Here is a 62,016-nt window from a genome sequence, read left to right on the forward strand (position 1 = left end):
ACAACCTAACCTACCTGTTATGTGCGATTTGTCCAATAAGCGATATATTAAAACAACGCTGATGATATTATATATATATAATTATAAATATACTGTTTCAGTACCAGATAGAGCTGCCATGGGATATATCCTGTTTAGAATATGATTGGCCCATTTGTGACTCCTTCACGATTGGTTAATTTATAATGCTATGTGATTGGCCCATCTTAGGATCCCTATGATTGGTCACTTTGCCTTTAAATGATGTGTGTGTTGATGAGTAAGTACCCTGGGGGGTAGGAAACGCTAAGGCTCTTGCAGTTCTTATTCTTCTTATGGAATAAATACATTTTTGATACTTTTATTAACATACAAGGATCCCAGATGGTTCTGTATAAACAGTGTGAGACTGGCAGCATTTTATCTTTAAACCAATACAATTCAATGGGTGAAACCTGATTGGCTGTTGGTGGCCCCTCCCCCTTTCCCTTACCCAATGACTAACGCTGCACAGTCTGGGCGGGGTTAATACTGTGAGACTGGCAGCAGGCTGGATTTCCCCCAAGTCAATAGGTAAAATCTGATTGGCTGTTCGCAGCTCCGCCCCCTTTTGGGCATCCAATCATCGTATTTCCATTCATGGGGGGCGCTAGGAATAAGGGGAATAAGCGGAACAGTGTGTGGGGTTTGTAGCCAAGTAATGAGGGGCACATTAACCCTTCATGCCCCGGCCGGGGAGGAGCCGCCACACGGACACGCCCCTCACACAGCGGCCGGACACTGACAGGAGTTTGTCCCAAAGGCGGAAATGATCCCTCAGGGGGCGGGGCACAAACTCACTATTTACCGGCAACAAAACTCATTTACAGGAAGTGGGTGGGGTTGAGGCTACAGCGCGCCGCCGATTGGCTGGGGTTAGCCACCTGACCAAAGCTTCCCGCTGTCTCTGGGTCTTAGCGCCGCCGGGTACAGCAGCTCCGAGATCCGGGTGAGTCTCCTCCCATCCCGGGGCGGCACGGTTAATCCCGCCCCTCGGCCGTGTCTGTCCGCAGGGAGTCACGGGACATTTCTTTAGCCCCCCCCCCTTCCCATAATGCCCCCTGGTTCTGCCTCCCCAGAGTATTTCCCATCACCCTCAGCGAGGCAGCCAGGGATACAGGGAATGATTGGGGGCGGGGCAGTATCAGTGGGGCCCCTCCCCCTCAGACATTGGGGTCCCTGGGCCAGTTCTATAGGGGGCAGGTTCAGGGGCCACTGATTGGCTATTGGCTCAGGGAATAGGCCCCCCCCCCCACATTGTGTGTCTGTGTATTCATGTGGGTGTGGCCCTGTGCCAGCCCCGCCCACCTAACCCTCAGCATTAACCCCATAATGCCCCTCTCTGCTTGTGATTGGCTAGTGATCCCCAGTACCCCAGGTCAGGGCAATAAGGGCCCCAAGGACTGTGGGGGGAGGAGTGCAAAGCCCATTAAAGGGGAACTATCACTCTATGATATGAGTATTTGCCCCCTGCCCCCAACTGCCCCCAACTGCCCCTAACTGCCCCTAACTGCCCCTAACTGCCCCCTCTCTTGCAGCCGCAGCCCCGAGTCCGTTGATGGCCGGTGGGACAGAACATTCACTGCTCCGGGATAAGAAAGGTAAGTAGGAACGGGGGGTTGTGACTCATGAGCCGAGCTATTGTGTTACAGAGAATGGCCCCCCTACCTACCCACCCACCCACATACCTACCCACATACCTACCCACCTACCTACCTACCCACATACCCACCTACCTACCCACATACCTACCCACATACCTACCCACATACCTACCCATCCACATACCCACCTACCTACCCATCCACATACCCACCTACCTACCCACCTACCCACCCATCCACCTACCCACCCATCCACATACCCACCTACCTACCCATCCACCTACCCACTACCACCCATTCCACATACCCACCTACCCACCCATCCACATACCCACCTACCCACCCACCACCTACCCACCTACCCACCCATCCACATACCCACCTACCCACCCACCCACATACCCACCTACCTACCCATCCACCTACCCACCTACCTACCCACCCATCCACATACCCACCTACCTACCCACCCATCCACATACCCACCTACCCACCCATCCACATACCCACCTAACCCAAACCCATCCACATACCCACCTACCCACCCATCCACATACCCACCTACCCACCCATCCACATTACCCACCTACCCACCCATCCACATACCCACCTACCCAACCCATCCACATACCCACCTACCTACCCATCCACCTACCCACCTACCACATACCCACCCATCCACCATACCCACCTACCTACCCACCATCCACATACCTACCTACCTACCCACCCATCCACATACCTACCTACCCATCCACATACCCACCTACCTACCCACCCATCCACATACCTACCTACCCATCCACATACCCACCTACCTACCCACCTATCTACCCACCCATCCACATACCCACCTACCTACCCATCCACCTACCCACCCATCCACCTACCCACCTACCTACCCATCCACCTACCCACCCATCCACATACCCACCTACCTACATACCCACCTACCTACATACCCACCTACCTAAATACCCACCTACCTACCCATCCACATACCCACCTACCTACATACCCACCTACCTTCCCATCCACATACCCACCCACCTACCCACCCACCGACCTACACACCTACCCACCTACCTACCCGCCCACCCACCCACATACCCACCCACCTACCTACCCACATACCCACCTACCTACCCACCCACATACCCACCTACCTACCCACCAACCTACCCACATACCCACCCACCCGCCCACTCACCTACCTACCCACCCACCCACCTACCCACCAACCTACCCACCCGCCTACCCACTCACCTACCTACCCACCCACCTACCCACCCACATACCTACCCACATACCTACCCACATACCTACCCACATACCTATCTACCTACCCACCCACCCACCTACCCACCCACCCACCTACCTACCAAGTATCCACCCCCTTACCCACCCCTCACATATTCCTTATATATATATATGTGGGTAGGTGCTGCCATAGGGCTCAGTGTGAGGGGGCGGAGCTTATCTCCTGTCTGTCTGCCAATCAGGTCTGTTAGTTGCCATTGGCTCCTCGGTGGATAAGATCATTGGCCATTTTAACGCCAGCAGGAACCGCGTGCAGAAGGTAAGTATAATGGGTGGGAGGGGGCGGGGCCTGAGGGTGGGCGCTGAGCCGCCATCTTGTTTCCATGCACAGGCGCAGTTGGGGGACAGTCGGCTGAGCCCGGAGCTGGGGTACCTACTGCTGGGGGGCCTGTGCCCGTCGCTCTACTCCCTGCTGGGGGACGGCCTGAAGCCTTTCCAGAAGGATGTGATTGTGGGTCGGCGCCGGCTCAGCCCCTGGAGTCTGGTCGAGGGGTCCGTTAGGGCAGGTAAGTGGCCCTTAACCCATATCCATTCATGTACTGCCCCATACAGGGGTAACGAGTATCCCCCTCCCCCCCCCAGGCGCCGGGCCCCTGCACAGCCTTCTGGGTAACGTCAGCCGCCTGTCAGAGCTCAGGGACCCCCAGCGGAGGTTCAACGCATTCATCTTTGGCCTGCTCAAGTAAGTGGGAGGGGCTAGTGTGATGGGAGGGGCCATTATATGGTGGGGGAGGGGCCAGTGTGATGGGAGGGGCCATTATATGGTGGGGGCAGGGCCTGTATGTTTCATTGTGTTGGCATCACTTGCCCTTTGTTTCTATAGTGACCCAAGCCCCGCCCTGGGCACTTGCCCCACCCAGTGTACCACTGCAGATAGAGGGGGGCTAGTGTAGGGGAGCAGTGCATCATGGGAAGTGATTGTCCCTTAGAGATGGCGGAACTACCCAGAGCGGGGGCAGCTGGGTAGAAAAAGGGCGGGCTGGGGGCGTGGCTTCCATTCTGGACCAACACTCTCTGCTTGTTTCCAGCACCAAACAACTGGACCTCTGGATCTCACTCCTGCACGAGTCGTACGGTAGGTGCCCGGGGGGGGGAGTGTGGCCCCGGGGGAGTGTGCCCTGGGGGGGGGGGGGTAGTGTGGCCCTGGGGGGGGGAGTGTGTCCCTGGGGGGGGGGTAGTGTGCCCTGGGGGGGGGGTAGTGTGGCCCCGAGGGAGGGGGGGGAGGGTGCGGCCCCCGAGGGAGGGGGGAGTGTGGCCCCGGGGGGAGGCGGGGGAAGTGTGGCCCTGGGGGGGGGGGGTAGTGAGGCCTGGGGGGGGGGAGTGTGGTCCGAGGGAGGGGGGAGTGTGGCCGCCAGGGGAGGGGGGGAGTGTGGCCCCGAGGGGAGGGGGGGGAGTGTGGCCTGGGAGGGGGGGGGTAGTGTGCGCCCTGGGGGGGGGGGGAGTGTGGTCCCGAGGGGAAGGGGGGAGTGGTGGCCGAGGGAGGGGGGAGTGTGGCCCGGGGGAGGGGGGAGTGGTGCCCCGAGGGGGAGGGGGAGTGTGGCCGCTGCTGGGGGGGTAGTGTGGCCCTGGTGGGAGGGGGGGGGAGTGTGGCCCGGGGATGGGGGGGAGTTTGGCCCCGAGGGGAGGGGGGAGTGGGGGGCCCGGGGATGGGGGGAGTGGTGGGCCGAGGGGAGGGGAAGGGTGGCCCTTGGGGGGGGGGTAGATGTGGCCCCGGGGGGGGGAGTGTGCCCTGGGGGGGGGGGGAGTGTGGCCCCGAGGGGAAGGGGGGAGTGTGGCCCTGGGGGGGGTAGTGTGGCCCCCGGGGGAGGGGGGGGGAGTGTGGCCCGGGGGATGGGGGGGTAGTGGTGGCCCCCCGGGGGGGGGGGGGTAGTGGGTGGCCCCGGGGGGGGGGAGTGTGGCCCTGGGGGGGGGGGGAGTGTGGGCGAGGGAGGGAGTGCTGGCCGCCGTGGGGGACTGTGCGCCCCCAGCTATCATAGGATGGGGAGCGATTAGAGGAGTTGTCTGGTGATAAAGGCGAACAAGATGGAGTTGTGTTGTGAAGAAGACATGTATACAGGTTTCTGGGCCCCCTGGGGGAGTTGTCATATGAGACCCCTAGAGTTAGGTTGCCTGCATGTTACCCCATGTCCTCCCGTTGCCGTTTGGGCCCTGTTGCAACATTACAGGAGGCGCAGAGGGATTCTGGGACAGAAGGCAGCATATCACAGGCCCATGACGGACGCACCAGAGCTATAGTCGATGTCAGGTGGCTACCCCGATGAGCCCCGTAGAGCAGGGCACCTCAAGAGCGGCCAGGGGCCATGGCACATAATTACTGTCAGGAGGACAAGTTTTCGATATGGTTTGGTCCCCCCTCCGCTGCCACACGATGCCAGCCGCTTGTACATCGTCCCTGTTTGCCCCCTGGGGCTTCCTGCCGCTGGCTGCAACGACCCACCCGGCTTGTTATTGACGAGTTGGTCTCCTGCCATGACTGGCAGCCTGCAGCCCCTGTTCTGCCTCTCCAGCGACCTTCATTATGTGGACTGCGTTTGAGGCACGCACCACTACCTTGCATCGGGGCACCAACCCCCAGCGCACCCATTATGGCACGCGAGGGCCTAGCTGCACACCGCCTCCGGGGGGCTTCTCTGCGGGATATTCTCAGCTTGGGGGGCTGGCTGCCACAACTGACTGGCACCCAGTGCCACAGAAGGACGCCTGTCCCACCTCCCCGCCCAAATCCTGTGGCCAGGCTCCATCGCCCGACTTCACCCCAAGGGGCAGCTGGTGGGGGCACCTGAGCAAGGCCTCTCGTAGCTACCTCCCCCCCACAAGGGAAACTGCCTCCCACTGGAACAAACTGGCAAACTGGGGGGGGCGGGGGGAAGAGGCGGAAGGATCCAGCTCCTGGGGGCAGAAAGCACCTGATATAATTGCCCCGGTGCCAAATGCCCCCCCTACAGGGCAGATGGAAGCCCCCACACCCTCAGGGGAAGGATGGGGTTCTGGGGGGGCAGCGGAACAGCAGAATGAGCCCCATATTGTACCCAACACAGAAGACTGGAGCAACTGGCTGGGGCATTTGTTTGGGGCAAAACCTTCTCCCACCCAAGGAAAGAAAAAGTCACGGTGAGTCCTTAGGCTCCTCCCACCTCCTGCTCCGCCCCCTCTAACTGCAGCATTAACCCTTTGTGCCCCAGAGGGTGCGTTACCTGCTGCCCCACTAACGTTCTCTTTGCCCCCAGACTGCCCTCCGATTGGCTGACTCCCCCGGTGAGGGTTCTGGATCTGATTGGACTCCCCTCCCCGTCAGAGAAAGCCCAGAGGGTGGGGCCGGTGCCAGAGGAGAGGAAAGAGGAGAGCAGGCCTGAGAGGTAAGCCCCGCCCCCATGTTGGGTCCCGCCCCAGGGAGGGCAGAAGGGGCACTTGGTCCATTTGGCATCTGTTGCAATAGCCCCGCCTGGTCCCTCCCCATTATAGCTCCTCCCTAGCCCAGCTGTGATTGGCTGCACAGTCTTGGGTCTACACTGGGAATACTTACTGCCCTGTATGGGGCCCCCCAGGGGCTTCCAACTGTTCTGCCTGGGGCAGGAGAGACGAGGCTGGGGGGCCCCATACATGCTTGGCCTGAACTGTAAGCCTGTGCGCTGATACCCCCCATCACTGATACCCCCCATCACTGATACCCCCCATCACTGATACCCCCCATCCACTGGGGGAAATACCCCCCGCCTGTGGTACTGATACCCCCATTCACTTGATACCCCCCATCACTGACTACCCCCGCCTGTATACTGATACCCCCCATCACTGATACCACCCCTCATCACTGATACCCCCATCACTGATACCCCCCATCACTGTACCCCCGCCCCCCGCCTGTGTACTGATACCCCCCATCACTGATACCCCCCATCACTGATACCCCCCCGCGTATACTGATACCCCCATACACTGATACCCCCCATCACTGATACCCCCCATCACTGATACCCCCCATCACTGATACCCCCCATCACTGATACCCCCCCCATCACTGATACCCCCATCACTGATACCCCCATCACTGATACCCCCCATCACTGATACCCCCCATCACTGATACCCCCCCCGCCTGTGTACTGATACCCCCCATCACCTGATACCCCCCATCACTGATACCCCCCATTCATGATACCCCCCCCCACCTGTGTACTGATACCCCCCATCACTGATACCCCCCATCACTGATACCCCCCATCACTGATACCCCCCCGCCTGTGTACTGATACCCCCCCATCACTGATACCCCCCTCTGCCTGTTGTACTGATACCCCCCCATCACTGATACCCCCATCACTGATACCCTCCCATCAACTGATACCCCCCGCCTGTGTACTGATACCCACCGCCCTGTAAACTGATACCCCCTGTACTCGAATACCCCCCATCACCTAATACCCCCCTGCCTCGCTGCGCTGATACCCCCGTACTGATTACCCCCTGGGCCTGTGTACTGATCCCCACATCACTGATACCTCCCCAATCCACTGATACCCCCATCACTAATACCCCCTGCCTGTGCGCTGGACTTACCACCCGTGCACTGATACCCCCTGCCTGTGTACTGATACCCCCGCATTTCCACTGAATACTCCCATCACTTGATACCCCCCTGCCTGGTGTACTTGATACCCCCCTTTCCCTGTACTGATACGCACCCCATAGGCTATACCCCCCGCCTGTGTGCTGATACCCCGTGTCTGTGTACTGATAACCGCCCCCCATGGCTAATACCCCTGCCTGTGCGCTGATACCCCCCTGTCACTGATACCCCCTGCCTGTTGTACCTGATACCCCCATGGCTAATACCACCCGCCTGTGCGCTGATACCCCTCACTGATACCCGGTCCCTCTCTGGCAGGTCGGTGCGGGCAATGTGTGATCACCGCGGGTCGGACCGGGCGCAGCTGAGTTTCCGGAAGGGGGAGGTTCTGGAGCTGGTGGGCACGGTGGACGAGGACTGGATCCGGTGCCGGCGCGGGAATGAGAGCGGGTTGGTGCCCGTGTGTTACACCTCCCTCATTCTGTGACCCCCTCATTGGCAGGGACCATGCAGGAGGGGTATTGGGGCAATAGGGTTACATAGGGGCTCCCACAGTACCCCGGGGGGGGTGCCAACTGATGCCCCCCCGCATGCGCCAGGTGTTGGCAGTGACGCGCTGCTTGCAAACAGAATATCGCATGGAATGATGCCAGTCCGCATTCAGGGACCCCCCCCCCCCAGTGTATTTACTGCACCCCCCGGGGGGGCTGCCCGGGATTCCCTTAATGGGCAGGAAGGGCAAACACTGTAATTGAGCTTTGTCCATTGTGTCCCCCAGCGGGCGCCTGGGGTATTGGGCAGGAGGGGGGGGGGGCAACGAGGGCCAGGGGGGCAGTGAGCCCAGGTTGGCCCCCTATAGACTGGTACTGACCCTGCTCCCAAATCTTGTTCTTTTGCCCCATTTCTGCCCTTTTCCGGTTTCTTCCTTTGCAGTGGGGCAGCACCCACCTCTAGGGGCAGTATTGGGCCCCAAAGCTTACTGGGAGCTGCCCCGGCCTAATGCCCCACTATATATGGCACTGTATGTATAGCATTGTGAATGTATAGTTAGATTGTAAGCTCTTGGGCAGATATTATTATTCTATGTCCTGTGCACAGTACTGGGGGTAACAATATATCTATATACCCCTACGGCCTGTGGGGCAATAATAAACCTTCCCCAAATCAGCCAATTGCCTCTGTGTCTGATTCTTCTGTTCTGCAACTGGACCGGAACCATCTGTGACCCACAAGTGCTTATATATTTATATATAGTGACCCCCCCCTTATATATTTATATATAGTGACCCCCCCTTATATTTATATATAGTGACCCCCCCTTAACTGCCCCCCCAGTGTAACCAATCCCAACTGGGCCAGCCCTTTCCCCATAACTGAGCCCATTCCCTTTATCAGCTTAGTCGCTCTTCCCTGTACTTTCTCTATTTCATTACTGCCCCCCCTTATATATTTATATATAGTGACCCCCCCTTAACTGCCCCCCCCCCCCCCAGTGTAACCAATCCCAACTGGGCCAGCCTTTCCCCATAACTGAGCCCATTCCCTTTATCAGCTTAGTCGCTCTTCCCTGTACTTTCTCTATTTCATTACTGCCCCCCCCCCTTATATATTTATATATAGTGACCCCCCCTTAACTGCCCCTTCCCCAGTGTAAGCCAATCCCAACTGGGCCAGCCTTTCCCCATAACTGAGCCCATTCCCTTTATCAGCTTAGTCGCTCTTCCCTGTACTTTCTCTATTTCATTACTGCCCCCCCCCCTTATATATTTATATATAGTGACCCCCCCTTAACTGCCCCTTCCCCAGTGTAACCAATCCCAACTGGGCCAGCCTTTCCCCATAACTGAGCCCATTCCCTTTATCAGCTTAGTCGCTCTTCCCTGTACTTTCTCTATTTCATTACTGCCCCCCCCCTTATATATTTATATATAGTGACCCCCCCTTAACTGCCCCTTCCCCAGTGTAACCAATCCCAACTGGGCCAGCCTTTCCCCATAACTGAGCCCATTCCCTTTATCAGCTTAGTCGCTCTTCCTGTACTTTCTCTATTTCATTACTGCCCCCCCTTATATATTTATATATAGTGACCCCCCTTAACTGCCCCCCCCCCCCAGTGTAACAATCCCAACTGGGCCAGCCTTTCCCCATAACTGAGCCCATTCCCTTTATCAGCTTAGTCGCTCTTTCCCTGTACTTTCTCTATTTCATTACTGCCCCCCTTATATATTTATATATAGTGACCCCCCCCTTAACTGCCCCTTCCCCCCCCAGTGTAACCAATCCCAACTGGGCCAGCCTTTCCCCATAACTGAGCCCATTCCCTTTATCAGCTTAGTCGCTCTTCCCTGTACTTTCTCTATTTCATTACTGCCCCCCCTTATATATTATATATAGTGACCCCCCCCCCCTTAACTGCCCCCCCCCAGTGTAACCAATCCCAACTGGGCCAGCCTTTCCCCATAACTGAGCCCATTCCTTTATCAGCTTAGTCGCTCTTCCCTGTACTTTCTCTATTTCATTACTGCCCCCCTTATATATTTATATATAGTGACCCCCCCCCCTTAACTGCCCCCCCCCCCAGTGTAACCAATCCCAACTGGGCCAGCCTTTCCCCATAACTGAGCCCATTCCCTTTATCAGCTTAGTCGCTCTTCCCTGTACTTTCTCTATTTCATTACTGCCCCCCCTTATATATTTATATATAGTGACCCCCCTTAACTGCCCCCCCCCCCCAGTGTAACCAATCCCAACTGGGCCAGCCTTTCCCCATAACTGAGCCCATTCCCTTTATCAGCTTAGTCGCTCTTCCCTGTACTTTCTCTATTTCATTACTGCCCCCCCCTTATATATTTATATATAGTGACCCCCCCTTAACTGCCCCCCCCCCCCCCCAGTGTAACCAATCCCAACTGGGCCAGCCTTTCCCCATAACTGAGCCCATTCCCTTTATCAGCTTAGTCGCTCTTCCCTGTACTTTCTCTATTTCATTACTGCCCCCCCTTATATATTTATATATAGTGACCCCCCCCTTAACTGCCCCCCCCCCCCAGTGTAACCAATCCCAACTGGGCCAGCTTTTCCCCATAACTGAGCCCATTCCCTTTATCAGCTTAGTCGCTCTTCCCTGTACTTTCTCTATTTCATTACTGCCCCCCCTTATATATTTATATATAGTGACCCCCCCCTTAACTGCCCCCCCCCCCAGTGTAACCAATCCCAACTGGGCCAGCCTTTCCCCATAACTGAGCCCATTCCCTTTATCAGCTTAGTCGCTCTTCCCTGTACTTTCTCTATTTCATTACTGCCCCCCCCTTATATATTTATATATAGTGACCCCCCCCTTAACTGCCCCTTCCCCCCCAGTGTAACCAATCCCAACTGGGCCAGCCTTTCCCCATAACTGAGCCCATTCCCTTTATCAGCTTAGTCGCTCTTCCCTGTACTTTCTCTATTTCATTACTGCCCCCCCCTTATATATTTATATATAGTGACCCCCCCTTAACTGCCCCCCCCCCCCCCAGTGTAACCAATCCCAACTGGGCCAGCCTTTCCCCATAACTGAGCCCATTCCCTTTATCAGCTTAGTCGCCTCTTCCCTGTACTTTCTCTATTTCATTACTGCCCCCCCTTATATATTTATATATAGTGACCCCCCCTTAACTGCCCCCCCCCCCCCCAGTGTAACCAATCCCAACTGGGCCAGCCTTTCCCCATAACTGAGCCCATTCCCTTTATCAGCTTAGTCGCTCTTCCCTGTACTTTCTCTATTTCATTACTGCCCCCCTTATATATTTATATATAGTGACCCCCCCCCCCTTAACTGCCCCCCCCCCCCCCCCCCCCCCCCAGTGTAACCAATCCCAACTGGGCCAGCCTTTCCCCATAACTGAGCCCATTCCCTTTATCAGCTTAGTCGCTCTTCCCTGTACTTTCTCTATTTCATTACTGCCCCCCCTTATATATTTATATATAGTGCCCCCCCCCTTAACTGCCCCCCCCCCCAGTGTAACCAATCCCAACTGGGCCAGCCTTTCCCCATAACTGAGCCCATTCCCTTTATCAGCTTAGTCGCTCTTCCCTGTACTTTCTCTATTTCATTACTGCCCCCCCTTATATATTTATATATAGTGACCCCCCCTTAACTGCCCCTTCCCCCCCCAGTGTAACCAATCCCAACTGGGCCAGCCTTTCCCCATAACTGAGCCCATTCCCTTTATCAGCTTAGTCGCTCTTCCCTGTACTTTCTCTATTTCATTACTGCCCCCCCTTATATATTTATATATAGTGACCCCCCCCCTTAACTGCCCCCCCCCCCCAGTGTAACCAATCCCAACTGGGCCAGCCTTTCCCCATAACTGAGCCCATTCCCTTTATCAGCTTAGTCGCTCTTCCCTGTACTTTCTCTATTTCATTACAGCCCCAGCCCCCCCCTTATATATGGTGATGATACTGGGGAGGGGGCCCTTGGGGGCAATAGTTAAAGGTATGTTGGGGTGGGGGGGGCATGCAGAAAGCTTCTGTTGGAGGTGTTCGGGAGGGTACCCCTAGGACATATCCAACAGAAGGAAAGAAGGAGACGAGGGATTGGTGGGAGAGGGTTGGTTGCCGTTTAATACTAGGCTCCCATTGGCTGGGAGGTAAGTACATCCAATGCTAGATAGGTGGGTAATACATCATGTACAGAGATTAACACCAAACAAAGATCTAAGTTGCTTCTGTTTCCTCGGAGAATGAAAGTTCTTAGCAGCATCTTTTCGTCAGAAAGAACATGAGCGACGCCCATCCATGCAGCCGGGCCGGGCCGCCATTAGTGCTTTTACACTTCTATAAACCTTCTTGTGATTGGGTAGAAAAGGAAGGGGGAGTAGAACACAGGCACGCACAGAGAAAATAGAGTGATATATAGGGAGCTGCAATCCTCTGATTGTCTTACAATGGGGTTCTGCGGCGTCAGTCCGAAGGTTCCGAATGCCCCGTAGTGTTCCTGCCGCCGGGCGCGAGTGCAGTCCGTCTGGGACTCGGAGTATCACATACTCGCAGGGACCGCACCCCCGGCTTTTCGGTAAGAAAATATGCACATTCTGTAGCTTTTTCTCTTAATAAAATAGTCTTTAGGGTTTTCCTTTCCCCGCCTACAACGAGAGGCAAAGTGCGGCGGTGCTGGGGTCGCCTCGGCGGGGAAAGAGTTAAAGGGAGTGGTATTGCTTTGCCCCGATGCCAAGGAGACGCCCCTGTATATCAGATATACACCCCCCCTCCCCACTTGGCACACAAACAATCTCAGTTCCTTTCAGGACGTAGAAAAGGGGGGGGGGGGGGGAAGAATAAAAAAAAAGAAGAAACTGCCAAGCTTTTGTTTTGTGACTCCTGTTGCCCCTGCCCGGGGTTATTGGGACCCTGAACTCCCCTGTCCCTGAGAGGGCCGAGGGGGCGGGCAGTGAGCCTTCCTCTGGAAGTCGCCTCAGCTTTCAGGGGGGAGTTAGACTTTCCCCTCTTTGCATGAGGTGGTGCTGGGAGTTTTTGCTGCCCCCTGCTGGGGGAGGTGGTGCTGGGAGTTTTTGCCCCCTGCTAGGTGAGGTGGGCACTGGAAGCTGTGTCTCTGCTGAAAAGTGCTTTTCTTGTTCCTCTGGGAACATACGTTGTGACTGCAGCTCCTCGTGGGCGGGGCTTCAGAGTGCCATCAGTTTGAAGGTGGAACAAAGTGCGGTGAGTGTGGGCAGAGGAAGGCCATACCGAGAAGGTGGGGACACTGGAGCAGTTTGGCACCCGCAGCAATTTATCCTGGGCCCCGCGTGTGCAGTAAAGCAGAGAATGGCAAGCTCTTGCGCACAGACCACATCTGGCAAACTCCAACCAATGGGGGGGTTTCGTTCTTTCCTTGCCCCTGGGAGCCGTGAAACTAAAAGGCACTGAGGAACCAAAGAAATTCCATATGCGAATCTGGGCCCTCAGGTGCCGCTGAGCCGCTCCCCATAGTAGCGCCGGTCCCCGCCGCCGCTGCAGCCAATTCTCCCAGTTTAACTCCAGTACCAACACCGCTGCTTTGCAGATCCAATGGAAGAGGAGACACTGCAAGAGAATACAAAATGGCCGGTGCGTAGGCACCACACAGGCTCACAGAGCCGCCCTGCGGTTTCTCTGCCGGAGCCGGCACTCTCTCTCTTTCTATGTCCGCCGGGTCGGGCCCTCACTTCCTGAAGATGCACTCGGGCAGAGTTAGGGTGCGCCTGCGCAGCTTCCTGCAGGGTCCTTCCTCCAGCAGGTAGGTCACATCTATTGCTGCAGGGGGCAAGAGACCAACATCAGATGGTACAAGCAGCCTGCCCACTCCCCCGGCACGAACCACTGCCCACCCCCTGGCACTGCCCACCCCCTGGCAGCCTGCCCCAACCACTGCCCACCCCCTGGCAGCCTGCCCAAACCACTAACTAACCCCCTGGCAGCCTGCCCCAACCACTAACTAACCCCCTGGCAGCCTGCCCCAACCACTGCCCACCCCCTGGCAGCCTGCCCCAACCACTAACTACCCCCTGGCAGCCTGCCCCAACCACTAACTAACCCCCTGGCAGCCTGCCCCAACCACTGCCCACCCCCTGGCAGCCTGCCCCAACCACTGCCCACCCCCTGGCAGCCTGCCCCAACCACTAACTAACCCCCTGGCAGCCTGCCCCAACCACTAACTAACCCCCTGGCAGCCTGCCCCAACCACTAACTAACCCCCTGGCAGCCTGCCCCAACCACTGCCCACCCCCTGGCAGCCTGCCCCAACCACTAACTACCCCCTGGCAGCCTGCCCCAACCACTGCCCACCCCCTGGCAGCCTGCCCCAACCACTGCCCACCCCCTGGCAGCCTGCCCCAACCACTAACTACCCCCTGGCAGCCTGCCCCAACCACTGCCCACTCCCTGGCAGCCTGCCCCAACCACTAACTACCCCCTGGCAGCCTGCCCCAACCACTGCCCACTCCCTGGCAGCCTGCCCCAACCACTGCCCACTCCCTGGCAGCCTGCCCCAACCACTGCCCACCCCCTGGCACACACTCACCATTTTTCCCTGGGATCTTGTCTAGGAGCCGGAGCAGGATCCGGTTGAGTTTGTCTCTCTGTACCTGCTGTCTCTCTTGGGTGGAGCACAGGTGGGCCTGGGTGGTGCTGCTGCTCTCCTCCACCTGCTCATTCACTTCCAAGCAGGGACTTTCAGTTTCTGGCACCTCGGGGGCGGGATTCTCCTGCTGGCAAGTTTCCGGATTGGTCAGTAAGTCGGCCATTGTAGGAAGAGGATCCTCTTCTGTGTGCAGGCAGCTGCTCGATTGCTTGGGGCGGTCAGATTTCCATGCAGACCTGAAAGGGGGTTAAAACAAAAGGTTTCAGAGCTCCCAGATTCCCCTGAAATGTACCCCTAGGGGCACTGACTCCACCTCTCACATGGGTCCTGTGGTGTGAATGGCACTGGCTGGCCCACTATCTGCGGGTGACTGTGGCCGGGCCGGCCCACTATCTGCGGGTGACTGTGGCCGGGCCGGCCCACTATCTGCGGGCTGAGCTAATACCCAAGAGATCCCCATTTGGGCACCCAGAGAAGCAGCCAGGGTCAGGCTCTGATAATCACACAAGCAAGGAGTTGGCACAGCATGGTACTTACCTGCCCCCGTTCCGCTTGTAGTTATCGGGCACGTGATGAGGCTGCAACGGAACCAGAGAAGTCCGTTAGGGAAAGTCACTGAGCACAAACACCCACATGTGATGCCTTATAGGGGTGGGAGGCCAGTCCAGTAGGGAGGTGGTGAGCCCAGTAGGGAGGAGGCCAGTCCAGTAGGGAGGTGGTGAGCCCAGTAGGGAGGAGGCCAGTCCAGTAGGGAGGTGGTGAGCCCAGTAGGGAGGAGGCCAGTCCAGTAGGGAGGTGGTGAGCCCAACAGGGAGGAGGCCAGGATATGCAGGAAGAGGTGAGCCCTGAAAGAAAGGTCTCTCTTACCGAAAAGTCCCTTTTTGGTGTGAGCTTCTTGGGGAAGTGGTCGAAGGCATACGTTTTGGTGCAGATGGTGTAGCGATTCCTATGGATTTTGTAGAACAGATGCGCAGATTTATCCAGTCGGTAATCACATATATACACATCCTGTTCCTTCACTCCCTTGGGTCTGCCTGCAACAGGAAGTCCCGTTAGGCCCAAGCCAGGCAGCACCGGGCACAGACAGGCAGAAAGGCCCCATAGGAGCTGCCATTTCCAGCCGTACAGGAGACTGGGGCACAGAGACAGAGGGGACTAGAGGAAATGGGAGTGCAGACAGGAAGAGACAGGGACAGGAAGTAAGGAGATTGGGGCACAGAGGAAGAGAGGAGTGGGGAAGGAGAGACAGAGGGGACTAGAGGAAATGGAAGTGCAGACAGGAAGAGACAGGGACAGGAAGTAAGGAGATTGGGGCACAGAGGAAGAGAGGGGTGGGGAAGGAGAGAGAGAGGGGACTAGAGGAAATGGGAGTGCAGACAGGAAGTGAGGAGACTGGGGCACAGAAGAAGAGAGGGGTGGGGAAGGAGAGACAGAGGAAATGGAAGTGCAGACAGGAAGAGACAGAGACAGGAAGAGACAGGGACAGGAAGTGAGGAGACTGGGGCACAGAGGAAGGCAGAGGGAGGGTGGAACACAGGAAGGGACAGGAGGGAGAATGCACCAGAAGGACTTACCTTTGCAGTAGGTGTACAGATCAAGGACACAGCAGGTACCAACCACAGCCTCTAGGGGGATAATCTCATAGAGGGGAACCCGGAAGAGCTCATTGTAATAAAACTTGCGGGACGGCGAGTGGTGCGTCTCATGGGGCCGGAAGTAATGGTGCCCAAAGGCAAAGCGCTCCCCCCTGCAATGGGAAGGGGCACAGGCATTGGCATGGAGATGTGCCCACAGTGTGCAACTGCCAACTCATTCTGCTCATCTGAATAATCCGACGGAGTTACCCCCGGGCAGGTGTTGGTACAGTCTCACCCCACCCTGGCACATACCAACGCCTTCCCCCTACTCTATAATCCGACGGAGTTACCCCCGGGCAGGTGTTGGTACAGTCTCACCCCACCCAGCCACATACCAATGCCTTCCCCCCTACTTATAATCCGACTGAGTTACCCCCGGGCAAGTGTTGGTACAGTCTCACCCCACCCTGGCACATACCAACGCCTTCCCCCCTACTCTATAATCCGACTGAGTTACCCCCGGGCAAGTGTTGGTACAGTCTCACCCCACCCTGGCACATACCAATGCCTTCCCCCCTACTTATAATCCAACTGAGTTACCCCCGGGCAAGTGTTGGTACAGTCTCACCCCACCCTGGCACATACCAACGCCTTCCCCCTACTCTATAAATCAGACTGAGTTACCCCCGGGCAGGTGTTGGTACAGTCTCACCCCTCCCTGGCACATACCAACGCCTTCCCCCCTACTCTATAATTCGACAGAGTTACCCCCGGGCAGGTGTTGGTACAGTCTCACCCCACCCTGGCACATACCAACGCCTTCCCCCTACTCTATAATCCGACTGAGTTACCCCTGGGCAGGTGTTGGTACAGTCTCACCCCTCCCTGGCACCAAAGCTTTCCCCCCTACTCTAAGTCCTGTACCTACAAACCACACATTACCTGCGGAGCAGTTACCTGTACTAGAGACACCTATGCCTTTAAGCTGTAGGAGGAGTTACCTGTACTAGAGACACCTTTGCCTTTAAGCTGTAGGAGGAGTTACTTGTACTAGAGACACCTTTGCCTTTAAGCTGTAGGAGGAGTTACTTGTACTAGAGACACCTTTCCCTTTAAGCTGTGGGAGGAGTTACCTGTACTGGAGGGATCCACAAAACTTACTTCTCGTTCTTCCACAGCTTCTCTATGCGGAATATGTCCAGCTTTTCTCGGTTAATATGAGAGAGGAGCCTGTAGGATTGGCGCACCGGCTGCCCGTCTGGGGTCCGACGACTGTCCCTCATCAGATACACACAGTCACCTAGAGACAGACACAGGCTTAGTGCCTCCAACATATACACACTGCTCGTCCAATCACAGGCTGAGCTACAGGTTAAACCCACCTTGGCGCAGGAGCAGGTCATCCCGCAGCAGGCAAATAAAGTAGATAAATCCTGGCTGCGCGTAGTGGGGACAGGGGATCATGGGAACCTCCTGCAATAGAGAACCAATCAGCTAAACCTTCTCTTACAGAGAGGCTCAGGCAGGGCCCGGTATGTCAGGTCAGCTCTGTAGGTTATTATTGGTTCAGTTGAGTAGGTGGGTATGGGAACAGGGAAGTAGGTGGGTGTAAGGACGGGCAAGTAGGCGGGTGTAAGGACGGGCGAGTAGGCGGGTGTAAGGACGGGCGAGTAGGCGGGTATATGGACGGGCGAGTAGGCGGGTATATGGACGGGCGAGTAGGCGGGTATATGGACGGGCGAGTAGGCGGGTATATGGACGGGCGAGTAGGCGGGTATATGGACGGGCGAGTAGGCGGGTATATGGACGGGCGAGTAGGCGGGTATAAGGACGGGCGAGTAGGCGGGTATAGGGACGGGCAAGTAGGCGGGTATGGGGACGGGCGAGTAGGTGGGTATGGGGACGGGCGAGTAGGTTACAATCAGGACAGACTCAGAGAGACAAGTGAGTAAGGAAACCGAAGGCAAAGTGATAGCCAATCATAAAGCCACATTACCCTATCGACAGGCCGGGGGTTACACTGCTCACACAGGTAATGCTCCACGTCAGAGGTGACCCCCATACAGTCGCAGTGCTGCCACACCTACACACACAGGGGAAGGTACATGAATAGTATATAGAGCCTCCTGATTGGCCAGACATGGGCTGCAAGTACTAAGCATACGCACCATGCATTTTTCACACTGAATCATTAACCCTTCATCCTTGAAGAGGCCACAGATGCAGCGGATAATGTCATCGTCTTTCTCATGGCCGCCATCTTTGTCAAACAAGGATGTCTCGCTGCTGTCAGCCTCGCTGGCTGTCTCACCCACTATTTCATCGATCTGAGCCGCAGCCTCGTGCCGAGCACTATAGTAGGCCTTACGGAGCCGACACACATCCCTGCCCACCTGCGACTTCCGCCCGTGGTACTTCTGTAAGAGCCAATCAGCAGCTGAGTTAGCAGCCCTGGCTCCTCCCCATCTCCTCCCAGCAGCACAGGGGGCACTCACCTCTGCATTGCGGAACACTTTCAGCATGTCCGTGTCAAACGCCTCCACCGTCTTGTAGTGTCCAGTGAGGATCTGCTTCTCCACACTCAATAGGTCCAGGGGGTCAGATACCTTCTCGTAGTAGTGGGGGTTTCTATTGGGCAGAGGTAATAAGTCACAGGCACAAGGTATCGGGAATGTCCAGCCCCCAGTGAGATTCACCCGAGACTGTCCCCTCTCACCGACCTCCCCTGCCCGAGACTGTCCCCTCTCACCGACCTCCCCTGCCCGAGACTGTCCCCTCTCACCGACCTCCCCTGCCCGAGACTGTCCCCTCTCACCGACCTCCCCTGCCCGAGACTGTCCCCTCTCACCGACCTCCCCTGCCCGAGACTGTCCCCTCTCACCGACCTCCCCTGGCCCCCTCTCACCAACCTCCCCTGGCCCCCTCTCACCAACCTCCCCTGGCCCCCTCTCACCAACCTCCCCTGGCCCCCTCTCACCAACCTCCCCTGGCCCCCTCTCACCAACCTCCCCTGGCCCCCTCTCACCAACCTCCCCTGGCCCCCTCTCACCAACCTCCCCTGGCCCCCTCTCACCAACCTTCCCCTGCCTGAGACTGCCCCCTCTCACCAACCTCCCCTGCCCCCTCTCACCAACCTCCCCTGCCCCCTCTCACCAACCTCCCCTGCCCCCTCTCACCAACCTCCCCTGCCCAAGACTGCCCCCTCTCACCAACCTCCCCTGCCCGAGACTGTCCCCTCACTCACTTTTTCTTATTGGGTAGACTCAGGAGAGGAGAGGCCAGGGGTCGATTGGAAAAATCTGTATGGGAAGAAAAGGGAAATTTGTAATTAAGGCCCCTCAGTATTTAATGTCCCAGTGATTAGGGTCCCTCTGTGATTTCTATGGTGTGCATCCTGACCCCACAGGGGATGGTTGCTAGGGCCTGGTTTGCTGTAGTGTTTCTATGGTGTGCATCCTGACCCCACAGGGGATGGTTGCTAGGGCCTGGCTTGCTGTAGTGTTTCTATGGTGTGCATCCTGACCCCACAGGGGATGGTTGCTAGGGCCTGGCTTGCTGTAGTGTTTCTATGGTGTGCATCCTGACCCCATAGTGCCCCCAATTGTCATACAATCTGACTGATGGTCCCAGCAATGTGTTGTGGGTAGAAGAGCGCCAGGGAGGCAATCACCTTTGTAGCATATAATACCATCAGAAATCTCTTTAAAGATGTGTGCCAGGCGGGCAGCCCGCGCCACCTCCGTATTCTCCTCTGCGGCCGCCAGTCTCCTGGTGCGAACGGACCGTGAGGTCTGCAGGGCAGAGAACTGGGTCATGAAGACATCTGAAAGGAGACAGAAGGGAAGATTAGGGGCTTACGTGGGGTTACCCCCCCCCATACCTTCCCACCCACTGGGCGTTGCCGCACCGGATTTGATGTTGCCATCGTCCCTGCCCATGCTACTCCAGCGGCTGTACAGGCTCCCGGGGGGCAGATTGTCCTTCACCTCCTCGTGCCTCTGCCGGATCTTCTCCCAGTTCCGCACCAGAAAAACGTGATGTTTCAGCACAAAATTCCTGCCGAGGATTTTCATTTAATTGGCAATGGGCAGTAGAAAGCCCCTCCCCCATCAAATAGCAACACCCAATCCCCTGGCAGTATGAGCAGGGTCCCTCCCATAGGGTAACCGGTCACTCCTACCTTTCCCCTGTGCCACTAACTACATCACTGAAACACTAGGGCCCCCCCAATGTGCCCCATTCAGACCCCAGCCTGGGCTGAGGCCCCTGTCAAGTGCCCCTCTGGGGTAATAGTACCGTACCTCTCCCTGTTAGACATGGGCTTCATGTGCAGCTGGGGGCCCAGCCTGCTGGGAGTACCAATGGCGTCGCTGCGATCCTCAGGGAAGTGGCCCTTCTGAAAGAGAGATACACAGAGGGCATCTTACTGCTGGGGTAGAAACACATGGTGGGCACAGTATGGGCATCAGTACAACGTGGCTGCAGCTGGTGGCACCATGATGTTGGCATTCCCAGTGCTAGGGAGCCCCTAACTGCACAGCACTTACCCGCTTTTTCAGCCTGTGTTTGGATTTCCTCTTCTCCTTGGAGCGGCCAAGCCTGCGCTGAGATGGCACGAGATGCCCGCCCTTGTTGGCCAGCCCATTCACTCGCTGGCTCTTGCCCCCAATGATGCCCCGGCACTTCTCCACACCGCACTTGCACACTTGCTGTGAGACACACACACGTGAAAAAGGGAGTCAATTCCTAGTCTCTCCCTCCTCTTGGGTCTCCCCTCCAGTGGGCAGAATGCCAGGTACATACCCAGAGCATGACACTGGGGGGGTACTAATGCCCTTCAGGGGGCAGAATGGCAGGTACATACCCAGACCATGACAGTGGGAAGGTACCAATGCCCTCCAGGGGGCAGAATGTCAGGTACAAACCCAGACCATGACAGTGGGAAGGTACTAATGCCCCCAGGGGGCAGAATGCCAGGTACAAACCCAAAGCATGACAGTGGGGAGGTACTGATGCCACTTCCTTACCTGCTTCTCTGTGTTGAAGGAATGGAAGTTGTAGTCATATGTCAGTTCGGTGCCAGCGGGCATATCCTTCAGGGCATAGAGGCCAATGCGATACACACCATTCACTGACCTATCAGAGAGCGACGTGTCACTTACAGGGCTACACACACACACACACACACACACACACACTCTTAAAGCTACATCTGGGGGAAGGAACCCTCACCTAAAAGTACATGGAGGCTATCCATTGACTGAGAGGAATGTACTAGAAGATGGAAATATGGATATGGAAGATGGAGGCTGGAGTACATGGAGGCTAGCCATGGACTGAGAGGAATGTACTAGTAGATGGAAATATGGATATGGAAGATGGAGGCTAGATCCAGGTTGTGGTACATGGAGGCTACCCATTGACAGAGGAATGTGCTGGAAGATGGATGCTGGAGTACATGGAGGCTACGCATGGACCGAGAGGAATGTGCTGGAAGATGGAAATATGGAAGATGGAGGCTGGAATATTGGGAGTGTTTAGAGGGGAGCAGCTAGACAGAAGGAGGGGGCGGGGCTAGAGGTCAGATGGGGAAGGTGACACTAATTACCAGCTAATGAGACACACAATAGAAACACTTACCACTTCTGCATTTCACAGTTGGGGTCACAGCTATGGTTGATAAAACGAGCCTCGTTGCCCATTCGGTAACTGTCAATCACCATGCCGCTGTCCAGGCTGAGGCAATAATGGTCACTATGATTGTGGTACTGTTCTATTGTGCGGTTCCTGGAAACACAACAGCTCTCATTATCCACTAAACTAAGGCTTCTGACCCCCCAACCAATCAGATTAGGTGCCTGTATGTGGGGTGGCTACTGCTGTCAGTCAGGTGACCAATGGTGGGGAGGCTACTGCGGTCAGTCAGGTGACCAATGGTGGGGAGGCTACTGCGGTCAGTCGGGTGACCAATGGTGGGGAGGCTACTGCTGTCAGTCGGGTGACCAATGGTGGGGAGGCTACTGCTGTCAGTCGGGTGACCAATGGTGGGGAGGCTACTGCTGTCAGTCGGGTGACCAATGGTGGGGAGGCTACTGCTGTCAGTCAGGTGACCAATGGTGGGGAGGCTACTGCTGTCAGTCAGGTGACCAATGGTGGGGAGGCTACTGCTGTCAGTCAGGTGACCAATGGTGGGGAGGCTACTGCTGTCAGTCAGGTGACCAATGGTGGGGAGGCTACTGCTGTCAGTCAGGTGACCAATGGTGGGGAGGCTACTGCTGTCAGTCAGGTGACCAATGGTGGGGAGGCTACTGCTGTCAGTCAGGTGACCAATGGTGGGGAGGCTACTGCTGTCAGTCAGGTGACCAATGGTGGGGAGGCTACTGCTGTCAGTCAGGTGACCAATGGTGGGGAGGCTACTGCTACCAGTCGGGTGACCAATGGTGGGGAGGCTACTGCTACCAGTCGGGTGACCAATGGTGGGGAGGCTATTGCTACCAGTCGGATGACCAATGGTGGGGAGGCTATTGCTGTCAGTCAGGTGACCAATGGTGGGGAGGCTACTGCGGTCAGTCAGGTGACCAATGGTGGGGAGGCTATGGCTACCAGTCAGGTGACCAATGGTGGGGAGGCTATGGCTACCAGTCAGGTGACCAATGGTGGGGAGGCTACTGCTGTCAGTCAGGTGACCAATGGTGGGGAGGCTATGGCTACCAGTCAGGTGACCAATGGTGGGGAGGCTATGGCTACCAGTCAGGTGACTAGGGATTTTTACCTGAACTCTGTTTCGCTGACCACTTCTCCCAGATACTCAATGATAAACTGTGATGCTTTGAGGGGTTCCTTGGTGCGAATGCCCCAGCCTTTGCCCTCGGCGCGGAAGCGTTCCAAGCACTGTACCCATTCGTGCCTCTGTATGCACTGGTTGTTGCACTGCTCCCCACATGGGCAAGTATTGGGGGAGCACTCCGCAAATATCATCCTATAAGGGAAGCCAAGAAATGAGCAGGACTCACCCTAAGGGCGTGGGGGCAATAACGCAGCGGGTATGTACCCCCCCAGGCTACTCACCGATTCAGACAGTCCTCCACACAGCCCTTCTCTGACTGGTTGTCTGGACACTTACAGTTGCACATAGTCGCTTCATAGCCCGACAGGGGTTTCACGTCCACGTACACGTCTGGGGGGGGGGGGGGAGAGGGACAAATGAGAGAAAGGCCAATGAGAGAAATTAAACTAATGGGGACAGTGAATAAATGGGGAGTAACAAATGTTTATGCCTGACAGGTTTTCCTTTCAGGAAATACTTCTAAATAAATCTGCCCCAGGAAGACCATCAGGGAGGGGGGGGGTCATAGAGGCAGATACTCAGCAAGTCCATCAAGCCCAACCCCTCTCAAACACTTTACAAATGAATCCATAGGAATAGCCAACCAATCAGCAGCTGCAGATCCCCAGTAGGGAAGAAGTGCCAATGGAACAGCCAATTAAATCTAGTCCCCTACAGGAGCAAATGACGACTTACTGGAACGTATCTTCTTGTACAATGGGACGTCGGGCTTCTTGTACAACTAGGAGAGAGCAGAGGCGCCATTAGAAGCTTCCATTCTACTTGCCAGCGGCCTATGGATCAACTCCGGCTCATTGGCCTGTTACATATGAGAGGCAGTGGCCATCACCCAATGGAAGAAAGCTGAGCTCTAGTGATACAATACAGATCTCTAATTCAGGGATCACTACTAGAGCTGGGATCTAGTGTAGACCAGAGAGGGTGAAGGGATCATTTGGGGACAGCAGGGATCTAATTTAGGCCAGAGGGGGAAGGGATTATGTGTAGACAGCTGGGATCTAGTTTAGTTCAGTGAGGGGGGTGGGATGATTTGAGAACAGCTTGGATCTAGTTTAGGCCAATGAGGGGGAAGGGATCATTTGGAGACAGCTGGGATCTAGTTTAGGGCAATGAGGGGGAAGGGACCATTTGGAGACAGCTGGGATCTAGTTGAGGCCAATGAGGGGGAAAGGATCATTTGGAGACAGCTGGGATCTAGTTTAGGGCAATGAGGGGGAAGGGATCATTTGGAGACAGCTGGGATCTAGTTTAGGACAATGTGGGGGAGGGGATCATTTGGAGACAGCTGTGATCTAGCTTAGGCCATTGAGGGGGAAGGGATCATTTGGAAACAGCAGGAATCTAGTTTAGGGCAGTGAGGGGGAGGGGATCATTTGGAGAAAGCTGGGATCTAGTTTAGGATAATGAGTGGGAGGGGATCATTTGGAGAAAGCTGGGATCTAGTTTAGGACAATGAGGGGAAGGGAATCATTTGGAGAAAGCTGGGATCTAGTTTAGGATAATGAGTGGGAGGGGATCATTTGGAGAAAGCTGGGATCTAGTTTGGGATAATGAGGGGGAGGGGAAAATTTGGAGACAGCTGGGATCTAGTTTAGGATAATGAGGGGGAGGGGATCATTTAGAGACAGCTGGAATCTAGCTTAGGCCACTGAGGGGGAAGGGATCATTTGGAGACAGCTGGGATCTAGCTTAGGCCAGTGAGGGGGAAGGGATCATTTGGAAACAGCAGGAATCTAGTTTAGGGCAGTGAAGGGGAGGGGATCATTTGGAGAAAGCTGGAATCTAGTTTAGGATAATGAGTGGGAGGGGATCATTTGGAGAAAGCTGGAATCTAGTTTAGGATAATGAGTGGGAGGGGATCATTTAGAGACAGCTGGGATCTAGTTTAGGGCAATGAAGGGGAGGGGATCATTTAGAGACAGCTGGGATCTAATTTATGGCAATGAAGGGGAGGGGATCATTTAGAGACAGCCGGGATCTAGAAGGGGAGGGGCTTGGGAAAGTCAGAGATCCAGTGTGAATATTGTACCTGATTATGTTTCCATTGCCACAGGATGTCGTAGGGCAGTTGGAAGTCATTCCTCTTCTGCCTCAGATACTTCCCTGGGGTAGAAATACAGGACTTATTTTATTGCCCACAGGGGACCCAGAACCCCAACTCTCCCACCTCATCCCTCGGCACCATCTGCACCACTCCCAGAATTCCATCTGCTTTTTGCAATAGCACGCATCTTCTCTCTTTTAGGGTTAATAGAACAACCCAAACAGATCTTGGTTTTCAATCTGGTACCGATACTGTCCCTGCATGAACATCCCTTATCCTGCCCAACTGACCCAGTCTGGTACCAATACTGTCCCTGTATGAACATCCCTTATCCTGCCCAACTGACCCAGTCTGGTACCAATACTGTCCCTGTATGAACATCCCTTATCCTGCCCAACTGACCCAGTCTGGTACCGACACGTTCCCTGCATGAACATCCCTTATCCTGCCCAACTGACCCAGTCTGGTACCGACACGGTCCCTGCATGAACATCCCTTATCCTGCCCAACTGACCCAGTCTGGTACAGACACGTTCCCTGCATGAACATCCCTTATCCTGCCCAACTGACCCAGTCTGGTACCGACACGTTCCCTGCATGAACATCCCTTATCCTGCCCAACTGACCCAGTCTGGTACCGACACGTTCCCTGTATGAACATCCCTTATCCTGCCCAACTGACCCAGTCTGGTACAGACACGTTCCCTGTATGAACATCCCTTATCCTGCCCAACTGACCCAGTCTGGTACAGACACGGTCCCTGCATGAATATCCCTTATCCTGCCCGACTGACCCAGTCTGGTACCGACACCTTCCCTGCATCCTTCCCTCTCAGATGGGGCCCCCAGAATGACAGGGGCCCATTGAGGGACACAAATATGTCAGTAATGGATGTGACTGTACAAGAGCTGGGGGGCCCCAGGTATTCCTACGTACCATATTCCCTTCCCTCTCAGATGGGGCCCCCAGAATGACAGGGGCCCATTGAGGGACACAAATATGTCAGTAATGGATGTGACTGTACAAGAGCTGGGGGGCCCCAGGTATCCCTACGTACCATATTCCCTTCCCTCTCAGATGGAGCCCCCAGAATGACAGGGGCCCATTGAGGGACACAAATATGTCAGTAATGGATGTGACTGTACAAGAGCTGGGGGGCCCCAGGTATCCCTACGTACCATATTCCCTTCCCTCTCAGATGGGGCCCCCAGAATGACAGGGGCCCATTGAGGGACACAAATATGTCAGTAATGGATGTGACTGTACAAGAGCTGGGGGGCCCCAGGTATCCCTACGTACCATATTCCCTTCCCTCTCAGATGGGGCCCCCAGAATGACAGGGGCCCATTGAGGGACACAAATATGTCAGTAATGGATGTGACTGTACAAGAGCTGGGGGGCCCCAGGTATCCCTACGTACCATATTCCCTTCCCTCTCAGATGGGGCCCCCAGAATGACAGGGGCCCATTGAGGGACACAAATATGTCAGTAATGGATGTGACTGTACAAGAGCTGGGGGGCCCCAGGTATCCCTACGTACCATATTCCCTTCCCTCTCAGATGGGGCCCCCAGAATGACAGGGGCCCATTGAGGGACACAAATATGTCAGTAATGGATGTGACTGTACAAGAGCTGGGGGGCCCCAGGTATCCCTACGTACCATATTCCCTTCCCTCTCAGATGGGGCCCCCAGAATGACAGGGGCCCATTGAGGGACACAAATATGTCAGTAATGGATGTGACTGTACAAGAGCTGGGGGGCCCCAGGTATCCCTACGTACCATATTCCCTTCCCTCTCAGATGGGGCCCCCAGAATGACAGGGGCCCATTGAGGGACACAAATATGTCAGTAATGGATGTGACTGTACAAGAGCTGGGGGGCCCCAGGTATCCCTACGTACCATATTCCCTCCCCTCTCAGATGGGGCCCCCAGAATGACAGGGGCCCATTGAGGGACACAAATATGTCAGTAATGGATGTGACTGTACAAGAGCTGGGGGGCCCCAGGTATCCCTACGTACCATATTCCCTCCCCTCTCAGATGGGGCCCCCAGAATGACAGGGGCCCATTGAGGGACACAAATATGTCAGTAATGGATGTGACTGTACAAGAGCTGGGGGGCCCCAGGTATCCCTACGTACCATATTCCCTTCCCTCTCAGATGGGGCCCCCAGAATGACAGGGGCCCATTGAGGGACACAAATATGTCAGTAATGGATGTGACTGTACAAGAGCTGGGGGGCCCCAGGTATCCCTACGTACCATATTCCCTTCCCTCCCAGATGGGGCCCCCAGAATGACAGGGGCCCATTGAGGGACACAAATATGTCAGCAATGGATGTGACTGTACAAGAGCTGGGGGGCCCCAGGTATCCCTACGTACCATATTCCCTTCCCTCTCAGATGGGGCCCCCAGAATGACAGGGGCCCATTGAGGGACACAAATATGTCAGCCATGGATGTGACTGTACAAGAGCTGGGGGGCCCCAGGTATCCCTACGTACCATATTCCCTTCCCTCTCAGATGGGGCCCCCAGAATGACAGGGGCCCATTGAGGGACACAAATATGTCAGCCATGGATGTGACTGTACAAGAGCTGGGGGGCCCCAGGTATCCCTACGTACCATATTCCCTTCCCTCTCAGATGGGGCCCCCAGAATGACAGGGGCCCATTGAGGGACACAAATATGTCAGTAATGGATGTGACTGTACAAGAGCTGGGGGGCCCCAGGTATCCCTACGTACCATATTCCCTTCCCTCTCAGATGGGGCCCCCAGAATGACAGGGGCCCATTGAGGGACACAAATATGTCAGTAATGGATGTGACTGTACAAGAGCTGGGGGGCCCCAGGTATCCCTACGTACCATATTCCCTCCCCTCTCAGATGGGGCCCCCAGAATGACAGGGGCCCATTGAGGGACACAAATATGTCAGCCATGGATGTGACTGTACAAGAGCTGGGGGGCCCCAGGTATCCCTACGTACCATATTCCCTTCCCTCCCAGATGGGGCCCCCAGAATGACAGGGGCCCATTGAGGGACACAAATATGTCAGCCATGGATGTGACTGTACAAGAGCTGGGGGGCCCCAGGTATCCCTACGTACCATATTCCCTTCCCTCTCAGATGGGGCCCCCAGAATGACAGGGGCCCATTGAGGGACACAAATATGTCAGTAATGGATGTGACTGTACAAGAGCTGGGGGGCCCCAGGTATCCCTACGTACCATATTCCCTTCCCTCTCAGATGGGGCCCATGCCTCAATCAGCCGGTGGAACAGAACCCCCCCAGTCCGGTTCCAGGAAGCGGCTGGCAATCTGCTCCAGTGAGATGATCTCAGCAGAGGAACAATGGGTCCCTTCATGAGCGGTGGCTCGGAGCCACACAGGCCCAGAATAGCAGCCTGTAACCCAATCCAATTGCCTGCCCCTGCCTTCACCCAGCTCCTGTGCCCTGCAAATGGTACCGACCCGCTAACGAGGAGCCCTGGGCAGGCCTGGGATGGTGATACCATAAAGAGTTTATTATGGGAGAAATCTCTGGTACCCATATTGGCCCAGTCCATCACGGTTCTGTATAAGCTGTGGCGCCAGTGCTGGTACCCCCCTATATAGCATGAAACCCAATCCGTGCCCTGTGTGGGCCGGTAGCCTCACTATAAGCCATACCCTGGCACAATGCCAGCTGTGGAACTTGGCACACTATAAGCATGTCAGCACCCCCAGCATCAGCCTGATAGACTGGGGAGTGGGGGGGGGGGTTGGCAATGAGCCCCAAGAGCAGCAGTTACAGTCTGTTACACCAACGTGCCAGAATTAGCCCCAGGCTTCCCGCTCCAGAGGGCATTTACTCACAGGTTATTATCCTGCTGCAAATCATTACTCCTGCGAGTGCAGGAGGTTCAACTACCTACCCCTACCTGCCCCTCCCGCTTATTCTCACTAATTATCATCCCTACTGCCTCCCGCCTCTTCTGCCCTTACCCCGTATAACTGTACCAATCCCCTTCTGCCTGCCCTTATCCCGTATAACTGTACCAATCCCCTGCTGCCTGCCCTTATCCCGTATAACTGTACCAATCCCCTGCTGCCTGCCCTTATCCTGTATAACTGTACCAATCCCCTGCTGCCTGCCCTTATCCCGTATAACTGTACCGATCCCCTGCTGCCTGCCCTTATCCCGTATAACTGTACTGATCCCCTGCTGCCTGCCCTTATCCCGTATAACTGTACCGATCCCCTGCTGCCTGCCCTTATCCCGTATAACTGTACCGATCCCCTGCTGCCTGCCCTTATCCCGTATAACTGTACTGATCCCCTGCTGCCTGCCCTTATCCCGTATAACTGTACTGATCCCCTGCTGCCTGCCCTTATCCCGTATAACTGTACCGATCCCCTGCTGCCTGCCCTTATCCCGTATAACTGTACCGATCCCCTGCTGCCTGCCCTTATCCCGTATAACTGTACCGATCCCCTGCTGCCTGCCCTTATCCCGTATAACTGTACTGATCCCCCTGCTGCCTGCCCTTATCCCATATAACTGTACCGATCCCCTGCTGCCTGCCCTTATCCCGTATAACTGTACTGATCCCCTGCTGCCTGCCCTTATCCGGTATAACTGTACTCATCCCCCTGCTGCCTGCCCTTATCCCGTATAACTGTACTGATCCCCTGCTGCCTGCCCTTATCCTGTATAACTGTACTGATCCCCGCTGCCTGCCCTTATCCCGTATAACTGTACTGATCCCCCTGCTGCCTGCCCTTATCCCGTATAACTGTACTGATCCCCTGCTGCCTGCCCTTATCCCGTATAACTGTACTGATCCCCCTGCTGCCTGCCCTTATCCTGTATAACTGTACTGATCCCCTGCTGCCTGCCCTTATCCCGTATAACTGTACTGATCCCCCTGCTGCCTGCCCTGCACATAAACATCACAGACATGAAGGTTTCTACACTCACCAATATGGATAGGGGCTGGCAGCAGGCCATACTCATGTTCTCGTGGATCATACTCAAGTTTCTCCTTCTTCAGCTGCACGAGGCGGCTCTTAGGACTACATTAAAACAAAAGGAAGAACAAACACTGTTTAGCCAGGGGCAACAGAGGGAAGGCAGGTGGCTAATACACACGGCACAAAGGATTGTATATGGCTAGAGAAATGGTGTCACGTTGTTGGTTTCCAGACCACCCTAGGAGTCAGTTTAGGATAAAGAGAGAAACTATGAGACAAAGTCGAGGCCACACTACATCACTGTCTGTTGGGCACGAGGAAAAGGCACGTGGCTGTGCCACAATGTAGGCGACTTACTCCAGAGTCTTGTACATGTCAGAGAACAGGCCGGCTTTCTGATATTTCTTCTTAGGAGGTCGAGGAGCTTTCTTCTGTTTCTGCGGAGGGGGCGCCATAGTGTGTAGTAGGTCCCCGGCACGTTCCACCTCTGGGTTCCCGCTGATATCAGGGGCTGCCGGAGCCTCTACGATGGCACACTCAGAGAGGCTGCAACAAACATAGTGACACTGAGGCACAAGCTTGTGTCATGGGTTACAACAAGGGTGACTATGAGTAACAACTGCCCCCTCCCTTCAGGGTTCCACACACCATGAAACTACACTGCTGGCCAGACTGGCTACTTCCGATACTTATGGTGCCATGGCAAAGCATTACCTACATGCCAGGGTACTACAGAAAGGGAGGCAACCAATCAATACACTATGATAGAGGGTAGGAGAAATGTTCCAGAAGGTTCTGACCTTTGCCAACAGCACCCAGTATGAGTCCTATGGAAAGGGAGGCAACCAATCAGAACACTATGATAAGGGGTAGGAGAAATATTCCAGAAAGTTCTGATCTGTTGCCAACAGCGCCCAATATGAGTCCTATGGAAAGGGAGGCAACCAATCAGAACACTATGATAGTGGGTAGGAGAAATATTCCAGAAAGTTCTGATCTGTTGCCAACAGCGCCCAATATGAGTCCTATGGAAAGGGAGGCAACCAATCAGAACACTATGATAGTGGGTAGGAGAAATATTCCAGAAAGTTCTGATCTGTTGCCAACAGCGCCCAATATGAGTCCTATGGAAAGGGAGGCAACCAATCAGCAGGGGTAGGAGCAATGTTCCAGAAGGTACTGTAGGACCCACACAATGAAGAGAGAGTGAGTGGTACTGACCTGATGTTACTCTCCTGATCGTCCTCATACAGGGATTTTGGCCTTTTCTTCACTTGTTTGTCCAATTCCAAGTGTTTCCTCTTCCAGCCCTTGTGCTGCTCGTCCCTAAGGCTGACGCTCTGTACCACAGCCTCGATGACATCGGTGACGGTGTCGGACCTCATAATGGGGAAGAGCTGAGCAGCCTGTAGGGAATCCACAGGGTATTTCCTGGGTCTCCCTGGTCTCCTCTTCACAAAGTTGTTACCGGTCCGGGACTGTCTCTGCAGCTTCTTGGCCTTCAGAATCTTATTGACATGGTCCAGGTTCTTCTTGCTGGCTAGGATCCGGTCATAGCTGTACATTCTGCGGGCCCTCTTGTGTATGGCCTCCACCATGCTGCGCTTCAGCTGCTGACTGGAGCAACCGGACCCTACTTGCCTGCTGGACGCTGGCCCTGGGCCATTGTAGGACTCTATAGAAGCTGTTGGGTTCCGGTTCTCCTGGGATCTCTCTCTGCTGTGGCCCCTAGAGGAGCCGCCAGAAGCTGGGACACTGCCAATGGGACACTGCACCCCCACGCTCTTCTCTAGGGTGTCTGGCTTCTCGTTATGTACAATGCGCTGAACAAAAGGCTCCGCTGAGTCGTCCCCCAAGGAACCCATCCTCGTACCTCGTGCCCCCACGCCCATCACTGCAATTGGCATAGGGTGTAATAAGCCAACAGAAAATATTTACATCATGCCCAACTCAGCAGGCACCTACAGGGCACGCCCTGATCCACACCTCCTTTTATGGACTCCTCATATCCTTATCATTTACAGTAGGGGGTACATTATCCCTTACATGAGTGATACTCAGAGTTCCCTCAGTCCCACAATTAGCCCCCTACTCTACTTTTACCCACCTCCTGCCAAGTCCTATATTTACCCGCCACCCCCAATCTACTCAACCCCAACACACACCAAGTGCTACAATTAACCCCCTCCTCTCCAATTAGCTGCCTATTGTGCTCTTACCTTCCTCCTGCCGAGTCCTATATCTAGCCCCCCCCCCACCCTACTTCTTCTCTTAGCCAACTCCCGCCAAGTGCTACCATTATTCTACTCATTCCCAGCTCCCAAAGCAAACCCCAGAGTAAGTTACAAGTGGTACTTGGGTACGGGTTGGGCTCGTGACTACTGACAGAATAGAATCACGTGCCTATATTCTGCAGGCAGGACCGTTCCACTGAGTAATGCCCGTGGGTACATTTCCAGGTGGTACAGCCCAGGCTTTCAGACTGAAGAGATCTCGTACCATCTGATTTGCTACTGGGCTGCCCCCTACTTTAATGGAGTGGATACAATGCTCTGCCCCCAGGCAGCTGAAGCCTATAAGTTTGGCGTTACTTACGTGCAGGGGAGGGGCTCTCTGATGGGGTCCTTCTCCGGGACGGGCTACAGCTGGATCTGTCTGACTGCCTCAGGCTCCTCTCCTGGGGGACTGGGAGAGAGATGGTTGGTCAGTACAGTCCAAGGCCCACAGCATAATAACATCATCTAGCATTGGGGCACAGGAACCCTTCCCATTGGGCAGTGCTATAGATACAATATGCACAGGAACCCTTCCCATTGGGCAGAGCTATACATACAATATGCACAGGAACCCTTCCCATTGGGCAGAGCTATACATACAATATGCACAGAAACCCTTCCCATTGGGCAGAGCTATACATACAATATGCACAAAAACCCTTCCCATTGGGCAGAGCTATACATACAATATGCACAAAAACCCTTCCCATTGGGCAGAGCTATACATACAATATGCACAGGAACCCTTCCCATTGGGCAGAGCTATACATACAATATGCACAAAAACCCTTCCCATTGGGCAGAGCTATAGATACAATATGCAGAGGAACCCTTCCCATTGGGCAGAGCTATACATACAACATGCACAGAAACCCTTCCCATTGGGCAGAGCTATAGATACAATATGCCCAGGAACCCTTCCCATTGGGCAGAAGATATTTGCAACTGGCAACCCCCGCTGTGCAAGCCTATACCCGTAACACACTTACCCCCACTGTGCAAGCCTATACCCGTAACACACTTACCCCACTGTGCAAGCCTATACCCATAACACACTTACCTGATAGGGCCTGGGCTAGTCTGTCACTGGGTGGCTCCTTTCTCAGAGATCTGCTTAGAGTGCTGTCCATGAAAAAGGGCGAGTTCTCGTTAAGTGCTTTGCGTCCGACAGGGCCGCTCACTGAGCCGCTGGGCCGGCAGTTCCCTATTGCACTTGTGAAGAGGTTAGTGTGCTCGTCACTGCTCGCTTGCTCCGAGCTGGGGGTGAAGCCTCCAATAGAGCGTCCTGGGGAGCTGTCAGAACAGTCTATCTGTAAGGGGCTGTGCAGCCCCAGGGAAAGGGAGTGGGTCTCTGGGGAATCCCTCCGTGCCCAATGTTCATCTCTGCTCAATAATCCCTGGGAAGGGGAGAGGTGCGGGCAGGCCAGGTGGCACCTGTGTTTATCCTTATGTTTATACCTGTCGCTGGCAGAGTCTTTGCCAAATCTGTAGCGCTTTAGCGACTCCAGAACAGACCTGGAAGAGCTCACTCCTGTCAGGGGGTCGATGGAGAGCTGTGCCTGGTCGGGCAATCGGTGCTCACGGTGTTTGTGCCGGTGCCGGTGTTTGTGCTCAAACATCCAGCTGTATGCCATCTCTGGGGGAACGCTAGGGTAAGTGCCCATGGACAGGAGCGGCGCCCTGCCGGTGCCCAGGAAAGCCTCCTGGCGCAGCAACTTGTGTTTCTTCTTATGGTACTTGGCAGGGTTGAGGAGCAAATGGCCTGCATGGTGCATGTAGGAGGGAGGGGGCAGCGGGGTAGTAAATGAGGGGGAAGGGGGCGGAGGATAGATTGTAGGCGGGTACCTTCCATAATAACTTAGACCAATAGGAGGGGGCGTGAGAGGCGAGGGAGAATAAGGCATCCCATAGGAGGGGTAGAAGCCGGTGCCGGAGAGGGGAAAGCCGAGGCTGTGCATAAAGGGCATTTCACCAATGGTCTCCCGCAGTTTAGGAGGCCGACCTCTCTTCTTCTTGAGGTTGGGTTTGCGGATGTAGTGCAACGGTTCCAGGGGGAAAGTCGGGTGACTGTAGAAGTTGTTGAAGTTCAGGCGGAAGATGGTGGGCAGGAGATCCCGGGGGATGAAATGGTGAGTGCGGTGGGTGATTCGGACGTCACTCAAGCGGCCGATGAGTTCCTCCAGCTCAGCCAGGAAGTCGGGATCCTGATGGACACGCAGCTGGGGGTACTTCTTTTTCCGCTTCCTCTTTTGCCTTTTGATTTTGTCGTAAGAGAGGAAATCGTGGCCCCTGTGCTTGCATTTGTGCTTGTGTTTCTCCTTCAGGGAGCTGAGCAGCACGGAGGGTTCCACGGGCATGAGGGGCATGTGTTCGAACGAGTGCCGCCTCCTCTTCTGCCCGCACAACTTCTCCGCCCGGTCCGACGTGCTGTTGTTGTCCGTCCCGATGCCGCTGTCGCTCGGGATGGTCTCGTCGCTGTGAGATTCACTAATTGGGGAGGGTGTGGCCTCTTTTAAGGAGGACAGCTCGCTGATATGGGCCGGGGAGTTGGGCAGCAAGGTCGGGGGGGAGAGCTGGCGGCCATCTTTGGCGGCTTTCCTCATGGCCAGTGTTTGGAGAGCCGAGTTGTGCCGGGCCGAGTGCATGTGCAGGTAGGACAAGGAGCTCGGCTCCACAAAGCTGGCGTCGCTACTGACCGGGCTCAGGGCTCCGCTTGTAGCAGATAAATGGCAGCTGCTGGGAGACGGGAGAACCTCAGCACATGAGGCTGCGGAAGGCTGAATGGTGGAAGCGGCCAGTGGTTGCCCTAGACTTTCCAATAGGGACGGAGGGCAAGTGGAGTTCTTTGCTAGGAGGCAGTCGAGTGGAGCCACCTTGGGCTTCCTGCCCCTTCGCTTTCCTATGTAAATGGTTCCTTTCTTGCTGACGTTTATTTGCTGCCCTAACTTTGAACTGAAAGTGGCGGCGAGGCTGGAGACAGAACCTTGCAGTCTGGGCTGGACCTGGGCGCTCGGCTCTGTGCCGCCGGACAGAATCTGGCTCACCAGCTTTCTCCTCTTGATCGTTTTCATCTTATTGATCTTACGGATAATTGTCTTGACGAGCTGCCCATTACCCCTATTTAGCGCTTTCCTGCCCGATTCCGGGCACTGATCACTCGCCCTGTGAGGCTCCTCTCCGAAGGGATCCATGTTGGCACCGCATCCAGCGCCCGATGCCTCCACACCGATGGATTCATTAGGGGCAAGAGAAAGTCCACACGGAGGCTTCAGAACCGGCGGAGCTAGCTGCCTTCTGGGCCTTCCTCGCTTCTTAGGAAAGAGCTGCCCCGATTGGCTGACTTGAGCGGGAGGGATCTCCACCTCGGGCTGCAGGATTGGGGGCCCCGGCTCTTCTTTGGACTGGGAAGAGATGAGTTTGGAAGGGGAAATCTGTAGGGCCCATTTGGGTGGCACATCTAAATGCGGCATGTCCTGGCTTCTGCATTTCTTGCTTTTATGAAAGAGATCCCTAGAAGCGCACAGCGAGGAGTAGGTCCGATGGGACTCGTACAGTTTGTGTGTGGGTTTGTGGCTAGCCGAGGGGATGCTACCCTTGCTTGTGTGTGCCAGTAATGGTGCCCTCCCAATGCCCCTGGCAAGGCTCTCCTGCTCAGGCAGCTGGCCCAGCTTGGCACACTGACCGGTGCTTTTACTCACAACCTTGGTCCACTTGGGTTTTTTCCCTTTCCTTTTCTTTAGGCATTTGGCCTGGTGGCTCGTGGCTTGGGAAGAGCTGAAGTGCCTCTCCGCTGCTGCCCCCGCCATGCTGCTGATCTTCAGTTGGCGCTGTTTCCTTAGCAAACTGGCAAAGCTGACGACAGAAGGTTCCGACTTGTGGCTGCTGGGCTGTTTGGGTGGCATCCGGAGGGTGGAGGGCAAATGAGTTCTACTCATCTTCTCACTGTGGGCGCCGCTATATTCCTCTGATCGCTTATTGCTACGTACCGTATCCGAGTCCAGGCTGTGGGGAGCCGTCGGATGCCCTCGGGTGCCAGGCAGATTGTCCGAGGCAAAGGGACTTTTATCAGTCGGCTGGTCACTACATTCCGCTGAGACTGGGTTTAAGTGCAATGAGGAACTGGGGGAGTGAGGAAAGGTCCCATTTGGGCTCCTGCTGAAGGAGGTGACAGAGGTCGCCGGTGCCGGAGACGGCAGGTTTCCCTCGCCGACCGCGCTGAATGGCGACTTAGCTGTCGAGGCATCTGATGCCCCTCCCATTCTGAAGTCCAATGAAGTGCAATATACAGGAAGCATCTTTTCCTGCAGGTTTGTGTCGGGAAGTCCTTTCTCTCCCAGGGACACTCCCCCTTGTGGGGTGGAGCTACTGTCGCCAAGCTCATTCATGGCAGACAATTTTTCCTTTAGTCCCTCCTGAGCCTGCCGTTGGTTGCCCTTGTCTATTGCCCCGTTGCCCTGTCTGCCAGGCACCGGCTGCTTTTCCTTGTCCTCGGAGCAGAAGGTGCTGGTACTGGCGTTGGGAGGCTTGGTACTGTCGGAGGCCGGCTCGTAGGCTGATGCGGCACCAAGCTCCTTGCTAGGGGTACCGTTTGGGCCTGCGTTGGCCTGCTTCTTCACTCTGCTCTTGGAAGACTTTGCGGGAGGGCATGTCGCTATGAGCTGGGCAAGCTTCTCAGTGACGCTGCTTGCCGAGCTGGGTCCCAGCGCTCTGGGCCTGGGCGGTGTGTCCGGCTGAGCATGAACATCTGTGGGCAAAGGTGCTGAATTGGGAGCTACAGAAACTTTCTCTTGCTCTTTACTCCGATGTAAACATTCCGACTCGGGAGAATCCTCGGCGGCCTTCCTGCTGGGAGTTGTGGCTGGGTCCTATAGAGAGAGAGGAACAAGTCTCAGCTAGATAGTACCCCGGGAATTCAGAGACGATCTCTGCATAGTATGACAAGTGTGACTGCACCCATCACCCCCACGCACACACACTAAGGCTGCATTTTCAAGCTACGCACTACAAAGACATAACGGGGGTGGCGAGACAATCATAGTTCCTACGGTGCCGCCGGATGATTAGATCTCATTCTGTAGCAGTTCTGCCTCCCGTGGGACAGTAATGAGCCAAGCGCTATAGTGCCAGCTGAGCAGCAGGACAAAATGGCAGCAGCGCGGGCAGGGGGTAACGTTCCTTATTGTATGGGGGGGGGAATACGTGCCAACACAAGCACTGATAGGCCGTGCATCTGATTACACAATGCCATCAGTTATTTATGGAAATACATGTGGCACCTAGTTCTGCCCCGGAGCTAGGAGGAGAGATCATGGCTGCCGCTGGTGCCGCCACCGCGTCCTGTACCCCCCCCAGCTCATGTACGGAAAAAGGGGGGGGGGGTGAGAAGGAGAGGGAAAACACTATGGTGGAATGCAGAGCTTCAGCTACATTAGCATAATAGCAAGTGCTGCCATGGAGAGGCCGGGCTGTGTGCCAACTGCTCTGTCCTTCTGTGTGCCAATGCCAGCGCCACTCACTGCCCCGCTTATACCCCCGCCCCCCCCCCCATACTCAATACAGCACTACGGAATATATTGGCACTTTATAAATAAATGTTAATAATAATTACTGTGCCCCCTAGAGCTCCCTACCCCCCCCCCACATACTCATTACTGTGTCCCCTAGGGCTCCCTACCCCCCCCCATACTCATTACTGTCCCCTAGGGCTCCCTACCCACCCCCCCATACTCATTACTGTCCCCTAGGGCTCCCTACCCACCCCCCCATACTCATTACTGTGCCCCCAAGGCTCCCTACCCACTCCCACCCACATATTCATTACTGTGTCCCCTAGGGCTCCCTACCCCCCCCCACATATTCATTACAGTGTCCCCTAGGGCTTCCTACCCACCCACATACTCATTACAGTGTCCCCTAGGGTTTCCGACCCACCCCACATACTCATTACTGTGTCCCCTAGGGCTCCCTACCCACCCCCCATACTCATTACTGTCCCCTAGGGCTCCCTACCCACCCACATACTCATTACTGTCCCCTAGGGCTCCCTACCCACCCCCCATACTCATTACTGTCCCCTAGGGCTCCCTACCCACCCCACATACTCATTACCTCATATCCACATACTCATTACCGTGTCCCATAGGGCCCCCTGACCACTCCCACCCACATACTCATTACTGTCCCCCTTAGGTCTCCCCAACCCCCACATACTCATTACTGTCCCCCTTAGGGCTCCCTACCCCCCCCCCCCCCACATACTCATTACTGTCCCCCTTAGCGCTCCCTTCCCCCCATACTCATTCCTATCCCCCTTAGGGCTCCCTACCCCACCCCCCATACTCATTACTGTCCCCTAGGGCTCCCTACCCATCCCACATACTCATTACTGTGTCCCCTAGGGCTCCCTACCCACCCCCCATACTCATTACTGTCTCCTAGGGCTCCCTACCCACCCCACATACTCATTACTGTCCCCTAGGGCTCCCTACCCACCCCACATACTCATTACTGTCCCCCTTAGCGCTCCCTACCCCCCATACTCATTCCTGTCCCCCTTAGGGCTCCCTACCCACCCCACATACTCATTACTGTGTCCCCTAGGGCTCCCTACCCACCCCCCATACTCATTACTGTCTCCTAGGGCTCCCTACCCACCCCACATACTCATTACTGTCCCCTAGGGCTCCCTACCCACCCCACATACTCATTACTGTCCCCCTTAGCGCTCCCTACCCCCCATACTCATTCCTGTCCCCCTTAGGGCTCCCTACCCACCCCACATACTCATTACTGTGTCCCCTAGGGCTCCCTACCCACCCCACATACTCATTACTGTGTCCCCTAGGGCTCCCTACCCCCCCCCATACTCATTACTGTCCCCTAGGGCTCCCTACCCACCCCCCCATACTCATTACTGTGCCCCCAAGGCTCCCTACCCACTCCCACCCACATATTCATTACTGTGTCCCCTAGGGCTCCCTACCCCCCCCCCACATATTCATTACAGTGTCCCCTAGGGTTTCCGACCCACCCCACATACTCATTACTGTGTCCCCTAGGGTTTCCGACCCACCCCACATACTCATTACTGTGTCCCCTAGGGCTCCCTACCCACCCCCCATACTCATTACTGTCCCCTAGGGCTCCCTACCCACCCCACATACTCATTACTGTCCCCTAGGGCTCCCTACCCACCCCACATACTCATTACTGTCCCCTAGGGCTCCCTACCCACCCCACATACTCATTACTGTCCCCTAGGGCTCCCTACCCACCCCACATACTCATTACTGTGTCCCCTAGGGCTCCCTACCCACATATTCATTACTGTGTCCCATAGGGCTCCCTACCCCCCCCCCCCCCCCCACATATTCATTACTGTCCCTTAGGGCTCCCCACCCCCCCCACATACTCATTACTGTGTCCCCTAGGGCTCCCTACCCACATATTCATTACTGTGTCCCATAGGGCTCCCTACCCCCCCCCCCCCCCCACATATTCATTACTGTCCCTTAGGGCTCCCCACCCCCCCCCACATACTCATTACAGTGTCCCCTAGGGTTTCCGACCCCCTCCCACCCACATATTCATTACTGTCCCCCTTAGGGCTCCCTACCCCCCCACATACTCATTAGAGTGTCCCCTAGGGCCCCCTACCCACTCCCACCCACATACTCATTACTGTGCCCCCTAGGACTTCCTAACCCCCCACATACTCATATCTGTGCTCCCTAGCCCCCCCCCCTTGAGTTGAAGTCACCCAGTGACAAAATGTGGGCACCCTGGCATAAATAGTGTGAGAATGGCAGCATTTTAAATTTAAACCAATAAAATTCAATGGATGAAATCTGATTGGTTGTTAGTGGCCCAACCCACTTTTCCTATTTTTGAACTGCAGTCCCCCAGTGACCAACTTTGCAAATTTTGGGGACTCGGGTATAAAAATTGTGAGACTGACAGCATTTTACACTTCACCATTGTACCATTACCATAGTAAATAGGTGAAATGTTATTGGCTGTTTATTGGCTCCGCCCACTTTTTTTCTAACTTGAAAACGGCAAATACCCAGTGACTAACTCTGGGAACTTTAACAACCCTGGAATTAATATTTATATAATGGCAACAGTTTAAATATAAACCAATGAAATGTAATGGGTGGAAATGGATTGGCTGTTGGTGGCTCCTCCCACTTGTTGTAACCCTGAATATGTAGTCGGCCAGTCACTGACTGTGCAAAGTTTGGGAACCCTGACATAAATAGTGTTAGAAAGGCAGAATTTTAAATTTAAACAAAAAAAAAATTCAATAGGTGAAGTCTGATTGGCTGTTGGTGGCTCCACCCACTTTTAAAACCTAAAAATGCAGTCCCCTAGTGACCCTGGTGTTAATACTGGCAGCAGGTTGAATTTCCCCATTGAAAATCAATAGTTAAAATCTGATTGGCTGTTCACAGCTCCACCCCCCTTTCGGCATCCAACAATCATCATATTTTCATTCAGGCTGACCCCATGACTGTGTGATTCAAGTTTGGGGGGTGTGGCCTCAAAGCTGTAAGTGCGGCAGCAGTTTAATTTCCCCATAAAAGTCAATGGGTAAAATTTGATTGGCTGTTGTTGGCCCCTCCCACTTTGCGGGGGTTTAAAAAAAAAAAAAAAAAAAAACACAACTACTTGAATGCGTAGTCACCCAGTGACTAAAGTTGGGAACTCTGGCATCAAACCAATAAAAATCAATAGGTGAAATTTGATTGGCTGTTGGTGACTCCACCCACTTTCCAAATCTAAAACTGCAGTCCCCTAGTGACCAAGTGTAAAAAGTAAAAAGTTTGGGGCCCCCGGGGTTAATACTGTGATACTGGCAGCAGGCTGGATATCCGCCAAATCAATAGGTAAAATCTGATTGGCTGTTCACAGCTCCGCCCACATTCGGGCATCCAACAATCATCATATCATCATTCAGGCTGAGCCCATGACTGTGTGATTCAAGTTTGGGGGTGTGGCCTCACAGCTGTAAGTGCGGCAGCAGTTTCAATTTCCCCATTAAATCCATGGGTGAAATTTGATTGGCTGTTGTTGGCCCCTCCCACTTCGGGCCATCCACCAAATGTTGCTGTTTCATTCGGGGTGACCCCATTATTATGTTATTCAAGTTTGGGGGGCGTGGCTTCACAGCTGCATACAGGGAGAGTCCCTGCTGGCCCGGGGTGGGGGTAACTGTAGGGTGAATGGGTTATTCCCACACTGCAGGGGCACTAATACAGAGACTGACATGGGGGGGCACAGAGTTACCCCCCCCCGATCCCTACAGCTATATGCACCCACTGAGACCCAATAAAACCCACGGCAGCAGAACGTCACTCCTGCCACCAAATTAGGTCACTAGTCACCATAGAAACAAGTAAAAGATGCAAAAGGATCCAACCAATAGCGTCAGGTTTCCCTATCTCTGCTATAAATACCTGTGTGCCGCGCAGCTCTCCTGCACCCCCTCAGCTGTACCCCTGGGGGGCAGCACCCCCACATGTCCCCCCCCCTTCCAAATCCTCCTAGTATATAACTACTCCCCCCCATAGTCACTATACCCACCCCTACTCCCCCCTCCCAAATCCTCCTGGTAAATCACTACTCCCCCCCCCATAGTCACTATACCCACCACTACTCCCCCCTCACAAATCCTCCTGGTATAATCACTACTCCCCCCCCCCCATTGTCACTATACCCACCCCTACTCCCCCCTCCCAAATCCTCCTGGTATATTACTGCTCTCCCCCCCCCCCCATAGTCACTATACCCACCCTACTCCCCCCTCCCAAATCCTCCTGGTAAATCACTACTCCCCCCCCCCCCCCCCCCCATAGTCACTATACCCACCACTACTCCCCCCTCACAAATCCTCCTGGTATATCACTACTCCCCCCCCCCCCCATTGTCACTATACCCACCCCTACTCCCCCCTCCCAAATCCTCCTGGTATATTACTGCTCTCCCCCCCCCCCCCCCATAGTCACTATACCCACCACTACTCCTCCCTCCCAAATCCTCCTGGTATATCACTACTCTCCCCCCCCCCCCCCCATAGTCACTATACCCACCACTACTCCCCCCTCACAAATCCTCCTGGTATATCACTACTCCCCCCCCCCATTGTCACTATAACCCACCCCTACTCCCCCTCCCAAATCCTCCTGGTATATTACTGCTCTCCCCCCCCCCCCCCATAGTCACTATACCCACCCCTACTCCCCCCTCCCAAATCCTCCTGGTATATTACTGCTCTCCCCCCCCCCCCCCATAGTCACTATACCCACCACTACTCCTCCCTCCCAAATCCTCCTGGTAAATCACTACTCCCCCCCCCCCATAGTCACTATACCCACCACTACTCCCCCCTCACAAATCCTCCTGGTATATCACTACTCCCCCCCCCCCCACCCATAGTCACTATACCCACCCCTACTCCCCCCTCCCAAATCCTCCTGGTAAATCACTACTCCCCCCCCCCCATAGTCACTATACCCACCACTACTCCCCCTCACAAATCCTCCTGGTTATATCACTACTCCCCCCCCCCACCCATTGTCACTATACCCACCCCTACTCCCCCCTCCCAAATCCTCCTGGTATATTACTGCTCTCTCCCCCCCCCCCCCCCATAGTCACTATACCCACCACTACTCCCCCCTCAGAAATCCTCCTGGTATATCACTACTCCCCCCCCCCCCCCCCCCCCCCATAGTCACTATACCCACCACTACTCCCCCCTCACAAATCCTCCTGGTAAATCACTACTCCCCCCCCCCCATAGTCCACTATACCCACCACTACTCCCCCTCACAAATCCTCCTGGTATATCACTACTCCCCCCCCCACCCATTGTCACTATACCCCCCTACTCCCCCCCAAATCCCCTGGTATATCTGCTCTCTCCCCCCCCCCCATAGTCACTATACCACCACTACTCCCCCCTCAGAAATCCTCCTGGTATATCACTACTCCCCCCCCCCCCCCCCATAGTCACTATACCCACCACTACTCCCCCCTCACAAATCCTCCTGGTATATCACTACTCCCCCCCCCCATTGTCACTATACCCACCCCTACTCCCCCCTCCCAAATCCTCCTGGTATATTACTGCTCTCCCCCCCCCCCCCCATAGTCACTATACCCACCACTACTCCCCCCTCCCAAATCCTCCTGGTAAATCACTACTCCCCCCCCATAGTCACTATACCCACCACTACTCCCCCTCACAAATCCTCCTGGTATATCACTACTCCCCCCCCCCCCCCATAGTCCACTATAACCCCACCACTACTCCCCCCTCACAAATCCTCCTGGTATATCACTGCTCTCCCCCCCATAGTCACTATAACCCACCACTACTCCCCCCTCACAAATCCTCCTGGTATATCACTGCTCTCCCCCCCCATAGTCACTATACCCACCACTACTCCCCCTCCCAAATCCTCCTGGTATATCACTACTCGCCCCCCCCCATAGTCACTATACCACCCCTACTCCCCCCTCCCAATCCTCCTGGTATATCACTGCTCTCCCCCCCCCCATAGTCACTATACCCACCACTACTCCTCCCTCCCAAATCCTCCTGGTATATAACTACTGCCCCCCCATAGTCACTATACCCACCACTACTCTCCCCCCTCCCAAATCCTCCTGGTATATCACTACTCCCCCCACCCCATTGTCACTATACCCACCACTACTCCCCCCTCCCAAATCCTCCTGGTATATCACTACTCTCCCCCCCCCATAGTCACTATACCCACCCCTATACCCACCACTACTCCCCTCCCAAATCCTCCTGGTATATCACTACTCTCTCCCCCCCCCCCCATAGTCACTATACCCACCACTACTCCCCCTCCCAAATCCTCCTGGTATATCACTACTCCCCCCCCCCATAGTCACTATACCCACCCCTACTCCCCCCTCCCAAATCCTCCTGGTATATCACTGCTCTCCCCCCCCCCCCCCATAGTCACTATACCCACCCCTACTCCCCCTCCCAAATCCTCCTGGTATATCACTGCTCTCCCCCCCCCCCCCCATAGTCACTATACCCACCACTACTCCCCCTTCCCAAATCCTCCTGGTATATCACTACTTCCCACCCCATAGTCACTATACCCACCACTACTCCCCCCTCCCAAATCCTCCTGGTATATCACTGCTCTCCCCCCCCCCCATAGTCACTATACCCACCACCTACTCCTCCCTCCCAAATCCTCCTGGTATATCACTACTCCCCCCCCCCCCATAGTCACTATACCCACCCCTACTCCCCCTCCCAAATCCTCCTGGTATATCACTGCTCTCCCCCCCCCCCCATAGTCACTATACCCACCACTACTCCCCCTCCCAAATCCTCCTGGTATATTACTGCTCTCCCCCCCCCCCATAGTCACTATACCCACCACTACTCCCCTCACAAATCCTCCTGGTATATCACTGCTCTCCCCCGCATAGTCACTATACCCACACTACTCCCCCTCACAAATCCTCCTGGTATATCACTACTCCCCCCCCCCATAGTCACTATACCCACCCTACTCCCCCTCCCAAATCCTCCTGGTATATCACATACTCCCCCCCCCCCATAGTCACTATACCCACCACTACCCCCTCCAAAATCTCCTGGTATATCACTGGCTCCCCCCATAGTCACTATACCTACTCCCCCCCCCCCCTGGTATACACTCCTACCACCCCTACTCCCCCTCCAAATCCTCCTGGTATATCACTACTCCCCCCATGTCACTATACCCACCACTACTCCCTCCCTCAAATCCTCCTGGTATATCACTGCTCTCCCCCCCATAGTCACTATACCACCACTACTCCCCTCCCAATCCTCCTGGTATATCACTACTCTCCCCCCCCCCCCATAGTCACTATACCCACCACTACTCCCCCCTCCCAAATCCTCCTGGTATATCACTACTCCCCCCCCCATAGTCACTATACCCACTATCCCCCCTCCCAATCCTCCTGGTATATCACTGCTCCTCCCCCCCCCCCCCATAGTCACTATACCACCCCTACTCCCCTCCCAAATCCTTCTGGTATATCACTGCTCTCCCCCCCCCCCCATAGTCACTATAACCCACCACTACTCCTCCCTCCCAATCCTCCTGGTATATAACTATTCCCCCCCCATAGTCACTATAACCACCACTACTCTCCCCCTCCCAATCCTCCTGGTATATCACTACTCCCCCCCACCCATTGTAACTATACCCACCACTACTCCCCTCCCAAATCCTCCTGGTATATCACTACTCTCCCCCCCCAATAGTCACTATACCACCACTACTCCCCCTCCCAAATCCTCCCTGGTATATCACTACTCTCCCCCCCCCATAGTCACTATACCCACCACTAACTCCCCCCCCCAAATCCTGCCTGGATATCACTATCCCCCCCACCCCATGTCACTATACCCACCCCTACTCCCCCTCCCAAATCCTCCTGGTAATATCACTGCTCTCCCCCCCCCCATAGTCACTTAAACCCACCCCTACTCCCCCTCCCAAATCCTCCTGGTATATCACTACTCTCTCCCACGCCCGCCCCCATAGTCACTATTACCCACCACTACTCCCCCTTCCCAATCCTCCTGGTATATCACTACTCCCCCACCCCATAGTAACTATACCCACTACTCCCCCCTCCAAATCCTCCTGGTATATCACTGCTCTCTCCCCCCCCCCATAGTCACTATACCACCACTACTCCCCTCCAAATCCTCCTGGTATATCACTACTCCCTGCCCCATTAGTCACTATACACCCCTACTCCCCCTCCCAAATCCTCCTGGTATATCACTGAATTCTCCCCCCCCCCCCCCCATAGTTCAACTATACACCACTACTTCCCCTTCCATCCTCCTGGTATATCACTATCCCACCACATGTCACTATACCAGCAACTCCCCCTCCAAATCCTCCTGGTAATCACCTACTCCCCCCCCACCATAGTCACTATACCACCACTCTCCCTCCCTCCCAAATCCTCCTGGTAATATCACTCTCTCGCCCCCCCCCATAGTCACTATACCACCCCTATACCCACCACTACTTCCTCCTCCCAAATTCCTCCTGGTATAATCACTACTCTCCCCCCCCCCCCATAGTCCACTTACCACACTACTCCTCCCCAAATCCTCCTGGTATATATACTACTCTTCCCCCCATAGTCACTATACCCACCACTACTCCCCCCCCACATCTCCTGGTATAATCACTACTTCTCACCCCCCCCGGATAGTCCACTATACCCCATACTTCCCCTCCCAAATCCTCCTGGTATATCACTACTCCTCCACCCCCCCCCCCCCATAGCCTATACCGCACCACTACCCCCTCCAAATCCTCCTGGTATTCACAACTCCCCCCCCCCCCCATAGTGCCATATACCCCATACTCCCCCCTCCCAAATCCTCCTGGTATATCACTACTCTCCCCCCCAATAGTCCATATACGCCACCACTACTTTCCCTCCCAAATCCTCCTGGTATATCACTACTCTCCGCCCCCCATAGTCACTATACCACCACTACTTCCCCCCTCCCAAAATCCTCCCTGGTATGTCACTCTCTCTCCCCCCCCCCATAGTCACTATACCTACATCTCCCCCTCCCAAATCCTCCTGGGTATATCACTTGTCTCCCCCGCCCGCCCCCCCCCCATAGTCCATATACCACCACTACTCCTCCCTCCCAAATCCTCCTGGTATATAATACTCCCCCCATAGTCACTATCCCACCACACTACTCCCCCCCTCCCAAAATCCTCCTGGTATATCACTACTCCCCCCCCCCATTGTTTCACTATAACCCACCACTAACTCCCTCACAAATCCTCCTGGTATAATCATACTATCTCCCCCCCGCCCATCAGTCACTATACCACCACTATCCCCTCCAAATCCTCCTGGGTATATCACTAACTCTCCCACCCCCCATCAGTCACTATACCACGCCAATACCCACCATACGCCCCCTCCCAAATCCTCCTGGTATAGATCACTACTTCCCCCCCATAGTCACTATACCCACCACTCCCTACCCCTCCCAATCCCTCCTGGTATATCCTACTCTCCCCCCCCCCCCCCAATAGTACTATATAACCCACACTACTTCCCCCCTCCAATCTCCTGGTATTACTGCTCTCCCCCCCCCCCCCCATAGTCACTATACCGCACCACTACTTCCCCCTCCCAAACTCCTCCTGGTATATCACTGCTCTCCCCCCCCCCAAGTCACTATACCCACCACTACTCCCGCTCCCAAATCCTCCTGGTATATCACACTACTCCCCCCCCCCAATAGTCACTATACATACCCACCACTACTCCCCCCTCCAATCCTCCTGGTTATACTACTCCCCCGCCCATAGTCACTATACCGCACACTACTCCCCCCTCCAAATCCCTCCTGGTATATCACTACTCTCCCCCCCCCCCCCATAGTCACTATACCACACCACTACTCCCCTCCCAATCCTCCTGGTATATCACTGCTCTCCCACCCCCCCCCCCATAGTCACCTCTACCCACCATCTTCCCCTCCCAAATGCCTCCTGGTATAATCACTGCTCTCCCCCCCCCTCCCCCCTAGTCACTATAAACCCACCACTACTCCCCCTACCAATCCCTCCTGGTATATAACTACTTCCCCCATAGTCCACTATCCCACCACTACTTCCCCCTCCAATCCTCCTGGTTATCACTACTCCCCCTCCCATTGTCACTATACCCACCACAACTCCCCCTCACAATCCTCCTGGTATATCACTACCCCCCCCCCCATAGTCCACTATTACCACCACTGACTCCCCCTCCAAATCCTCCTGGTATAATCACTTACTCTCCCCCCCCCCCATGTCCACTATACCCACCCCTATACCCACACTACTCCCTCCCTCCCAAATCCTCCTGGGTTTCACTTACTCTCCCCCCCCCCCCCCATTAGTCACTATCCACCACTACTCCCCCTCACCAATCCCTCCTGGTAATACACTACTCCTCCCCCCCCCCCCATAAGTCACTATAACCACCCTACTCCCCCCCTCCCAAATCCTCCTGGTATATCATGCTCTCCCACCCCCCCCATAGTCACTATCCCACCATAACTCCCTGCCCCAAATCCTCCTGGTATATTCACTACTCCCCCCCATAGTCACTATACCACTACTCCCCCTCCCCAAATCCTCCTGGTATATCACTACTCCCACCCCCCCATAGTCCACTATACCCACCCTACTCCCCCTCTCCCAAATCTCCTGGATATCACTGCTCTCCCACCTCCCCCATAGTACTATACCCACCACTCTCCCCCCTCCAATCCTCTGGTATATCACGTACTCTCCCCCGCCCCCATAGTCACTATACCCACCCCTATACCCACCACTACGCCCCCTCCCCAAAATCCTCCTGGTATACTCACGTACTTCCCCCCCCCCCCACCATAGGTCACTATACCCACCATTCTACTCCCCCTCCCAAATCCTCCTGGTAATATCACTACTCTCCCCCCCCCAATAGTCACTATACCACCATACCCCCTACCAAATCCTCCTGGTATATCAACCTACTCTCCCCCCCCCATAGTCACTATACCACCACTACTCCCCCTCCCAAAATCTCCTGGTTATAATCACTGCTCTCCCCCCCCCCATAAGTCACTATAACCCACCACTACTCCCGCCCTCCCAATCCTCCTGGTATATCACTTACTCCCCGCCCATAGTCCATATACCACCACTACTCCCCCCTCCAAATCTCCTGGTATATCACTATTCTCCCCCCCTCCCCCATGAGTCACTATACCACACAACTAACTCCCCCCTCCCAAATCCTCCTGGTATATCACTGCTACTCCCGCCCCCCCCCATAGTCACTATATCCGCACACCCTTAAAAATTTTCCCCCCTCCCAAATCCTCCTGGTATATCACTGCTCTCCCCCCCCCCCATCAAGTCCCACTATACCCACCACTACTCCCCTATCAAATCCTCCTGGTTATATACTACTCCCCCATATCACTATAACCCCACCACTATCCCCCTCCAAAGTCTCCTGTGTATATCACTACTCCCCCCCCATAAGTCACTATATCCCACCACTTATTCCCCCTCCCAAATCTCCTGTATAATCACTGCTCTCCCCCCCCCCCCCCATGTCACTATACCCACCACTACTCCCCCTCCAAATCCTCCTGTATAATCACTACTCCCGCCCCCCCATAGTCACTAATCCACCCACTACTCCCTCAACCAAATCCTCCTGGTTTTAATCACTACTCTCCCCCCCTTCCCATTAGTCACTTATACCCCCACTACTCCCCCTCCCAAAATCCTCCTTGGTATATTCAACTGCTCTCCCCCCCCCCCCCATAGTCAGCTATACCCACCACCTCCCCCCTCCCAAATTCCTCCTGGTATAATCACTGCTCTCCCCCCCCCCCCCATAGTCCCCACTAATACCCACCACTCTCCCTCGATCCTCCTGTATAATAACTACCGCACACCCATGTCACTATAACCCACCACTACTCCCCCTCCCAAATCCTCCTGGTATATCACTACTCCCCCCCCCCGACCATTTGTCACTATACCACCACAACTCCCCCCTCACAAATCCTCCTGGTATATCACTACTCCCCCCCCCCTCCCCATAGTTCACTATACCCACACTACTCCCCCTCCAAATCCTCCTGTATATCACTACTCTCCCCCCCCCCATCCGTAGTCACTATCCACCCCTATACGCACCAACTCACTACTCCCCCTCCCACTCTCCTGGTATATACTACTCCCTCCCCCCCATAGTCACTATACCCACCACTAGATACCCTCCAAATCCTCTGGTATAAATCACTCTCCCCCCCCGCCCATAGTCACTATACCCACCCTACTCCCCTCACAAATCCTCCTGGTATATCACTGCTCTCACCCACCCCCCCCATAGTCCATATAACCCACCACTACTCCCCCTCACAAATCCTCTGGTATAATACTCCTCCCCCCCCCCTAGTCACTATACCCACCACTACTCCCCCTCCAATCCTCCTGGTATATCACTACTCCCCCCCCCCATAGTCACTTTACCCATCCACTACTCCCCTCCCAAATCCTCCTGGTAATATCACTGCTCTCCCCCCCCCCCATAGTCCACTATACCGCACCACTACTCCCCCCCTCCCAAATCCTCCTGGTATATTCACTGCTCTCCCCCCCCACCCCATAGTCACCTATACCCCACCACTACTCCTCCCTCCAAATCCTCCTGGTATAGAAACTACTGTCCCCCATAGTCATATACCACCACTACTCCCCCTCCCAAATCCCTCCTTGGTATATCACTACTCCCCCCCCCCCACATAGTCACTATATACCACCCCTATACCCACAACTACTCCCCTCCCAAATCCTCCTGGTATATCACTACTCCCCCCCCCCCCCCATAGTCACTATACCCAACCCTCTCCCCCCTCCCAAAATCCTCCTGGTATATTCACTGCTCTCCCCCCCCCCCCCCTCATAGTCACTATAACCACCGCCTATCCCCCTCCTCCCAAATCCTCCTGGTATATCATGCTCTCCCCCCCCCCCCCATAGTCACTAATACCACCACTATCCCCTCCAAATCCTCCTGGTATATCCTAACTGCCCCCCCCACCATAGTCACTTACCCCACTCTCCCCCTCCCAAATCCTCCTGGTATATCACTACTCTCCCCCCCCATAGTCAATATACCCACCACTACTCCCCCCTCAAAAAATCCTCCTGGTATATCACTACTTCCCCCCCCCCCCCATAGTCACTATCCACCACTACTCCCCCCTCCTAAATCCTCCTGGTTATCACTACTCTGCCCCCCCCCATAGTCACTATAACCACCACTACTCCCACCTCCCAAACCCTCCCTGGTATACTCACTGCTCTCCCCCCCCCATAGTCACTATACCCACCACACTACTCCCCCTCCCAAATCCTCCTGGTATATATCACGTACTCCCCCCCCCCATAAGTCCACTATACCCACCCTACTCCCCCCCTCCCAATCCCTCTCTGGTATAACTCACTACTCCAACTCTCCCCCCCCCCCCCCATAGTCACTATACCCACCCCTACTCCCACCCCCCCAAAATCTCCTGGTATATCACTACTCACCCCCCCCCCCATAGTCACTATACCCCCACTACTCCCCTCCCAAATCCTCCTGGTATAATCACTACTCCCCCCCCATAGTCACTATAACCCACCACTACTCTGCAACCAGCTGCACCTATCCCCCTCCCCCCCCCAAATCCTTCCTGTACTACTCTCTCCCCCCCCCCCCCCATAGTCACTAACCACCAACTACTACCCCACTACTCCCCCCTCCCAAATCCTCCTGGTATATCACTACTCTCTCCCCCCCATAGTCACTATACCCACCACTACTCCCCCCTCCCAAATCCTCCTGGTATATCACTACCCCCCCCCCCCCCCCCCCCATAGTCACTATACCCACCCACTACTCCCCCTCCCAAATCCTCCTGGTATATCACTACTCTCCCCCCCTCCCCATGTCACTATACCCACCACTACTCCCCCCTCCCAAATCTCCTGGTATATCACTACTGCCCCCCACCCATAGTCACTATACCCACCACTACTCCCCCTCCCAAATCCTCCTGGTATATCACTACTCCCCCCCCCATAGTCACTATACCCACCACTACTCCCCCCTCCCAAATCCTCCTGGTATATCACTGCTCCCCCCCATAGTCACTATACCCACCACTACTCCCCCCTCCCAAATCCTCCTGGTATATCACTATTCCCCCCCCCCCCATAGTCACTATACCCACCACTACTCCCCCCTCCCAAATCCTCCTGGTATATCACTACTCCCCCCCACCCATAGTCACTATACCCACCACTACTCCTCCCTCCCAAATCCTCCTGGGTATATCACTACTCCCCCCCCCCCCCCCATAGTCACTATACCCACCACTACTCCCCCTCCCAAATCCTCCTGGTATATCACTACTCCCCCCCCCCCCCCATAGTCACTATACCCACCACTACTCCCCCTCCCTCTCTCCCCCCATAGTCACTATACCCACCTCCCAAACCCTCCTGGTATATCACTACTCCCCCACCCCTAGTCACTATACCCACCACTACTCTGCACCCAAACTGCACCCTATCCCCCCCCCCCCCCAAATCTTCCTGGTACTACTCTCCCCCCCCCCCCCCATAGTCACTATACCCAGCACTACTCCCCCCCTCCCAAATCCTCCTGGTATATCACTACTCTCCCCCCCCCCCCCCCCATAGTCACTATACCCAGCACTACTCCCCCCTCCCAAATCCTCCTGGTATATCACTACTCCCCCCTCATAAATCCTCCTGGTATATCACTACTCTCCCCCCCCCCCCCCCCCACCATAGTCACTATACCCACCACTACTCCCCTCTCCCCCATAGTCACTATACCCACCACTACTCCCCTCTCCCCCATAGTCACTATACACACCACTACTCCCCCCTCCCAAATCCTCCTGGTATATCACTACTCCCCCCCCCATAGTCACTATACCCACCACTACTCTGCACCCCAAACTGCACCCCTATCCCCCCCCCCCCCAAATCTTCCTGGTACTACTCTCTCCCCCCCCCCCCCATAGTCACTATAACCCACCACTACTCCCCCACTACTCCCCCCTCCCAAATCCTCCTGGTATATCACTACTCTCTCCCCCCCATAGTCACTATACCCACCACTACTCCCCCCTCCCAAATCCTCCTGGTATATCACTACCCCCCCCCCCCCCATAGTCACTATACCCACCACTACTCCCCCTCCCAAATCCTCCTGGTATATCACTACTCTCCCCCCCTCCCCATAGTCACTATACCCACCACTACTCCCCCCTCCCAAATCCTCCTGGTATATCACTACTCCCCCCCACCCATAGTCACTATACCCACCACTACTCCCCCTCCCAAATCCTCCTGGTATATCACTACTCCCCCCCCCCCATAGTCACTATACCCACCACTACTCCCCCCTCCCAAATCCTCCTGGTATATCACTGCTCCCCCCCATAGTCACTATACCCACCACTACTCCCCCCTCCCAAATCCTCCTGGTATATCACTATTCCCCCCCCCCATAGTCACTATACCCACCACTACTCCCCCCTCCCAAATCCTCCTGGTATATCACTACCCCCCCCCCCCCCCCCATAGTCACTATACCCACCACTACTCCCCCCTCCCAAATCCTCCTGGTATATCACTACTCTCCCCCCCCCCCCATAGTCACTATACCCACCACTACTCCCCCCTCCCAAATCCTCCTGGTATATCACTACTCCCCCCCACCCCATAGTCACTATACCCACCACTACTCCTCCCTCCCAAATCCTCCTGGTATATCACTACTCCCCCCCCCCCCCCATAGTCACTATACCACCACTACTCCCCCCTCCAAATCCTCCTGGTATATCACTACTCCCCCCCCCCCCCCCATAGTCACTATACCCACCACTACTCCCCCCTCCCTCTCTCCCCCATAGTCACTATACCCACCTCCCAAACCCTCCTGGTATATCACTACTCCCCCACCCCTAGTCACTATACCCACCACTACTCTGCACCCCAAACTGCACCCTATCCCCCCCCACCCCAAATCTTCCTGGTACTACTCTCCCCCCCCCCCCCCCCCCATAGTCACTATACCCAGCACTACTCCCCCCTCCCAAATCCTCCTGGTATATCACTACTCTCCCCCCCCCCCCCATAGTCACTATACCCAGCACTACTCCCCCCTCCCCAAATCCTCCTGGTATATCACTACTCCCCCTCATAAATCCTCCTGGTATATCACTACTCTCCCCCCCCCCCCCCCCCCCACCATAGTCACTATACCCACCACTACTCCCCTCTCCCCCATAGTCACTATACACACCACTACTCCCACCTCCCGGTATATCACTACTCCCCCCCCCCCCCCCCCATAGTCACTATACCCACCACTACTCTGCACCCTATCCCCCCCACCCAAATCTTCCTGGTACTACTCCCCCCCCCCCCCCCCCCCCCCCCCATAGTCACTATACCAGCACTACTCCCCCCTCCCAAATCCTCCTGGTATATCACTACTCTCACTCACCCCCATAGTCACTATACCCACCACTACTCCCCCCTCCCAAATCCTCCTGGTATATAACTACTCCCCCCCCCCATAGTCACTATGCCCACCACTACTCCCCCCTCCCAAATCCTCCTGGTATATCACTACTCTCCCCCCCCCCCCCCCCCCCCCCCCACCATAGTCACTATACCCACCACTACTCTTCCCCCCTCCCAAATCCTCCTGGTATATAACTACTCTCCTCCCCCCCCCCCATAGTCACTATACCCACCACTACTCCCCCCTCCCCAAATCCTCCTGGTATATCACTACTCTCCCCCCCCCCCCCATAGTCACTATACCCACCACTACTCCCCCCTCCCAAATCCTCCTGGTATATCACTACTCTCCCCCCCCCCCCCCCCCCCCCCACCATAGTCACTATACCCACCACTACTCTTCCCCCCTCCCAAATCCTCCTGGTATATAACTACTCTCCTCCCCCCCCCCCATAGTCACTATACCCACCACTACTCTTCCCCCCTCCCAAATCCTCCTGGTATATCACTACTCCCCCCCCCCCCCATAGTCACTATGCCCACCACTACTCCCCCCTCCCAAATCCTCCTGGTATATCACTACTCCCCCCCCCCCCATAGTCACTATACCCACCACTACTCCCCCCTCCCAAATCCTCCTGGTATATCACTACTCTCCCCCCCCCACCATAGTCACTATACCCACCACTACTCTTCCCCCCTCCCAAATCCTCCTGGTATATAACTACTCTCCTCCCCCCCCCCATAGTCACTATACCCACCACTACTCCCCCCTCCCAAATCCTCCTGGTATATAACTACTCCCCCCCCCATAGTCACTATGCCCACCACTACTCCCCCCTCCCAAATCCTCCTGGTATATCACTACTCCCCCCCCCCCCCATAGTCACTATACCCACCACTACTCCCCTCTCCCAAATCCTCCTGGTATATAACTACTCCCCCCCCCCCATAGTCACTATACCCACCACTACTCCCCTCCCCCCCAAATCCTCCAGGTATATCACTACTCCCCCCCCCCCATAGTCCCTATACCCACCACTACTCCCACCTCCCAAACCCTCCTGGTATATCACTACTCCCCCCCCCCATAGTCACTATACCCACCACTACTCTGCACCCAAACTGCACCCTATCCCCCCCCCCCCCCCCAAAATCTTCCTGGTACTACTCTCCCCCCCCCCCCCCATAGTCACTATACCCACCACTACTCCCCTCCCCCCCAAATCCTCCAGGTATATCACTACTCCCCCCCCCCCCCCCCCTATAGTCCCTATACCCACCACTACTCCCACCTCCCAAACCCTCCTGGTATATCACTACTCCCCCCACCCCCCATAGTCCCTATACCCACCACTACTCCCACCTCCCAAACCCTCCTGGTATATCACTACTCCCCCCCCCCCCCCCCCCCCCATAGTCACTATACCCACCAATACTCTCTCCTCCCAAATCCTCCTGGTATATCACTACTCTCTCCCCCATAGTCCCTATACCCACCACTACACCCTATCTCCCCCCCCCCTCCCCCAATGCTCCAGGTGTATCACTACTCCAACCCCCCCCCCCACCCCACACAGTCAGCCCCACACTCAAACAGGACTGACATTGAGATACAGTAAGGCCTATGGCACCTACCTGTTTAGGGGGGAGGCCATCCCTCTTCTCCTCAGGTAAGTTGCCACCCTTGGGGGGCAGTTTGCGGGTGCATTTATTGCTGGTCTTTATAGCCGGACGGCACACGTAATTTTCCAGGTTCTTTGGGGGCTTTTTAGTCCTCTTGGCTTGAAGTCCAATTTTCAGCTTAAAATGCCCCTCGGAGAAAATGGTGTGTGTGACGGAGAATTGCTGGGGGTCGGCGCCATCGCCCGGGCACTGCTGGGCCTCTGACTGGGTGCTGCTCGGCTCCTGGGGGGCGTCCCTCCTGCTGGCAATTTCCACATTAGGGGCCAGTGCTAACATAGCCAGATCCCTATGATCCATTCCAGGAACTTCCGCTCAGGAACTGGGGGTTCCCACTCCGCAGGGGCAGCATCTATAGCGCCGGGCGTAGGTTCCACCTGCAACACACACAGCGTCAGGGCCAATCATTCTCTCTCACTGGAACAGCATAGTGACGGGGGCATCATGGGCCTACCCACAATCCCCCTCTCTAAGGGGGGGGCATCATGGGCCTACCCACAATCCTCCTCTAAATCACTGTCTGTGCTTTGTACCTACCCACAATCCCCCTCTCTAAATCACTGTGTGTGTTTGTACAGGTGTGTGTGTGCCAAGGGGCGCCCGCAGGAACTCCCAGTTTCTAAGAATACAGGCTCAGTGTAAGGGCAAAAAGTCCTACCTCATCCACAGGTAACGAGGGGGAAGGCCCTACCTCATCCACAGGTAACGAGGGGGAAGGCCCTACCTCATCCACAGGTAACGAGGGGGGAAGGCCCTACCTCATCCACAGGTAACGAGGGGGGAAGGCCCTACCTCATCCACAGGTAACGAGGGGGAAGGCCCTACCTCATCCACAGGTAACGAGGGGGGAAGGCCCTACCTCATCCACAGGTAACGAGGGGGGAAGGCCCCTACCTCATCCACAGGTAACGAGGGGGGAAGGCCCTACCTCATCCACAGGTAACGAGGGGGGAAGGCCCTACCTCATCCACAGGTAACGAGGGGGGAAGGCCCTACCTCATCCACAGGTAACGAGGGGGGAAGGCCCTACCTCATCCACAGGTAACGAGGGGGAAGGCCCTACCTCATCCACAGGTAACGAGGGGGGAAGGCCCTACCTCATCCACAGGTAACGAGGGGGGAAGGCCCTACCTCATCCACAGGTAACGAGGGGGGAAGGCCCTACCTCATCCACAGGTAACGAGGGGGGAAGGCCCTACCTCATCCACAGGTAACGAGGGGGGAAGGCCCTACCTCATCCACAGGTAACGAGGGGGGAAGGCCCTACCTCATCCACAGGTAACGAGGGGGGAAGGCCCTACCTCATCCACAGGTAACGAGGGGGGAAGGCCCTACCTCATCCACAGGTAACGAGGGGGAAGGCCCTACCTCATCCACAGGTAACGAGGGGGAAGGCCCTACCTCATCCACAGGTAACGAGGGGGAAGGCCCTACCTCATCCACAGGTAACGAGGGGGAAGGCCCTACCTCATGCATAAATTAATGAGGGGGAAGGTCTTGAAGCAGAGGAGGGTTATTTAGGGTCAGGAAGCAGATGGTGCCATGGTGTGAAAAATATAAGGGTAAAGGGAGGCCCCACTCCCCCTGGCTGGAGTTATGATGTCATTAGATGGATGTTATGATGTCATGACAGCTGTCCGTTACATCACAGGACCCCTAGGGATTACACGTTCAGCCATAATAACTCCGAGTTGCCCAGAGGCCCCACTCCCCCTGGCTGGGCGGCCAAGCTGAGTTATGATGTCATTAGATGGATGTTATGATGTCACGACACAGCTGTCAGTACCATACCCCTATCTGGTTACATCACAGGACCCCTAGGGATTACACGTTCAGCCATAATAATTCCAAGCTGCCCAGAGGCCCCACTCCCCCTGGCTGGGCGGCCAAGCTGAGTTATGATGTCATTAGATGGATGTTATGATGTCACGACACAGCTGTCAGTACCATACCCCTATCTGGTTACATCACAGGACCCCTAGGGATTACACGTTCAGCCATAATAATTCCAAGCTGCCCAGAGGCCCCACTCCCCCTGGCTGGGCGGCCCAGCTGAGTTATGATGTCATTAGATGGATGGTATGATGCCATGACACGGCTGTCGGTTACATCACAGGACCCCTAGGGATTACACGTTCAGCCATAATAACCCTGAGCTGCCCAGAGGCCCCACTCCCCCCGGCCCAGCTGAGTTATGATGTCACCCCCGGAATAAATAGCAGATGCAGGGTGATGTCGCTGCAGCGCCAGTAAGTCAGCTGTCAGTGTAAGCAGATCCCCCCCCACATGCCAGCGACGCCCCCCGGTGCAGCTGTGGTGTCACAGAGCTCATTTGGGGCACTATTATGGGATGCTGGTGGGAATGGCGCACACAGTTACACACACACGCACACACGCACTACAGCACCGCAGGCGAGCAAGCTGCTCCCCCCACCCCTCCAGCCATAATCAATGCAAGGCACGGGGGGGGGGGGGGGGGGGGAGCGAGAGAGAACGGGGGCCCGAGTCACTGCTGTACCTGCACACATGGGTCCCTGTGGCCCCTGGCAGCGCCATTCTGTTGGCTCCAGCTTGTTTAGCTGTCGGAAGGAGTGGGCCGCCCCCCGGAGCTCTGCGCTCTGTTTACACTGACGAGGGCTGGGACTGACTGAGAGCCCTGCATCCTACATGGGGGGGGAGGGGAGCGAGGGGGAGGAGCAGCAGGGAGAGGGGCCGGAGCAGCACAACTCCCAGGAACCTGTGCCTTTAACATTAACTCTTTCCTCTCAGCACACGCGGAAGTATCACTCATGTATCATAAGGGATACTGTACCCCCTACTGTAAATGATAAGGATATTAGCAGTCACTGAGGGGCTCTGTGCCCCCCATATAAAGGCACAAGGCTGCAGGCTGAGTTATACATGGAACTCTGAGTATCACTCATGTATTATAAGGGATAATGTACCCCCTACTGTAAATGATAAGGATATTAGCAGTCACTGAGGGGTTCTGTGCCCCCCATATAAAGGCACAAGGCTGCAGGCTGAGTTATACAGGGAACTCTGAGTATCACTCATGTATTATAAGGGATAATGTACCCCCTACTGTAAATGATAAGGATATTAGCAGTCACCTCTAAGTGGGTATGTTACAGAATAGCATACAGTGGAGGAAATAATGATTTGACCCCTCACTGATTTTGTAAGTTTGTCCAATGACAAAGAAATGAAAAGTCTCAGAACAGTATCATTTCAATGGTAGGTGTAACAGTGGCAGATAGCACATCAAAAGGAAAATGGAAAAAAGAACTTGAAATAAAAGATAGCAACTGATTTGCATTTCATTGAGTGAAATAAGTTTTTGAACCCTCTAACAAAAAAAGACTTAATACTTAGTGGAAAAGCCCTTGTTTGCAAGCACAGAGGCCAAACGTTTCTTGTAATTGATGAGCAAGTTTGCGCCCATTTTAGGAGGAATGTTGGTCCCACTCCTCTTTGCAGATCATCTCTAAATCCCTAAGGTTTCTGTCTCTGTGCAACTCTGAGCTTGAGCTCCCTCCATAGGTTTTCTATTGGATTAAGGTCCGGAGACTGACTAGGCCACTCCATGACCTTAATGTGCTTCTTCTTGAGCCACTCCTTTGTTGCCTTTGCTGTATGTTTTGGGTCATTGTCGTGCTGGAACACCCATCCACCACCCATTTTCAGTTTCCTGGCAGAGGGAAGGAGGTTGTCGTTCAGGATTTCACGATACATGGCTCCGTCCATTTTCCCGTTAATGCGAATAAGTTGTCCTGTGCCCTTAGCAGAAAAACACCCCCAAAGCACAATGTTTCCCCCCCATGCTTGACAGTGGGGACGGTGTTTTGGGGGTCATAGGCAGCATTTTTCTTCCTCCAAACACAGCGAGTTGAGTTAATGCCAAAGAGCTCTATTTTGGTCTCATCAGCCCACAGCACCTTCTCCCAGTCACTCACAGAATCATTCAGGTGTTCATTGGCAAACTTCAGGCCTGCACATGTGCCTTCTTGAGCAGGGGGACCTTGCGAGCCCTGCAGGATTTTAATCCATTGCGGTGTAATGTGTTTCCAATGGGTTTCTTGGTGACTGTGGTCCCTGCTAATTTGAGGTCAGTAACTAACTCCTCCCGTGTAGTTCTAGGATGCTTTTTCACCTTTCTCAGAATCATTGACACCCCACGAGGTGAGATCTTGCGTGGAGCCCCAGAGCGAGGTCGATTGATGGTCATTTTGTGCTCCTTCCATTTTCCAACAATCGCACCAACAGTTGTCACCTTCTCTCCCAGCTTCTTGCTAATGGTTTTGTAGCCCATTCCAGCCTTGTGCAGGTCTACAATTGTGTCTCTGACATCCTTGGGCAGCTCTTTGGTCTTTCCCATGTTGGAGAGTTTGGAGTCTGCTTGATTGATTGATTCTGTGGACAGGTGTCTTTTATACAGGTGACTAGTTAAGACAGGTGCCTTAATGAGGTTGACTAATTGAGTAGAAGTGTCTAACCACTCTGTGGGAGCCAGAACTCTTAATGGTTGGTAGAGGGTTCAAAAACTTATTTCCCTCAATGAAATGCAAATCAGTTGCTATCTTTTATTTCAAGTTCTTTTTTCCATTTTCCTTTTGATGTGCTATCTGCCACTGTTAAACCTACCATTGAAATGATACTGTTCTGAGACTTTTCATTTCTTTGTCATTGGACAAACTTACAAAATCAGTGAGGGGTCAAATCATTATTTCCTCCACTGTATAAATACGCACATAATTGCTCCTTATTAGTTGTAGATTAATTTGCCTAGATGTTCTGCCTCTTTCATGCTTCCTATCTGGTTGCTGGGGTCAGTGACCCTGGGAACAAAAACACTATTCTTCTCTAAGGCTACACTGTCCCATCAGTAGCACCCTCTCCTATCCTCCCAGCCTCTCATCCCACATCTCATGCAGCAGCTCAACAGTCTGCAACTGCAAAAGGCACCTGGTTGGTAGGGTTTCATTTATCCTAGCAACCAGCTTATCATCAGACTCAGAAAAGGGACAGACACAGTGACAGTTACACATAACTATAAACCCAGTGAGAATGAGGAATGAATGGGTATTGGGGAGTTGTATCAGGAGTCAGAACCAGCAGTGCAGGGAAGGGAAAGGGACAGACATAGGGGAAATGCTGGGGTATAACCCGCTCACAGAGGGGTATGTGTGAGGGACATAGCGCCCCCTGGCACACTGAGGGGCACACAGGGAAATGCTGGGGTATAACCCGCTCACAGAGGGGTATGTGTGAGGGGATATAGCGCCCCCTGGCACACTGAGGGGCACACAGGGAAATGCTGGGGTATAACCCGCTCACAGAGGGGTATGTGTGAGGGATATAGCGCCCCCTGGCACACTGAGGGGCACACAGGGAAATGCTGGGGTATAACCCGCTCACAGAGGGGTATGTGTGAGGGATATAGCGCCCCCTGGCACACTGAGGGGCACACAGGGAAATGCTGGGGTATAACCCGCTCACAGAGGGGTATGTGTGAGGGATATAGCGCCCCCTGGCACACTGAGGGGCACACAGGGAAATGCTGGGGTATAACCCGCTCACAGAGGGGTATGTGTGAGGGGATATAGCGCCCCCTGCACCACTGAGGGCACAAAGGGAAATGCTGGGGTATAACCCGCTCACAGAGGGGTATGTGTGAGGGATATAGCGCCCCCTGGCACACTGAGGGGCACACAGGGAAATGCTGGGGTATAACCCGCTCACAGAGGGGTATGTGTGAGGGGATATAGCGCCCCCTGGCACACTGAGGGCACATTCTCTCTACGG

The 62,016-nt window shown here is 55.0% G+C and overlaps 2 protein-coding genes across 3 annotated transcripts; one reads left to right on the forward strand and one right to left on the reverse strand.

Moving 5' to 3' along the window:
- The first annotated feature begins 2,949 nt into the window (after positions 1-2,949).
- rusc1 (RUN and SH3 domain containing 1) lies at positions 2,950-8,681 on the forward strand. Its single transcript, NM_001112936.1, is given in 31 exon segments — positions 2,950-3,448; positions 3,525-3,624; positions 3,971-4,022; positions 4,024-4,029; positions 5,329-5,382; positions 5,385-5,390; positions 5,393-5,401; positions 5,404-5,421; positions 5,424-5,434; positions 5,436-5,442; positions 5,444-5,449; positions 5,452-5,457; positions 5,460-5,466; position 5,469; positions 5,472-5,481; positions 5,484-5,493; positions 5,495-5,499; positions 5,501-5,519; positions 5,522-5,549; positions 5,552-5,560; positions 5,562-5,568; positions 5,570-5,604; positions 5,606-5,628; positions 5,631-5,648; positions 5,650-5,664; positions 5,666-5,671; positions 5,673-5,681; positions 5,683-5,687; positions 5,689-6,053; positions 6,170-6,298; positions 7,828-8,681. Coding segments are annotated over 31 exon segments (1,383 nt in total). The 5' UTR covers positions 2,950-3,210; the 3' UTR covers positions 7,997-8,681.
- A 3,412-nt stretch (positions 8,682-12,093) lies between these two features.
- Positions 12,094-58,850, reverse strand: ash1l (ASH1 like histone lysine methyltransferase). 2 transcript variants are annotated; one of them, XM_031891380.1, is made up of 28 exons: positions 58,730-58,850; positions 56,167-56,588; positions 33,381-37,185; positions 32,640-32,729; positions 31,266-31,938; positions 30,402-30,590; positions 30,052-30,146; positions 25,068-25,141; positions 23,714-23,759; positions 23,260-23,368; positions 22,964-23,170; positions 21,832-21,978; positions 21,219-21,327; positions 20,739-20,900; positions 20,493-20,587; positions 20,099-20,247; positions 19,880-20,014; positions 19,436-19,490; positions 18,687-18,819; positions 18,360-18,608; positions 18,188-18,274; positions 17,574-17,664; positions 17,353-17,491; positions 16,189-16,361; positions 15,482-15,648; positions 15,152-15,192; positions 14,555-14,850; positions 12,094-13,788 (listed from the first exon to the last, which is right to left on the reverse strand). In XM_031891380.1, exons 2-28 carry the CDS (start codon positions 56,509-56,511, stop codon positions 13,697-13,699), a joined length of 7,953 nt encoding a protein of 2,650 aa, XP_031747240.1. In that variant the 5' UTR covers positions 56,512-56,588; positions 58,730-58,850; the 3' UTR covers positions 12,094-13,696. The 2 variants fall into 2 exon arrangements, with proteins under 2 accessions (XP_031747240.1, XP_031747239.1); XM_031891379.1 differs by having other exon boundaries at positions 19,862-20,014.
- Between the last annotated feature and the right edge of the window lie 3,166 nt (positions 58,851-62,016).

Source organism: Xenopus tropicalis, chromosome 8, assembly GCF_000004195.4.
Source record: "Xenopus tropicalis strain Nigerian chromosome 8, UCB_Xtro_10.0, whole genome shotgun sequence".
NCBI lineage: Eukaryota > Metazoa > Chordata > Amphibia > Anura > Pipidae > Xenopus > Xenopus tropicalis.

Excerpts from the sequence above, each read along its gene's own strand:
- ash1l (XM_031891379.1), bottom strand. The coding sequence starts at position 56,511 with ATGGATCATAGGGATCTGGCTATGTTAGCACTGGCCCCTAATGTGGAA. Across the intron at positions 21,979-22,963 it reads GTCAGCGAAACAGAGTTCAG|GAACCGCACAATAGAACAGT; the intron begins GTAAAAATCCCT and ends TTGTGTTTCCAG. Across the intron at positions 18,275-18,359 it reads TTCAGTGTGAAAAATGCATG|GTGTGGCAGCACTGCGACTG; the intron begins GTGCGTATGCTT and ends CTGTGTGTGTAG.